Source organism: Nicotiana sylvestris, chromosome 10 (assembly GCF_000393655.2).
Source record: "Nicotiana sylvestris chromosome 10, ASM39365v2, whole genome shotgun sequence".
NCBI classification, from domain to species: domain Eukaryota; kingdom Viridiplantae; phylum Streptophyta; class Magnoliopsida; order Solanales; family Solanaceae; genus Nicotiana; species Nicotiana sylvestris.
This window is the reverse complement of record NC_091066.1, coordinates 112,854,316-112,926,404: the sequence shown is the minus strand read 5'-3', so window position 1 is coordinate 112,926,404 and position 72,089 is coordinate 112,854,316. Positions and strand designations below refer to the sequence as shown.

General features: G+C 40.1%; 3 protein-coding genes across 3 annotated transcripts; all 3 read left to right on the top strand.

Moving 5' to 3' along the window:
• The first annotated feature begins 24,228 nt into the window (after positions 1–24,228).
• Positions 24,229–42,136, top strand: LOC138879818 (uncharacterized). The gene is made up of 10 exons (XM_070159455.1): positions 24,229–24,516; positions 25,007–25,312; positions 25,837–25,890; positions 26,511–26,564; positions 29,491–29,682; positions 32,083–32,193; positions 32,323–32,556; positions 32,626–32,874; positions 40,842–40,993; positions 41,629–42,136. The coding sequence occupies exons 1-10, from the start codon at positions 24,229–24,231 to the stop codon at positions 42,134–42,136; spliced, it is 2,148 nt and encodes a 715-aa protein (XP_070015556.1).
• A 4,578-nt stretch (positions 42,137–46,714) lies between these two features.
• LOC104218850 (protein SIEVE ELEMENT OCCLUSION C) lies at positions 46,715–49,972 on the top strand. The gene is made up of 7 exons (XM_070160331.1): positions 46,715–47,112; positions 47,339–47,437; positions 47,525–47,970; positions 48,086–48,198; positions 48,277–48,401; positions 48,542–49,033; positions 49,168–49,972. The coding sequence occupies exons 1-7, from the start codon at positions 46,897–46,899 to the stop codon at positions 49,798–49,800; spliced, it is 2,124 nt and encodes a 707-aa protein (XP_070016432.1). The 5' UTR covers positions 46,715–46,896; the 3' UTR covers positions 49,801–49,972.
• Positions 49,973–54,165: 4,193 nt separating this feature from the next.
• LOC104218849 (protein SIEVE ELEMENT OCCLUSION B-like) lies at positions 54,166–58,877 on the top strand. The gene is made up of 8 exons (XM_009769432.2): positions 54,166–54,457; positions 54,907–55,134; positions 55,633–55,743; positions 56,199–56,656; positions 56,980–57,089; positions 57,182–57,324; positions 57,414–57,908; positions 58,043–58,877. The coding sequence occupies exons 1-8, from the start codon at positions 54,242–54,244 to the stop codon at positions 58,661–58,663; spliced, it is 2,382 nt and encodes a 793-aa protein (XP_009767734.1). The 5' UTR covers positions 54,166–54,241; the 3' UTR covers positions 58,664–58,877.
• Positions 58,878–72,089: the final 13,212 nt, after the last annotated feature.

The window sequence follows — 72,089 nt, the reverse complement described above, 5'->3', positions numbered from 1 at the left end:
GCTATAACCCGAGAACCTTTTACTTTTCTGGCATAACCCGATGACTTTCCCGGCATAACCCGTGGACCTCCCCGGCATAACCCGAGGACCTTTTTCTTTTCCAGCATAACCCGATGACTCTCCCAACATAACCCGTGAACCTCTCCGGCATAATTCGAGGACCTTTTCCGGCTTAACTCGATGACTTTCCCAGCATAACCCGTGGACCTCCCCGGCATAACGCGAGGACACTTGTCATGCATACCCCGATGACTTTCTCGGCATAACCCGTGGACCTCTCTGGGTTATGCCGAGAAAGTCATCGGGTTATGCCGGACAAGGGTCCTCGGGTTATGGCATAACTCGAGGACCTTTTCCGGCATAAACCGATGACTTTACCGACATAACCCGTGGACGTCCCTGGCATAACCCGAGGACCTTTCCTTTTTTCCGGCATAACCCGATGACTCTCTCGGCATAAACCGTGGACCTCCCCAGCATAACCCAAGGACCTTTTTTCTTTTCCAGCATAACCCGATGACTTTCCCGGCATAACCCGTGGACCTCCCCGGCATAAGCCGATGGCCTTTTTCTTTCCCGACATAACCCGAGGACCTTTTTACCTTTTCTGGCATAACCCGAGGGCCCTTTTTCTTTCCCAGCATAACCCGTAGACGTCCCTAGCATAACCCGAGGGCCTTTTTTCTTCCTCGGCATAACTCGAGGACCTTTTTCTTTTCCGGAATAACCCGATAACTCCCCCGGCATAACCCTTGGACCTCCCCGACATAACCCGAGGACCTTTTTTCTTTTCCGGCATAACCCAATGACTCCCTCGGCATAACCCTTGGACCGCCCCGGCATAACCCGAGGACCATTTCTCTTTTCTGGCATAACCCGATGACCTTTCCTAGCATAACCCGTGGACCTCCCCGGCATAATTCGAGGGCTTTTTTCTTTCCCAGCATAACCCGAGGACCTTTTTACCTTTTCCGGCATAACCCGGTCATCTTTCCAGCATAACTGGGCAATCTTTCCAATTTAGGGCCCCAATCCCTAGTTGATTTCATTATAGATATAGGGCTCCACTCCCTAAATCTCTTCTTTCAAAGGATACACAATCCTGATTTTATTGCTTTCAATAAAGAAGTAGCTTAGATTTTTGTTGCAATAACTCACGAAATTTTCCTAGTGAAAATTGGGGCAGGCGTTCGTTTGTTTGCTTTGGTACCTGAACAGGTTTTTACCATGAGGCACAAGGTTTGAGGTGACCAAAAGAAGAAGTTTCAACCCTAATAAAAGAAAAGAAGAAACAAGAAAAGAAGTTGAACTCTGTGTGGAAGCGGAGAAAAGATGCGGATTGCCTAAGATATGATTGAAGTCACCAGCTTTGCATGTCTCGCCTTGATCCGAAGAGCTAAAGAAAAATGAACCAGCATTTGCAGCTAACGAGCATCAAGTTCAGATCAGAGTCTGTAGGAAGAACCAGCCAAGACTCAAGATCAAACTTCAGAAGATTTATGGATAGGAATCTTGTAACTCGTAGTTGATAGGTTTAGCTAGTTTAGCTTTTTATCTTTTATTTTGGTGTAATAAGGAGCTCAGCAAGCAGAAACAGCAGCAACAGCAATGAAATCACAGTTTCCCTGTAGTCCTAGCTACCAAACTTCTAGAGCTACACTGACCTGATTCCTTTATAGCCAAGGATATGTAGGCAACCCCCGTAGCAAGGTTCGGTCAGACTTTTTCAAAACATGCTTCTCATGGAGTTTCAAACGGGCAAAAATCGTTCGTAATTGCTCATTTTATCTTTGCCCGAAAACCCTTTGTGTTTCCGAGCAAAGAGGGGCAGCTGTGAGCATGTGATTTTTGCCGTATACGAACTACTCCTATAAAATCCCAAGAAAATTGATTTTTTCTTAATTATTTGCCATTTTTAGGAATTTTTGTAGAATTTTATTAATTGTTTGCATTCCTGTGCACATTTAGTTTTATTTAAATCATGAAAAAATACCAAAAATACCATGCATTGCATTTAGGATTTGTTTTCACATTTTTAGGATTAATCATTAATTATTTGCTTTATTAAAAATGAAAATCACAAAAAATAGTTCATTTTTACATTTTTTGCCTTTTAATTTTTAGTTTATTGATTTTCTCTTTCAATTTAGAATTAAGTAATTTTTATAATTAGATAATTAACTTAACTTCACATTTTTAGATTAATTCAGGTTTTTAATTTAATTTAGGATTTCCAATTAAAAAAAAGAAAAGAGAAAAGGAATTAGGAAAAGAATTTAAAGAAAAGGATTTTATGTTTTGAAAATTTGGCTAATTTCACATACAAATCAGGCCCAAATCCATTCTCAAAGCTTACCCAGACCCAGACCCGAATGGCTTACCCGGTCCAAGTCCCCCAACTAAACCAAACGACACCGTTTTGTAACGCCCCATCTCAGCCTTTGATCTTTTTGATCGGACGGCTGAGAACTGGCCCTTCCCCTCCCTTATAACTATCCGAACACCCCTAACCCCAAAGACCCCCACCATTCCATCTCTTTCGTTCTCTCTCTTACCTCTCTGAAGCTCCGCCCATCGCCATCGCCGGAAATCGCTCTACGGCGGCGGCGACGGCACTCCAAACACCCCCATTTTTTAACCAGACAATAACTACCTTCCCCTCATCTCATATCTCCTTTTAGTTACATTAGAAACCCTACCAAAATCGATGAATTTCAGATCTAAAAATTTAGAAAAACTCTAGTTCGATCTTATGCAATTTGCTGGGGATTTTCTATTCGTTTTGGTCGAGACTCATTTGAATTGATTGCTCTTGATTAGAGCAATCATTTTACATTAGTCTTGACCTATTTCAGAGTCATCAGTCTTTGACCAATTCACCACTGGCCGACCCCAACTTTATCGTCTTCATCGCTCGTTGTCTCGCTTCGTTCATCGGCCAAAATCAGTATATTCTCCTCCTCGTATCTCTTTGTTTCTAGTTCTTCATTTTTTTAATTTTATTTAGGTGTTAATTTTGTGTGTTTTGTTTGCTGATACGCTTAAATTTCAGTAAAGTAGGCTAATTTGGTTAATCGTATTGGTTAAGAATAACTAAATACACTTAGGTTAATTAATTTGTTCCTGTTCCACTTGGTAGATTAATTAAGGATTGATTTCTGTTTGTTTTGTTTGGTCTTTTTCTGATTTGGTTCTAATTGTTTCAGGTGGGAGGTTTGAATGCTAATTGGATTGGAAGGGGGTTTGAAATGATAATTTTGAAAGCCCTAAGGGGTTGATTGAGAACTAATTCAAGGATCCAAGGCTACGATGGCCTAGTTGGTTCTAGGAAGATTCTAGAAGGGGCTATTGGGTAATCAAACAACCAGAATTTAGGTCAAATAGGTAAAATTGCAGTAATCAGTGATTGAAAGGTTAAAATTGGGTTTTACATAGGGTGAATATCAGAATGTTCTAGATTTTTGTATAGTTGTCCTTATCCTTGTGATGAAAATACTGATATTGGGTGGGAAAAGGACGGACATTTGTAAAAAGGGCTGTACTATTTTGAAATTTCAGAATTTAGGGTAGGATATTCCTTTTTTATGCCATTTTGGGTACCCTATATATAGAAAGCACTCACTCATATACAGGAACAAGAATCAACCTCTCTTTCAGCACAAAAAGGGTCTTAAAAGGAAAACACACGGATCAGATTAGGAAAAAAATCATAAAAAAGGGGCATAAAAAAGACTCATCTATTATTTCATTGATGTGATTCTATCTTCTTTTGATTTTTAGCAAAACTTAGAAAAAATCTTCCCTGAAATTTCTCGTTTGAGTTTGGATCCATTTGAAGCTGTTACTGTTGTTGTTTGGGCTGTCATTTTTTCATTCATTCCTTGCTGAACTCCTTGCTTTCTTTGTTCTTTGCTGTATCTAGGTATTTTCACAAGCTTTGAAGTGACAAAAATGGAATTGTAACCCTTTTGTTTTTTTGGAATATGACTTCAGATTCTTCCTCTTCTTTTCTCTGTTGTTTGTTTTCTGTTATTCTTCTTTTCTTAGACTTGATTTCCTTTATCATGTTGTGATCAAATGTTGCTGACATTGGTGTCCTACTATGTGATGTATGCAAGGTTTAAGTGTTAATGTGTAAACTAATGTAATGACTTCATGTATGGTTGGATAGTTTGTTGGTTTTAACAGGTCCAATTCATTGGGAATGTGATAGAATGTTGACTATATAGGGATGCTATTAGTTGAGTTATCTTGAGGTTCAATATTGTAGGCTAATGGTTATGGATAATGCATGAATGAGCTCCAGAACCTGTTGAGTTCGAACTTGTAATGAGATTTTTCCTGAAGCATTCCATGATTCATATATAGTTGTATAAAGATTTCTTGAGTGTTAGTAAGAGGAAGGAAGAATTAGGCTATTTTGTTTGTCTTTCTTGTTAGTGATTGATTTGCTTTCGGGTAACACTTTTAAAATTGTGAGTTGAAGTATTTACTTTGATATTGCACAAAGCTTTCATATTATAGTTAACATGTGCTTCACATGAATATGATGTTCATTTAGAGTAGGATTTGAAATTGAGATTTTTGGGATAATTCGAGAATCTAAAAGGGGTTAGCATCAATTCAGGAATTTGATTAGTATAAAATGGACTTGGAATGATAAAACTGGTGTAAAAGAGGCTATTCATGCAACAGTTGCTTTCAAATTGAATCCTAGTCTCGTCTAAAGTTTGATGGCCTTCTGTGAAATTTCGTGGTTTGTATATTATTGATTTTAAGATGGGCCTATAGTAACATTCTTCATTAGTAATGCTAGTTTGCAGAAAATCACTTGGTTTGGTAGCTTATGCCCGTGTCTTGAAGCCCCTTCGAATTTTGGTCCTTGACTATCAGAAAGGTTCTTGGGCTCGATCCTAGCTACAACCTGAAAAATATTTCTTTTTTTTTATCACACATAGATAACAAAAGAATTGGTTATGCCCAAACGATTGATTTCTACAACTCTAAGCGTGCAATTAAATTATTACAGCTACGGGTACGGTTCCCGTGACGTGATTGTGATAACTAGTTTTAAATTAGATTAAAATAGGAGAACCTTTAGTTTGCCTTTAAAATATGTAACCCTTTTCTTAAAATAATTTGAGGTGTTTCATGCTTAAAACTTATAATACATGGCCCTTACAAAATTAGATCAAGAGCTAATCCTTTTAGAAAATCACTTGAGGTGTGCCATACACGAATAAAATCCTATAATCTATGGCCCTCACATAAATATTAAATTAGTATAGAAATTGCCTCGAACTTTCGTAGTTTGCTTTAGGCGCGTTAATTAAATAATTGTCATAGCTACGGGTACGGTTCCCGTGACGTAGTTGTGACGCCTAATTACTAAAATCCGAAGGTACATTTATGTGACCCGGCCACAATTTAATTTTAAAAAAATTAAACATGTTGTAGATCGTGGGTACGTTTCCCGTGACATGATTCGCAATATGTAACAATAATTAATTAAAAGCGGTCATAAAGTTTGAAAATGCACTATTGGTTTAAAACATGCAGTAAATGAGATAATAGGCCAATATTAATAGTTTAAGCGACCGTGCTAGAATCACGGAACCCGGGAATGCCTAACACCTTCTCTCGGGTTAACAGAATTCCTTACTTAGAATTTCTGGTTCGCAGACTTTTCAAATATAGTCGAAATTTCCTCGATTTGGGATTTTAAAATAAATCAGTGACTTGGGACACCATAATAAATTATCCCAAGTGGTGACTCTGATTAAATAAAATAATCCCATTTCGAATAATGTCATTTTAATTGGAAAAACTCCCTTATATTACCCTCGGGTGGTTAAAAAGGAGGTGTGACAACTATAATTGTGTTTTTTTCTTCCTTGTTGTACATTACTTGAAATTTAAGCCTACTGTTAGTTTTGGGAAGCATGTCTAAGTGACTTAATATCACGACCCGGATTTTCCACTTTCGCGAGTCGTGATGGCGCCTACTAATGTGAGCTAGGCAAGACAAACCTTTAATCTAATTACTTCATCAACCAATTATTATTTTTTAACAAATATAAAATGATAACATGGTAACAGCATAAATTTAAATTTAAGCGGAAAACAACAATAAGATTTATGAAAATTGCATCTATTATAAATACTTAAGTCTTAACCACCCAAAACCTGCTGCCACAGTGTCACAGATAGTCTAAGATTTCTATATACAAAGTCTGAAGAAATAACAGTACACTGATTCTGAATAAAAGGAAGATGAAATAGGAAATAGGGATAGAGGGAGACGCCAGGGCCTGTGGACGCCTGCAGGTCTACCTTGGATCTCCACGTGGACTGAAGGTAGCCTCCAAATACGGTCCAAGAGCTGCTCCGGGATCTGCACATAGTGCAGAGTGTAGTATCAACACAACCGACCCCATGTGCTGGTAAGTGTCCTGCCTAACCCCGGCGAAGTAGTGACGAGGCTAGGACCAGACTACCAAATAAACTTGTGCAGTTCAAATATATATACAGCGGAAAAGAAATACATGAATAAACAAATAAAGATAGGAGGGGGAAACATGCTTCGGGGAATAACAAGTAAAACAGAATAGCAAGAGAATTATAAGGGAATCAAAATCAACCACTAACAAGAGTAAGGAAAACAAGGGCAGATTTCACTTTCTTTTCACATCTCATTGTTGGCGTGCAACCCGATCCCATTTCTTGTATCTCGTGATAGGCGTACCACCCGCTCCCATTTCATTTACCTCGTGGAAGGGTTGCCACCCGCTCCTATTTCATTTATCTCTTGTGGTAGGCGTACCACCCGCTCCCATTTCATTATATCTTGTGGTAGGCGTACCATCCGCTCCCAGTTAAAAGCCAACAATGATCACAAGGAATCCTGGCAAGGGAACAAGAGTAATATAATAACTTCCCGGCAAGGGAACAATGATATTTCAACAACATCCCGGCGAGGGAACAATACTATCGAAACAAACATCCCGGCAAGGGACCATTAATATCAAACAAACATCCCGGCAAGGGAACAATGGTGATAATAACATATGATGCGCAATAAACCACAACAGAGTCATAACAAGTACAATACAAGACTTACAGGCATGCTTGACACCAACGTATAGATACTCGTCATCATGCCTATACGTCGTACTCCATATTTAGCATGTAGCAAATAAGACACAACTCCTAATCCCTCAAGCTAAGGTTATCTTCTGGGACAAACCACCAGGCCTCTGATGCTCATACTTGACCTACTGACAATTCAAACACCGAGCCACATATGCAACGATGTCCTTCTTCATTCTTCTCCACCAATAATGCTGCCGCAAATCCTGATACATCTTCGCGGCACCCAGATGAATAGAGTACCGAGAACTATGGGCCTCCTCTAAAATAAACTCTCAGAGTCCATCCACATTAGGCACACAAATGCGACCCTGCAATCTCAAAACTCCATCATCACCTAAGGTAACCTGCTTGGCACCTCTGTGCCACACCCTGTCTCTAAGGACACACAAATAGGGATCATCATACTGCCGATCACAGATATGCTCCAATAAAGAAGAATGGGAGACCGTGCAAGCTAACACACGACTAGGCTTAGAAACATCCAACCTCACGAACTGATTGGCCAAAGCCTGAACATCCAAAGCAAGTGGTCTCTCACCGACCGGAATATAAGCAAGACTGCCCATACTGGCTGACTTCCTACTCAAAGCATCAGCCACCACATTGGCCTGTCCCAGATAATATAAGATGGTGATATCATAATCTTTTAACAACTCCAACCACCTTCTCTGCCTCAAATTCAACTCCTTTTGTTTGAACAAATACTAAAGACTCTTGTGATCCGTGAACACCTCACATGCCATGCCATACAGATAATGCCTCCAAATCTTCAACCTGTGAACAATGGCTGCCAACTCCAAATCATGAACCGGATAGTTCTTCTCATGAATCTTCAACTACCACGAAGCATAGGAAATGACCTTGCCATCCTGCATCAACACTGCACTAAGTCCAATGCTAGATGCGTCACAATAAACTGTATAAGGCCCTGAATCTGTGGGCAAAACCTATACTGGTGCCGTAGTCAGAGCTATCTTGAGCTTCTGAAAGCTCGCCTCACACTCATCCGACAATCTAAATGAGGCACCCTTCGGGTCAACCTAGTCATCGGGGCTACGATAGATGAAAACCCCTCCACGAACCGACGAAAGTAACCTACCAATCCTAAGAAACTCCGAATCTATGTAGCTGATGCTAGTCTAGGCAAGTTCTTGACTGCCTCAATCTTCTTCGGATCAACCTGAATACCCTCCACTGATACAATATGACCCAGGAATGCAACTGAACTCAACCAAACCTCACACTTGGAGAACTTAGCATATAACTGACTATCCCTCAAGGTCTGAAGAACCACTCTAAGATGCTGCTCGTGCTCCTCCCGACTACTGGAATATATCAAAATATCATCAATGAACACTATCACAAACGAGTCTAAATAAGGCCTGAACACTCGGTTCATCAAATCCATAAAAGCTGCTGGGGCATTTGTCAACCCGAATGACATAACCAAGAACTCATAATGCCCGTACCGAGTGCGGAAAGTTGTCTTAGGGATATCAGATGCCCTAATCCTCAACTGATGGTATACAGATCTCAAGTCAATCTTCTAAAATACCTTGGCACCCTGAAGCTGATCAAACAAATCATCAATCCTCGGCAATGGATACTTATTCTTGATTGTAACCTTGTTCAACTGCCGGTAATCAATACACATCCTCATCGATCCATCCTTCTTCTTAACAAACAACACCGGCTCACCCCAAGGCAAAACACTAGGCCTAATGAAACTTTTTCAAGCAAGTCTTGCAACTACTCCTTCAACTCTTTCAACTCAGGCGGGGCCATACGATACGGCGGGATAAAAATGGGCTGAGTGCCCGGAACCAAATCAATGCAAAAGTCAATATCCCTGTCGGGAGGCATACCCGACAAGTCTGAAGGGAATACCTCAAGAAACTCACGAACAATGGGCACAGAATCAATAGAAGGAACCTCAGCACGGGAATAATGAACATATGCCAAATAAGCCAAACACCCCTTCTCGACCATACGCCTAGCCTTCACATAAGAGATAACACTACGGGTAGAATGACCAGGAGTCTCTCTCTACTCTAAACGAGGTAAACTCGGTAAGGCTAAGGTCAAAGTCTTGGCATAACAGTCCAAGATAGCATGGTAAGGTGATATCCAGTCCATCTCTAATATGACATCAAAATCGACCATGCCCAAAAGAAGCAAATCTACACGAGTCTCAAGACCTTCAATCACAACTATACATGAACGATGGACTCTATCTACCATAATGGAATCACCCACTAGCGTAGACACATAAACAGGATCACTTATAGAATCACTAGGCATGACCAGATACGGTGCAAAATAAGAGGACACATATGAGTACATAGACCCTAGATCAAATAACACTGAAGCATCTCTATCACAAACCAGAACCATACCTGTGATAACTGCATCAGAAGCCTTAGCCTCGGACCTGGCTGGAAGAGCATAACATCGGGGCTGGCCTCCACCTCTAGCGGCCTGAGCTCCACCTCTAGTACCTCTACCTCCACCTCTAGCACCTCTACCCCCACCTCTAGCTGGCTGTGGGCTGTGGAACACCTGGTGCCTGAACCATGGCACGGGAACCCTGCTGCTGAGAACTGCTCGATGCTCGAGGGCAATACCTAGCAATGTGCCTCGTGTCGCCACAAATAAAACAAGCCCTCGACTACTGGGGCTGACGACCCTGGAAACTCTGAAGTGGCGGTGCACCGATAGGAGCTGGTGGTGCACTGTAGGACTGCTGATCAGAATACTGCATCTGAGAACCACGGCCACCAGAAGCACCATGAGAAACCTGAAGTGCTGACTGAAAAGGCTTGGGAGGATGCCTCTACCATACGAATCCCTACCTCCAGACGAAGTAAAACTAAATATACCTGAATGACGGGGCCTCTTGTCTGACCTATGACCACCTCCCTATGATAGAACCATCTCCACTCTCCTGGCCATATTGGCTGCCTCCTGGAAAGATATCTCAGTCCTAGTCTCCCTAGCCATCTGAAGACGAATCAGCTGAATAAGACCATCAATAAACCTCCTCACCCTCTCTCTCGGTGGGAAGTATGACAAGAGCATGACGAGCCAAGTCGATGAATCTGGTCTTATACTGGGTAACTGTCATAGAACCCTGGTGGAGATGCTCAAACTACCTCCGATAGGCCTCTCTCTAAGTGATGGGGAAGAAACTTCCCCAGAAATAGCTAAGTAAACTGATCCTAAGTCAAAGCTGGCGATCCGGCTGGTCTAGCCAAACAGAAATCCCTCCACCAAGTCTTGGCGGATCCAGACAAGCGAAAACTGGCAAAATTGACCCCATTGGTCTCAACTATCCCCATGTTCCTGAGAACCTTGTGACAACTGTCTAGATAATCCTGGGGATCCTCGGTAGATGCACCGCTAAAAGTGGTAGTAAAGAGCTTGGTGAACCTATCCAGCCTCCACAGAGTATCGACAAATATAGCTGCTCCATCACCGGTCTGAGCTACCACACCCGGCTGAATTGCTCCAACTGGTTGAACCGCTGGAGTCTGAATCTGGGGAGCTACCTACTCCGGAGTGTGAGTAGCAGGAGTCTAGGCTCCTTCTCCAGCCTGAGAGATGGCTGGTGCTGCAGGAAGCAAGCCTGCTCGGGTGACACTCTCCATAAGGCCCACTAAATGGACCAGAGCATCCTGAAGAATTGGGGTAGCAATAAACCCCTCTGGGACCTGAGCTGGGCCCACCGGAACTACTGGGGTCGGAACCTCATCATCAAAATCAACTTGAGGCTCCGTCGCTGGTGCTACTGCTCGGGGCTGAGCTCTACCCCTACCTCAGCCTCTAGCACGACCTCGGCCTCACCCTCTGCCCCTCGTGGGAGCTGCTGGTAGTGGCTCAGGTTGCTGGTCAGTGGATGAGGAAGCGCGTGTTCTCGCCATCTGCGAAAGAACAGAGTAGAAATTCAATTAGCATTGAGGAATCAAACCGCACGATAGGAAAGAATAAATGTGAAGTTCTTCCTAACTCTATAGTCTCTGGGGGATAAATACAAACGTCTCTGTACCGATCCCTCAGACTCTACTAAGTTGTTTGTGAACTGTGAGACCCATGTAACCTAGAGCTCTGATACCAACTTGTCACGACCCGGATTTCCCACCCTCGGAAGTCGTGATGGCACCTACTAATGTGAGCTAGGCAAGCCAAACCTTTAATCTAATTACTTCATCAACCAATTATTTCTTTTTAACAAATATAAAACGATAACGTGGTAACAGCGGAAATTCAAATTTAAGCGGAAGACAACAATAAGATTTATGAAAATTGTATCTATAACAAATACTTAAGCCTTAACCACCCAAAACCTGGTGTCACAATGTCACAAACGGTCTAAGATTGCTACATACAAAGTCTGAAGAAATAACAGTACACTGATTCCGAATAAAAGGAAGATGAAATAGGAAATAGGAATAGAGGGAGACGCCAGGGCCTGCGGATGCCTGCAGGTCTACCTTGGATCTCCACGTGGACTGAAGGTAGCCTCCAACTACGGTCCAAGAGCTGCTCCGGGATCTGCACATAGTGCGGAGTGTAGTATCAGCACAACCGACCCCATGTGCTGTTAAGTGTCCAGCCTAATCTTGGCGAAGTAGTGATGAGGCTAGGACCAGACTACCAAATAAACTTGTGTAGTTAATATATATATACAACGGAAAAGAAATACGTAAATAAACAAATAAAGATAGGAAGGGGAAACATGCGTCGGGGAATAACAAGTAAAACAAAATAGCAAGAGAATTATAAGGGAATCAAAATCAACCACTAACAAGAGTAAGGAAAACAAGGGCAGATTTCACTTTCTTTTCACATCTCATTGTAGGCGTGCAACCCGATCCCATTTCCTGTATCTCGTGATAGGCGTACCACCCGCTCCCATTTCATTTACCTCGTGGCAGGTGTGCCACCTGCTCCTATTTCATTTATCTCTTGTGGTAGGCGTACCACCCACTCCTATTTCATTATATCTTGTGGTAGGTGTACCACCCGCTCCCAGTTACAAGCCAACAATGATCACAAGGAATCCCGGCAAGGGAACAAGAGTAATATAACAACTTTCTGGCAATAGAACAATGATATTTCAACAACATCCCGTCAAGGGAACAATACTATTAAAACAAACATCCCGGCAAGGGACCATTAATATCAAACAAACATCCCGGCAAGGGAACAATGGTGATAATAACATATGAAGAGCAATAAACCACAACGGAGTCATAACAATTACAATACAAGACTCACGGGCATGCTTGACACCAACGTATAGATACTCGTCACCATGCCTATACGTCGTACTCTATATTTAGCATGTAGCAAATAAGACACAACTCCTAATCCCTCAAGCTAAGGTAGACCAAACACTTACCTCGATGCCACGAACATAATTCACGATTCAACTATAGCTTTACCCCTTAGTTCCACCACCAATTCGCTCGTATCGCTCGTATATGACGATATCTTGGGAGATCCTCTAGACATTTATGTTTGGGACTACGGGACGGTATCCCGAGAGATCCCCTATTGCTATTTCTTTGTACTGAGTTACATTCTTTCTATGTTTTATTCATTATAGACTGTTAGCACTTTAATTATATTGTCGTATTCTATACTGTTTTACCTTGTTTTTCATCTATAATCAGTAAGGCCCTAACTTTCCTCATCACTACCTGACCGAGGTTAGGCTTGGCACTTACTAAGTACCACTGTGGTGTACTCATGCCCTTCCTGCGCATGTTTTTCATGTGCAGATCCGGGTTCTTCGGCTCAGCCATACCATCAGTGAGGCGAGGCGATCTTCAAAGACTCCAAGGTATAACTGCTGCGTCCGCAGACCGAGGAGTCCCTCTTTACTCCTCTCTAGTTTAGCTCTCATGAATTTACTTTTGTTTAGACATTCTGGAGTTAGAACACTTGTAATTATTCAACAGCTTGTGATTTCATGAGATTTTGGATTTTGGGAGTTGTTTTAGTTGAGAGTTTGTATTGTATATGCCGAGCGGTATCTTAAACGCTTTATTTATGTTTACTCTGCAGTTTTTGGATAGTTTTTATCTTTCGTTTCTTGTTCCACAAATCGTTAGGCTTACCTAGTCATAGAGATTAGGTGTCGTCATGACAGTTCATAGAGGGCGAACTTGGGTCATGACAGAAAGGTAAAGTATGTGGATAAAATACAGTTATGGCACATAGGACATGACGAATGGATATTTTATTATAAGTATGCTATCAAGCTCCTTTTTGTGCTTGGATAAGGATCCGTCCCTCTAGAGTATGGTGATAACCCATGTTACTTTGGTCCTTACGAGCTCGGTGGATACATGGATTGGGTATTGGGTCGATACATGAATTGTGTATTGTGGTACATGGATCGTGTACCCATTATGGTAAGAGAGAGAGTTTTGAGCATACATCAATATCCTTGACTCATAGAGAAGTATTCGTTTAGATTCTAATTATTGCATATTAACTATAGTATGCTAGTTGGGAGCCTCGACTCTATTGTTTGAAGCATGCCATTTTTAAATACTATATCTTAAGCAGATTTATGATTATCTCTTGAATTGAAAAAGCATGTTTTATACCTTTCAATTGTTGATATCTTTGATACATATTATTCATGAGATTATTTACTATTTTAGTTCTAAGCTCTGTTATCTATATTTATGTTGTAAGTATGTTGATGCTTATAGACTCGCTACTACTTCTTCGAGGTTGGACTTGATACTTACTGGGTACCAATTGTGGTATACTCATACTATGCTTCTGCACATATTTTTGTGCAGATCCTCAGGTGGTGTAACACTCCATAAATTCGGATTAGGTGTAGATATGTTAAATGAGTATTAATGTGATAATTTAGACATGTGAAGTCCTATCAGGATGATTATGGGCAGAAATAGTTGTTTTGGAATCAAGACGGAGAGTGAGGTGCATAAAATTCAATAGAATCAAATAAGTTTACAGAAGGTCTATTTTCCATCCTGATTTTCTGAATATATTTAGGAATTTTGGAGAACTTAAAACATGATAGTTGTAGCCCTTTCAAATACCTTTCCAGTGATATATTATGGATCCCGAACGAATATCTATTCAAAACGTTATGCGCGTTTTACTGGATAATGCGCAGTCTGCCACTCAGGTGCCCGCCTATCTGTTCACATGCACGGCAGTACACTTGTGGTAGTGCCACTACCCTTGCTGCACGTCCAGGTGCATGGTTGGGCCATAAGTTGTGTGGTAGCGTAATCGAGGGGTCATTTTAAAAGACCTACTGATCGCGTCCAACCCTACACCACTACAGAGTGGCGAGAGCGGTCAAAGCAGCTTTTACCCGAGAAGGTCAAGATCAAATCCATAGGGAGCTACAACAATGTTTGGAGTTAGATTTCTATCTAATCTAGCAGTGCGTAGTGCTCTTGATTACACTTCCAATCATATTTTTTTTGTTTGTTACTTCTAATTTTATGCTAATGATATGCGAAATTAAGCTAAGTATGAATGCTTGTAAGGTTTTCTAAATGGTTAAAGAGGCACTAGGAAAGTGACTTTCTCCTAGGTAAATACTTGACGGGTTATAAAGCCTAAGACAAAGTTGTTATGCTGGGAATTGTGATATAGCTAATGCACGAAACTACTCACTCTATACCTCTCGGTAGCTTGAGTTACTTTGTCCTAATTGACTTTCTCAAGACCAATTGGGTGTCAAAATTGTGCAAGCAATATAAGCTCAAGTCGGGTATTACTATCTCTAGGTTTAACCCTTTAATATGGGCTATCAATCTCTTGAATACGCCCCAATTCCTTGTTGACCTGATTTTCCTAGACTCAAACTGTCTTTCTCAAGAAGAGCCCAAGTCAAAAAGGCACAAATTAGTGTTTACAACCACTAACTTAACATGGAAAACACAAATCAATCCAAATATCAACCACCCATAAACATCTAAGCCTTAAAACAAGAGGCTCATCAAGGCTCCTAGCTAATGGGTCTAGCTACTCATAATAATGGAAGAAATCAGATATTTAGATGAAGAATAACCCATAAAATATAATTACAAGCTAAGATTTGAAGATTCAATGTTAAACTAGCTACAAAATTGCTCAAAATAGCTAAAAACATCATTCATGTGCTCAGTTATAGATAAGATACCCTAAAAATCTGAAAAAGAAGTATTTATACAAGGCCAATTTTCTGGACAAAAATACCCATGACGGAGGTATTGCGGACCGCGGAAAATGCACCGCGGCCGCAGTGAGGCTTTTAACTTCAAATCTCTGTTCTTTGAATCCAGCCACCGTGGACCGCAATAAATGGATCGCGGCCGCGGTGGCTTTACCGATGTCGCACAAAATGCACCGCGGTCAGCGGTGTTTTTAAACTTCAAAAATCTTAGCTCTTTGAATCCTTCTCCGTGGACCGCAACAAATGGATTACGGCCGTGATGAGGCTACTACGACCACGAAGAATCTACCGCGGACCGCATTGCTTGAACTCCCAAAATTGCATCCTCTCTGATCTTTTCCACCGCGAACCGTAATAAATGCACTGCGGTCGCGGTGGGTCTATTGCTGCTGCGGTGGATTTACTGCTGTAGCGGTGCTTTGACTTATTCTTGGCACTTGAGCAGGTTTCACTCCTTTTTAAGCTGGTTTTGACTTCCTTGTCACTTTTTGACCAAACACTGCAAACAAGCACAATATGTAAGCTTTCGGGATTACTTGTATACATTTTAGTCCAAAACTCAAGCAAAAAGGAGTATAAAATAGACTAGAATCCCTAGTTATCACCTACCTCATCCCCAACACCCCTAAACACGAAAACTTGCTCTAGAAGGTGGAGCTCTCTAGAACCTAACTTCCTCCAAGGTTTTTCCACCATCCAAGGTAAGTTCCAAATGATGATTCTATTAACATGGGTAAACCCTTCAAATCATTAGATATGCGATTGAGACATCATTGTTGAGAAAAAAACCCTAGAACTCGAATTCAAGAGGATTGAACTTCAAAAAGGTAATATCTTCACCATCTAATCGATTATAGCATTGGATTAATGATTATAGACTCTAAGTTCATGAGATATGAGTTGATGGGTTTGTTAGAAAAGTGTGAACGATTATATGTTTGGGTTGTTGATGGTTGATTATTGATTAAGGGTGTTGTTTATCTTATAGGGGAGATGAAGAGTGATATTGATTATAGAAATTTGAGATTTTAGAATTATCTAAGAGGAAGATAATGGGTTGTTGGGTGTAGATATACCATTAATAAGGGTTATGAAGCTTTATGCCCACCAATTGTTTGATAAAACGCCTAAGTGACTAAAACATGAGCATTAATGCTAATATTGGTTCCTCTTGATATATATTGCCATAGATTATCGTTGAAAGAGGCGATGAACACTGTGATATGCTTAAAAGGCCAAGATCAAGGTAAGTGAGGCTAACTCTCTATGTTTGGGAATGTTAATGATTCTCCATACACTACGGCTTTTTTGCAATGTTGCTAATTGCCTCAGAAATATAGTTAAGCTTAGTTCATTGAATAGTTGCAGAACTTCTATTCTCTAGCTTCGTAATTTGTTCATGACTTTCATTCTAAATGTTGTGAGCTCGGTGCTTAATCATTATAGACTTGTGTTTGATGCCTATGAGTCTTAGTCTAGATTACTCATCATGTCATAAACAGTTGAAGTTTCAGTTCTCATAATTAGTTCATGAATACATGTCACAGTCTAGTCCTATTCAGCTTCTAGTATCATGTAATTCACTGTGATTCAGTATTTTAGCATCATGTATTGCAGTATGATTCTTAGTTCCTAATTTTAAATTCTTGAATGTTGAACACATGTATTTGGGCCTGAGGTCGTAGTTTATGCTTTATGCATATTTGGGCATGAGGCTGTAGTTTATGCCATGTGCATCTTTGGGCCTGAGGCCGTAGTTATGTATACGTATTATTGAGCCCAAGGCCGTAGCTTGTGCACATATATATTAGGCTCGAAGCAATAGTTTATTTATTCAGATAAATATGTGGTTAATCATTCAGAAGAGGGAGTATTCATATCATTACTTCCTTTGTTCTGTTCAATTATCTATTATCATTTCAGTTATTAGTTGTCATTTCAGTTATCATATATTAGTTATTAGTTATCAGTTTAGTTTCAGTTTCAGTATTTACAGTTCTTCCTTTCAGTTTGCTTTATACACTAGTGCAATTCAAATGTATTGACATCCCTTTAGCGTTGGGCATGTTTCCTCAGGATGCGGGTGATGATTTACAAGTTGACGATTCAGAGCGCTAGGATTCCTGTACCAGCTATTGGGTGAGCCCCAGTTCTTTTGGGGCATTATCATTACTTTACAATCTTTTAATATTTACAGATAGTCAGTGTTTTTAGTACTTCATTAGTGGCTTCATAGACTATAGTAACAGTTAGATAGAGTTGCAAGCTTTTCATGTTAAGCAATGTTGACTACATATATGTTTCAAACTTACATTAGTGTTTCGTCACTCGATTCATATAATTTAGACTTTCAGTATATCAGCATGTGTTAGATTATCTTCCATATTCAGTATGTTAGGATATCACATGTTGATTCAGCCAGCCAGTTGGTTCACTCGGTCAAATATTGTTAGGCACCGGGTGCCGTGTTACATCCAGGCCTAGATTTGGGGCATGGCAAAGCTTGGTATCAGAGCACTAGGTTCAAGTGTCCTAGGGAGTTTATCAAGTCGTGTCCAGTGGAGTTTCCTTTATATGCATGTGTCGTCCATGCATATAAATGGTTATCTACCAAGACATTTAGGATTGTCTTATTTATTTCTACTCTATATCATGCCATGAAACATAGAGAAATAGGTAACCATCTCTTCCTACTGAATTCTAGACGTATTGAATGCCCAGCAATGGGCAGGAAAACCCCCAGGTCCTAGAGAGGATGATTGCCCATTGGGGTATACTTATGAAGTACAGGTTGGAAGTGTGATGCAATGAATAGTAGTACAAATTAGAACATAACCTGATCAGAAAGTACACAAGCAGTTATCATGTTCTATGGTTATCAATTTACCTCAGCTACCAGTTATACAATTTTTCATTTGGCAAGTTTATTGTTATGTAGTACACCAGTATTATGTTATATGTTTACCACATATCCAATTTTTAGTGTATCAAAATCCTGGTGACTTGTGAGTATACAGTAATGCCTATGGGTGCTAAAGAAAATGTAAGTAACAGTGCTTATAGCAAAATCTTTGCATGTTCTAGGTATGGATTAAGACCCAAGACTTGTCGGATGGTGCAGGAAGTGATTTATCAGATGATGGTATACTCTGAAGGATAAGTTTGTGTATGGTGGTGTATCTGTATATGTTTTATTTCACAGAATAATTTTCATTTTAATTCTTGGAAATGGAGCCACAGGTTGGGTGATGATAGTTTAGATATCAGACCCCACGGTATAACAGGTTAAAAATTTAATCACCACGGTCATATAATTGATCACTATAGTCTTGGACAGAAAAGAGCCTAAGGGAAAAATACCTAAGAGACAGAAATGTTTGATATTACCAAATATGTGCTTTTCGCACGACTCATGGATATGACTAAAAATATACGATGTACAAAATAAGAACCAAGAGCAGCCAATATTGAATTTCAGGGAATGATTTTAAGTTGTTCTAATTTATTCAAATCAGAACTGATATTACCATGTTAGTAAGTTACTATAAGAAGTAGCAATTATTGTGAGATAAAACATATGATAGTTCCCTCTTAGGTTATTTGACTAAGTGTTTACCCCAGATGTTTATATTCTGATATGATTTTGAAGTGTATATTATGTTTAGGGTTAGATATTCCAATTTTGCTTAAGAAGGATGAAATTTCCCTAAGTGTGATTGTAACAATCAGACCGGTTATTTTTCTTTCTAGAATATTATTCCCCTAATTAAGATTCCCCATATTTGCTTTTACTGTTTTAAGACTTACGGGGATGGTTGGTTCGGGTTTGGAAGGGTTCGGGTTGAAATCGGAATACTTAGTTCCTTAATAGTGGCCTAAGATGACCAAGTTTGACTTGAGTCAATATTTTGAGTAAACAACCTCGAAACTAGAATTTCATGGTTCTAATAGGTTTGTATGATGATTTTGGACTTGGTAGTGTGTTCAAATCGAGTTTCGGGTGATTCAGGAGCGTTTCGACGCCTAATGTTAGAAGTTGGCACATTGAAGGTTTTCAAGTTCTATGAATTTGGTTTGAAGTAGACTTTGTTGTAATCAAGGTCTCTTTGGGATTCCGAGCATGGGAATAGGTTTGTATGGTTATTGATGACTTGTATGCAAAATTTGGCGTCATTCCGAGTAGTTTAAGTATGATTCTACACGTTCGGAGCTAGTTGAAGAAGTTTGAAGTTCATAAGTTGATCAATTTGGTTTTGGGGTGAGATTCTTAGTTTCGATCTTGTTTTACATGTTGCAAGGGTTTCAGTAGGTCCTTAAGTTTATGTACTTGTTGGAGCAGTTGGACAGGGTTCCAGGTGGCTCGGGTGTGTTTCAGACCGCCTGGAGATAAGTCTAAAATTACTAAATTTGCTGGTTTTGGTTTCCTTCTTCGCAAACGCGGAGATTCCCTCGCATTCGTGGAGAAGGAATTGGGGGACTGGGCATTTAACTCTTCGCGTTCACGGACAACAAGTCGCGTTCATGAAGGGTTAGGACCTGTGGACTTCGCATTCGCGTGGGTAGGTCCGCATTCGCGCAGAAGAAAGGGGGCTGGGAGGGCCAGCTACCATTACTCTTCATGTTCATGAAGGTCTGATCGTGTTCGTGAAGGTCAGATTGCATTCGTGAAGATCAGGATGAACAAGCCTTCGCAATCTCTAGTCTGCCCTCGCGTTCGTGCTGAAGAGTTCCTGGGCCTGGGCAAGCTTTGCCTTCATGATCACGAGGCTTCTTCCGCGACCGCGAAGAAGGATCATTGGGTAGCAGACTTGATTAAAAACAGGACTTTGGCTTATTTTGTTCATTTCTCTCAACTTGTGGCCGATTTTAGAGCTCTTTGGAGAGGGTTTTTCATCTAGCACATTGAGGTAAGTAATCTCTACCTAGTGTGAGTTTAAAACATGGATTATGGGTCGATTTTAACATGAAAATGTGAGAATTTTAGGATTTTGTTGAAAAACCTAGGTTTATGATAAAAATGGGATTAGACCACGAAAATGATTATGAAATTGAGTAGAAATTATATATTTATGTTCGTGAGGTTATGGGTTACATTTATTTACAAAAGTTTTTGGAATTCGGGCATGTGGGCCCAGTGGTGAATTTTAGGAATCTTTCGAATTGGGTTGGGTAATTACTCTAATATTTATATTATAAACTTTTGAGCGTATATTGATTAGTTTGTACAACCTTTGGCTAGTATCGGATTGCTTGGCACTGAGTTGAGGAGTTTAGTGTGAATTGTGGACCGGGAAGAGGACTAGGAAACAAGGTATGTCTCTTGCCAAACCTTGTAAGAGGGAATTATGCCCCTAGGTGTTTAAAATGGTTATTTTCTAATAATTGTGGATGCTATGTACGCACGTTGTGACGAGAGTCCGTACGTAGCTAAAATCATGCTTATGTTCGGATAGACGTAGGACTTTACCATGAATTACTTGTATTATATTTACCCAACTTGCTATTTCAATTAATTGAATTAATAATTGAAATTGGATAAAGGATTTTAATAGACCGGGCTCCATTACTTTGAGTTTTTTCAGAACATTTGATTGTTAGCAAAAATTATGCCTTCTTTGAGTGCTATTCCTATGTAGTAGGCATTGATCAGAGTTTGTAAAGTTTTTGTCTATTCCTCTGGATCGGGCAGAATGCCTCGATAATATATTAGATGCATATATGGTTCGCGTCGGACGACCCTCAATAGTGTACATACTATTTTGGATCAGGTCGTACGACCTGGGCATAAATCGTGTGTGGTATTGCTCGGAGTCACATTATAATTGATATTTTTTTCTTGATCTGAGACTTGAAAATTTCTTGGTGGCTCTTATGTGTTAAAGACTTGGCCATGTTAGTTGGAGACTTTAAATTGATATCATGTTTAAGAATCATTAATTAATGTTTCTCATTTAGCTGTTATTATTGTATTTCGTGCCTATTTATGATTCTTACACTTTATTTATTGACCTCTAGTATGTGTTGATGTCGACCCCTCATCACTACTTCTTTGAGGTTAGACTAGATAATTACTGGGTACATGTTGTTTATGTACTCACTCTATACTTCTGTAATAATCATGTAGGATCTGAGGCAGGTGCATCCGGTAGCTAGTCAGGCGCGTACCCTCGCTACCCGGAGACTTAGTAGTGAGCTGCTCCTACGCTCTGTTTTGTAGCACCCAGAGTATCCTCCTTGTTGTATTTACTTTTATGTGTATCTTACTTCAGATAGTGGTATAGGAGATTTTGTATATTCTACTAGTTTGCTTGTGCACTTGTGATACCGGGTTTTGAAAAATTTCTAGTAGATACTCATGATTTTTGTTTATTAATTTCATTATGTTTACTTTATGCTTTATTTTGCTACGGCCACCTACTATTTATTTCTTTGTTTAAATATAATCAATGACTTTAACAATATTAAAATGAATAATTAAATGGATAGTTCACTGTTGGCTTTCCTAGCGGCGACGTTGGGCACCATCACGACCTATAGTGGGGATTGGGTCATGACAGCTTGGTATTAGAGCACTAGGTTCACCTAGGTCTCATAATTCATGAGCGGGCCTAATAGAGTTTTGCGGATAGGTGCGTAGACGTCTGTACTTATCTTCGAGAGGCTATAGGGTGTTAGGAAACTTCTCTTTTTTCATCTCCTATCGTGTAGTTGATGTTGTGCTAAGTATCTTTCTCTTATTCTCTCATAGAATTTTGAGAACGCGGCAGCATATGTACCCGACGGTAGAGGAGTTGTTTCCCCTATTGGTAGAGGCTGAGAGAGAGATTTAGCTCCTACTAGAGGATGAGGGAATCCTAGAGTTGCTCCCGTGATAACACCAGCGGATCTAGTGAAGGATTGTTTTATTGAGGATCAAGATGAGGCACCTGCAGCTGAGCTGGCCCTGGCAGATTTCATGTCCGTACCAGGATTTTAGGAGGTCATAGGCCGTATGTTGTAGTTCATGGACTCTATGATGCAGGCTAGTTTATTTCCAACAGGCCTAACTAGAGCCCAGACCAGCCGCGACCAGTGAGCCGCAGAAGCTGTTGGATAGATGGACCAGGCTATATCCTCCTACCTTTGGCGTTGAGCGACATGAGGACCCCTGGGATTTTATTGATCGTTTCAGAGATAGACTACACAATATGAGAGTATTGGAGTCCCACGGGGTAGACTACAAATATTTCAGTTGGAGGGTAGGGCCCGTAGATGGTGGCAGTCCTATCTTCTTAGCAGACCAGCATGTTTGCCTCCCTTGACTTAAGACCAATTCACATGTCTCTTTCTAGAGAGATATATTCCACCATCTCAGAGGGAAGAGCTATGGGGTTAGTTCGAGCGGCTCTAGCAGTCAGGTATTTGTGACCAATTATGAGGCAAGATTCTCTAAGTTGTCTCTCCATGCACTTATAATACTCCTCATCAATGCAGAGAGAGCTCGGAGGATTGAGGGTATCTGTAGCAAGGACAAGAGCATGCACCAATGGACAAGAGGCCTCGATTTTCTATAGGGTTCAGTGGTGCTCTATCTAGGGGAAGAGGTCAGTTTGTGAAGGGCCAGTCTAGCAGGCCCATGCATTCAGCATCACCGCCTTCTTGAGGTTCTCCATTACGGCCCTATTTCAGCGCCATTTCAGAGAGATCCTACCATCCGCCGGCTATTCAGGGTTTTTCTAGTGGGTTTTTAGGTCCCCAGGGTCAGATCTAGGGTCAGTCATCTTTTGCATCGAGTAGTTTCTATGAGTGCGGAGAGCTTAGTCATATAAGGAGGTTTTGCCCCAGATTTTGGGGCAAGGTAGTATAGCAGGGCCATCAGCCTATGATCACCGCACTAGTTGCCTTACCAGTCGTCCGTTGACCAGAGGCAGAGGGTAGGTGGATAAGGGTTGCCCTATAGTTGAAGGCCAGTCAAGTGGTGCTCTAGCTAGGTTCTATGCCTTCCCAGTTAGTCCAGATGCAGTAGTCTCAGATACCGTGGTCACATGTATTATTTCTATTTGCGGTAGGGATTGCTTAGGTACCATTTGATCCAGGGTCTACATATTCATATGTTTCTTATCTATTTGCTCATTATCTGGATCGGGTGTACCAGTTATTTATTGTGATTTTCTGTGGTTATGAGACTAGAACGGATCTTCTATTGCTCGACATAACCAACTTTGAGGTCATCCTAGGCATGGACTGGTTGTCTCCATACCATGTTGTTCTAGATTGCTATGCCAAGACTGTTACCTTGGCAATGCCAGAGTTTCCTAGATTGGAGTGGAAGGGTTCATCTATCAGTACATTTAGAGGGGTTATCTCTTTCTTGAACGCTCGACATATGGTCTAGAAGGATTGTTTGGCCTATTTGGCTTATGTTCGGGATACTGCTGCAAAGACTCTCACGATTGATTCAGTGCCCGTGGTGCGGGAGTTTTCCTATGTGTTTCCTTCTAATCTACCAGGCATGCCACCAGATCGTGATATCGATTTCAATATTGATTTGGCACCAAGTACCCAGCCTATCTCTATTCCACCGTACCGCATAGCTCCGAAAGAGTTGAAGAACCAGCTTGAGGAGTTGCTCGCGAAGGGGTTCGTCAGGCCGAGTGTGTTGCCTTGGGGTGCACTGGTATTATTTCTGAAAAAGAAGGATGAGAGTATACAGATGTGCATTGATTACCGCTAGTTGAACAAAGTTACCATAAAGAACAAGTACTTATTGTTGTGTATTGATGATTTGTTTGACTAGTTGTAGGGTATATCAACTTGAGATCCGGTATCATCAGCTGAAGATTCGTGCTTCAGATGTTCCGAAGACGGCTTTCCGGACAAGAATGGGCAAATATGAGTTTTTAGTGATGTCCTTCGGCTTGACCAATGCCCCGATGGAATTTATGGATTTGGTTAATCGAGTGTTCAGGCCATATCTTGACTCATTTGTTATTGTTTTCATTGATGACATATTGATCTACTCACGTAGTATGGAGGATCACGAGCAGCATTTGAGAGTTATGCTTCAGACATTGCGGGAACAGAAGCTATATGCTAAGTTCTCCAAGTGCGAGTTCTGGTTAAATTATGTGTCATTCTTGGGACATGTTGTATCAGGTGAGGGTATTAAGGTAGATCCCAAGAAGATCGAGGCAGTCTAGAGTTGGTCTCGTCCTACCACAGCGACCGAGATCAGGAGCTTCTTGGGGTTAGCAAGTTATCATCGTTGGTTTGTGGAGGGTTTCTCGTCTATTTTGGCACCTTTGATTAGATTGACCCAAAAGGGTACTCCGTTTAGAAGGTCCGATGATCGCGAGGCGAGCTTTCAGAAGCTCAAGACCGCATTGACTACAACATCGGTGTTAGTATTTCCCTCCGATTCAGGGATGCATATTGTGTATTGTGATGCTTTATGTGTTGTCCTGGATTTTGTATTGATGCAGGGGGAGATTTATTGCATATGCTTCACGTCAGCTGAAGCTCCATGAGAAGAATTACCCCGTATATGATTTGGAGTTGGCCGCGATAGTTCATGTTCTCAAGATCTGGAGGCATTAACTTTATGGGGTGTCATGTGAGGTTTACATTGATCATTATAGCCTGCAGCATTTGTTTATGCAGATGGATCTTAATTTGCGGCAACGCAAGTGGCTTGAGTTACTAAAGATCTATGATATTACCATCCTTTACTATCAGGGTAAGGCGAATGTGATCGTTGATGCCCTAAGCAGAAAGGCCGAGAGTATGTGTATTTATGCATTCATTTCGGTAGAGGAGAGGCCATTGGCTTTGGACATTCAATCCTTGGCTAACATACTTGTGAGGTTAGATATTTCAGAGCCTAGTCGAGCTCTTGCATGTGTTATGGCCCACTCTTCATTATTTGAGCGGATCAAGGATCGTCAGTATGATGAGTCATACTTGCTGGTTCTTAGGGAGACGATAATATAGGGTGGTGCCAAGTAGGTTACTATCAGCGAGGATGGTGTTCTGCGACGCCAGGGTTGCCTATGTGTTCCTAATATTGATGGCTTGAGGGAGAAGATTCTAGAGGAGGCACAAAGTTCTCGGTATTTTATTCATCCCGGTGCTACAAAGATGTATCGTGACCTGAGGCAACATTATTAGTGGAGGTGGATGAAGAAGGATATAGTTGAGTATGTAGCGAGATGTCTAAATTGCTAGCAGGTTAAGTATGAGCACTAGAGACCAGGTGGCCTACTTCAGTAGATGGTTATATCGAAGTGGAAATGGGAGCGCATCACTATGGACTTCGTAGTTGGGTTGCCACGATGCTGAGGAAGTTTGATGTCGTTTGAGTCATTATGATAGGCTGACAAAGTCGGCACACTTTATTCCAGTAGTGACTACGTACTCTTCAGAGAGATTGGCCTAGATATACATTTAAGAGACTGTGTGGTTGCATGGTGTGCCTGTTTCCATTATTTCAGATAGAGGCTCTCAGTTCACTTTACATTTATGGAGAGCAATACAGAGTGAGTTGGGTATCTGGGTAGAGCTTAGCCCAGCCTTTCATCCGCAGACCAACGGGCAGTCAGAGCGGACGGTTCAGATTTTGGAGAATATGCTCAGAGCGTGTGTGATTGACTTTGGAGGGCAGTGGGATCGATTCTTGCCTTTGGTCGAGTTTTCTTATAATAACAGTTATCGGTCCAGCATCGAGATGGCTCCATTTGAGGCTTTATATGGTTGACAATGTCATTCGCCCATCGGATGGTTTGAGCCCGGCGAGTCTAGGTTTTTTGGCACTGATTTAGTGAAGGATGCCTTGGATAAGGTAAAGTTGATCAAGAAGCAACTTCGCACAGCACAGTCCAGATAGAAGATATACGCGGATCAGAAGGCACATGATTTATCATTTATGGTGGGCGAGAAGGTTCTCTTCAAAGTCTGGCAGATGAAGGGTATCATGTGGTTCAGAAAGAAGGGCAAGCTGAGTCCGAGGTTTATTGGCCCATTTGAGGTGTTGAGATGAGTTAGGGAGGTTGCTTATGAGCTTGCATTGCCTCCCAATCTAACGGGAGTTCATCCGGTCTTCCATGTGTCTATGCTCCGAAAGTACCATGTTGACAGGTCACATATGTAAGATTACATCATAGTTCAGCTAGACAAGATTTTGGGTTATGAGAAGGAGCCAGTTGCCATTGTTAACAGGCAGGTTTGCCAGTTGAGGTCTAAAATGATTTATGCGGTAAAGGTCCAGTAGAGGGGTCAACCAGTCAAGAAAGCAACTTGGGAGACTGATGAGGACATGGGGAGCAGATATCCACACATATTTGCACTCCAAGTATGATTCTTGACCCGTTTGTGGATGAACGTTTCTTTAAGAGGTGGACAATGAAATGACCCAACCGATACTTTTTATTTCTAGACCTATTTTCCCCTAATTAAGACTCCTCGTATGTGCTTTTACTGTTTATGCCTTACGAGGATGATTGGTGCGTGCTTGGAAGGTTTCAGGTTGAAATCGAAACACTTAGTTCATTAATAGTGGCCAAAGATGGCCAAGTTTGATTTGAGTCAACATTTTGAGTAAACGACCTCAGAACTGGGATTTGATGGTCCCAATAGGTTGGTATGATGATTTTGGACTTGGGCATTTGTTTACCGTAAAAATGGTAATAACAATTAAATTTGTTGATGGGACTCTAAAAATACGTGATCTATTTTTATGCTAGTTTATTAAGCAATTGATGCTATGTATGTGAGACTTAGAAACGAAAAAAGAATTAAGGATAGGGCAATCAAACTGTTAGACCAATAATCGGGGGCCTCGGGATCGTCGATTCTGGGCCTCGAGGTCGATCCCGGAGCTCGATTACGAGCTATCAAAGATAGTTGCTATGTGACTAACAGTTATAATAAAATCAATGGAAGCTCTTTATAGCCAATGATAAGCAACAAATGATGAACAAATATGAAGATAATAAATTGAAGCAATAATGTCAAGAGAGTGTATGAGAGAGCAAAGAGAATGTTCTTCTATATTTCTTATGGAGCAGCTGGAGCAACAGAGTTCTCTACAAAATGTCAAAGACCCCCTTTATATAGGAGGGGAATCCCAATATAGTACAAAAGCATTAATTACAAAAATAGGGGGATGGTTCAACTAGATGGCACCAGGCTCTTCCAGTACTAGTTGCATGCCTAGGGAACTCTACATTCCCATCTTGACCGCGGCCAACACTGTCGTTAGGTCGGGTGTCAACAAACCTTGAGGGAGGAATCTCGACCGCAGTCTTGCAACCTCGGGGTCTCGAGATGATTTCCTAAAATGCCTTAATGACGAGAAATTGGACCCTCTGATTTCACCGTATACAGATAGTCTCCGCGTTTCCTAGAATGAAGTAATGTGAAATGATTTTGAGCCTTCGTTTTGAGGACATCATTGACTTGACGTCAGTTTATCAGAGTATTAAATTCTATGCCCAAAAATCGTGCAGGGGATTCCGTCAAACGTAACTATCGAGAAACTCACGAACCGCTATTGGCTCCTCCCTTCCGCTGTCCATGTGGTTCCTATAAATATATCAACCCTTTGATAATCCTTATTTTCCCAACATATTCAAATTCGCGAATCCAGACCCATCTCCTTTTACATTATTCCTTCTTACTCTTTTAGAGAAAAGTTTACCATCGCAATGGCCAGAACTTCCAGGATGGTTCCTCGGCAGAATAAAGTCGCCTCTTCATCTCGATCGTCTAAGGAGAAAACAAAAGTGATACCCACTCTAGGACAATGTACTCCCCCCGATCTTGACATGTCGAAATATTATATGATCGATAAAACCCCTACTACACCGGGTCGATACGAACACGTGTCCCAGTACGTCAGTGTCGTGACCGATACGGGGACAGTAAAAAAGGACTGCCGATGGAAGAAGGCGGTGGAGGTGGAGATTCCTGTCCCTAATGAGAACATAACGGATCACAAAGACGGTTTCCTTTACGTATATACTTATCCCTTTACTTTGGGTCCGGCTGAGCCTTCTGGATCCCCTCCCCCGGAGATAGACCCCGTCATCCTCGGCTTTTGCAATAAATATCAGGTGACGCTCGGTCAAATCTATCTCTCTTTTTGGAGGATAGTCTTGATGCTTCATTATTTCACCGACCAGCTTGGGGACAAGACCTTTACCCTGAATCACTTGATCAGGATGTACAGCCCCCGGTTCTGTCGAGGCTTGATTAGGCTTCCGTATCTTGCCCGATCTTGGACCAACCTAGCCAAGACGCTGTGGGTGGACAAGAATCATGGTAAAGTTTCTCATGTTTCCTATATCTTAACCCTATGTTTTTTCCTGTACCTTCTTATGTTGATAAGTTGTGGCCACTATGCTTGTGTAGGCCTTGGCAAGAATGTGCTGATGAGACCACTCCCTGAAGGTAGGACGGAGGTTTCGAAGCCTGTCGAGGGTAATAAAAGGAAAGGCAAAGAGGTTGCCAACCCTTCTATGACAAAGAAACCTAAGCCACATAGGCCTAGAACCGCCATTGGGACCTCAGCTTCTGCTTCGAGGCAAGCCTCAGTGTTGGGGACAAAAAGGATGATAAGAGCGGATACCGTTTGGAGGAAAGGCCGAGGCCGGACGCGGGAGTTACGCAGATACTCCGACCAGAAGCTGCTAAATCGGGGACGGCTGACTCAGGTCGATCCGTGCGGCGGAGACCCTCGAGGAGGATGCTATTGTGGTTCCCGATCTTGCTTCCGGATGTGGTGCAGTTTTTGATAGGGGGACCGTTACTGCTGGTCCCGAAGTATCTTGGCTCGGAGCTTTTCAGGAGAAAGAATTCCCCTTCATGGACATTGGTGACATAGGCGATTTCATTTTCGGCTCATATTTCTCATCAGGGGATCTAAGGGATGCTCAAGATGCGAACGCCGCCAAAGTTGGGGGTCCCCTCAAGGTGGAGGCACGCCTGGCAATATTTTTGACAATGTTAGCAAGAACGTCGATCTTGACGCTCCCGGCTCTATCAACGCAGCCGAGAGGTTCATGCAGTAGGTGATAGTTGCTTTAAGTATGTTTCTTTTAGCCTCGAGCATTTTTCCTCATTCTTCTAACTCTTCTGTTTTGCTATAGTGCAAGGAGATGTATGATCATTCCCTCTTCAGGCTTAACGAGGAGTTTTTGTGCCGTGAGAAGGAGCTTGAGAAATTTTCCTCGAGACTGCGAGAGTTAGAGGCTCATTCTACCCGGAAGGAGAAAGAGTCAGACGAGCTCCGGGCTACTTTGGAGGGAACACTCCGAGAAAAATATGCCTTTGTCGAGCAGGTATTTTGTTATGCATGAGTCTTTCCCTTGCTCCCATAATTCGATACTGACTGGTTTACTCTTCCCTTTGTAGGTCTAGAAAAATGACTCGCAGATTGGGCGGCTAAATGTGGAGATCCTCGGGCTGAGGGAACAAAACGAGGTAGTGACCTCGGAGTTAGTGTCGGTCCGTGATCTTCTCAAGGATGCTCGAAAAGAGATAGCTAAGCAGGTTGAGGCCAAGTCCAAGATCGAATGAAATCTAGCCACTTACCTGAAGGACGCGGCCACAGCATATCAAATAGCCCGTGACGTATCGATAAGGGTTGAGTAGAAACTGACTCGAGCATCGAACATGCCAGGGCAGAGGCGAGGAGAAAAATATTGGACGAGATCGAGGCTGGAGGCGTCGATCTATCAGTTGAAATTGAGGAGGCCTAAGAGCTGGAGAGAAAGTTGGCACTTTTGATCGTCCTAGACGAGGATCCCGAAGATGGTTCGGAGGACAGTGGTGGTGAAGAGTAGGCCTTGTGTTGCTTTTTGCCCCCCCCCTTCTGTGCATGTACCCCTGGGGGAGTGAATCCTGTAAAGACGACCCTTGTAAATATATTTTTGGTAATGAAAAGAAAGGATTGTTCTTCTCTTTGTCTTTTCGTTCTTTTTACCTCTCTGCTCACGCGAAATTAACCTTCGACTCTTGGTGTTAGCTCTTCGAAAACCTTATTCGGAGCGACCCGGACCCCTAAATCAGGTCCTGTTCCGAAGTTTGATCGACAGCTTCTTTAGGGCTGGTACTAGTGATAGCGAGGAGCCCTCGAGGCCTCGCTGCTTCTCGAATTTTGCGGGATAGTAGCATTAGAGCAATCCGGTGAACGGACGTCGGGGTGGTCCTGTTAGTAAATTTCCCTAGAAAAAGGATGATGTCAATGTGGCTAGAATTAATTGGCCCACTGGGTAGGCGAGCAGCCGCTGCCTTGCCCCTATATATTTAGTTATTTGCCTCTCAAGTGGAGATTCCGCTACTTTGAGTAACTACAGGACCTAGTGCTCTGTTCTGGTTCTCCTGTTATTCCAACTCAAAATATTTGCTCAAATTCATATTTCCCCTTTCTCATTTTATCATAGCCATGACTGATATGTCGATATTCGCCTGCCAAGGAGAGGGGAGTTCTACTTAGTTGCACATTCGGTTGGTGGTACACTGCCGGTGCCCGGAGAGCGGGCCTTGAGGTGCCTTTCCTCAAGAAAAGACATTAGGTTGGGGAGACCACCCAATGTTCCAGACATCGGGAGCATGTGTCGAGGTTTATCTCATCAGTGGGAGAGGAAAACCTCGAGATGATCAGAAAAGATTGTGAATGGGAGGAAGGCGTGGTATTGCAAGTGCCTTCCTCCAAGGAGAGCATTATGACCTATGTCGAGGGGTTTTTGAGCATGTACACGCATACTTTTGCATCGGGTCCCCCTGACTGGGTCGTGCTTGAGTTCTGTTGGAGATATCTGGTTACGTTAGTGCAGGCTCACCCATTCCTTTAGAAGATAGTGCAGACGATAAGATATTTCGCCGACAAGGCCGAAATAGAGTTTACCATCAGTCATCTCGTGAGATTATATCGGCCACTGCGCTATCGAGGTTTGATTGTTCTACAACATCGATCCACTCGGGCTCCTATTTTAACAACATAGAGGACGAGGACCATGGATGGATGAACCGGTTCGTTCGAGCTCAAACGATCGATATCATTAATGGAGAGTTTCTGCCCTTTCCTGAGAAATGGAACTTTACACATAAGTGTCGCACTTGTTTTTTCATCGTTTTGACTGGAGGCGGGCTCCGTAATGTTTCGTTTCTGTAGCGACTCCCTGGTTGCCAAACAAGGTCCCTGATTTGGCCAAGTGGTCTCGTAAGCTGGCAACCTGCTCGACTTATGGTAGGAGCAGGAGGCGAGACATGCCCAAAGGGAGGTGGGAGGCAAAGCATCATGGTAAGCGTCTGGTGGCTTGTTTCCCCAAAATGATGTTTTTATTTTTCAACGTACTAACTTAGCCGCCGCAGGTACCGGAGATTTTTCTAAAATGAGATCGTGCTCTCTGGGGGAGGATGAGAGACTGCCGACCTCGGGGTCAAGGGTCGATGATAAATGAAAAGAATCTCTAGGGTGTGAGGAGGCTCGCAGAGGGGCGAATCCTTCTCAGCGAATCAAGAAAGGCGATCCGACCGATCATTCGGTTCCGGGGACTTTTGCTCTCGAAAGAACATTCCCTGTTTCTGCTAATGGCGCTCCGGGGGATACTAAGCCATCGGACATTGGCTCAGCTTTTGGTGAGGCTCAGTTGCTCGACTTTATGGTAAGTTTGGTAGCCGGCATGGGACTATTCCGGCTTCACACTTTTCCTTTCTTATCGAATTTTCTTTTGCAGGCCTTCAACAGGCTCAAGTTCGAGCTACTTCGTCACGAGAATCGGTTGCGGAGAACTTTGGATAGGGAGAAATCCCTTAAGCTTCTTTGTGTGAAAAAAGAAAGCGAGTTGGTACCCCTGCGGTGAAAGGCTGATCGAAGCCGGAGCCACGTGAGCTACCTCGAGAGACAGGTATCTTGTATTTCATGTTGACGTATGCCCCTTCTTTCATCTTCGGAGGTTAACGTTTCGATATTTCAGTTGGAGAGCAAAATGGAGGAGCTGGAGCAACTTTGGGGTGAAGTTGGCTGGGTCAAACGTGAGCTAGACGAGCTGCAAGCCCATGTTGATCCCCAAGTTGCGGCCAAGAAGAGTGTTTTGGCTAAAGTTTCCACCCTGGAGATGCAAATATGGACTGCTCGTGCGACTGATTCTGCGCGGGCGAACATGATCGCAAGGCTCGAGTCTGAGCTTTCGAAGACAAAGGCTGAGGTGGTAAATTCCTGGACCGAGGTTATGATAAGTAGCTCTAGGTTTGACTAGATAGCGACGGCCTATTTGAAGAGTGTTTCCGCTACTAGAGTTGAGCTAAGGAGAACTCTTGGTCGAGCGAGCAGCAGTAAAGAGTACGCAAAGTGCAAATCTCGGAGGGAAACTCTCGAGGAAGTTCATGCCAGGGGTTTTGATCTTTCGGAAGAGATCGAGCAAGCCAAGGCGGAGGAGTATGATGCCAAGTTCCTTCTGTCTGATGCCGAAGATGGCGAGGACGAGGACGTTGGGCCATATCTTGTTCTTGTGTATATAGCTTTCATAGTATATTGTAAACGGAGCTTGTATTCTATTACCTGTATGTATAAGAGGGGAACCTTGTGGTTTTGTATCTTTTGGGTTTCTGTTTTCCAAGATTTTATCAATCCGATCTCCCGAGTTAGTAGGAGTCTTTAGATTCGATGATACAGCCCTAGGGCTCATTAGGCTGGCCCGGAGGGCTCTTACGCGCTCGATCGATGTGACCTTTAGTATAAGCTGACATTTGAGCTCTTATGCTTTTGTTCAACCGTTTTGGATTTAGTCTCCGAGTCGGGTTTCGACTCGAGCTCATTTGACCCTAAGGATTTTACGTTTGAGCGGGCTGGCGACAATGACTCTTATGCCTTGGGCCGAAGTGGCCTTTTAATGTAAGCTAGAGACAATGGCTCTTACACTTTGCCCTTGGGCATATATAGTTAACTATTTTGGGTTCAGTCTCCGAGTCGGGTTTCGACTCGAGATCAATCAACCCACAAGTTTTCCAAATTGCGTGGGTTGGCGACAATGGCTCTTATGCCTTGGGCCGAAATGGCCTTTTAATGTAAGCTGGAAACAATAGCTCTTAAATTTTTCCCTTAAGCATATATGGTTAACTATTTTGGATCCAGTCTCTGAATCGGGTTATGACTCGAGCTCGTTTTGACCCTCAAGTTTTCAGATTTCAGGCTGGCGACAGTGGCTCTTACACTTTTGGTAGATGCGACCTTTTGTCTGTGCGGCCCTGAGGCTCATTAGGCTGGTAACAATGGCTCTTACACGCTTGGTCGATGCGACCTTTTATGTAGGCTTTATTTTCCTCTCGTTAAGGACTTTTGAAGTAATTTTTGCCTGCCTCGTCGTCAGTTCAGGAAGAACCTTGATTTCAAGTAACTTGCGGCCATGTTCGACCACCTTGGAAGGTTTGGCTCGGAGGCTAAGTAGCTCGAAGCCTGTGATTTGGAGCCGACATGGTCTAAGATCTTTTGCCTATGCCGAGGGTAGCCTGTTTAACCGGTTCTTTATGAAGTAGATTCGGAGTAATTGAAGGTCTGTGATTTTGTACCGATAGTTGGGCATCCCCGAGTTGCATTAGTTTGGCTGGTACAGTAGTGTGACCGGAGTCACTTGTTTTTGGTCGGAGCCTTTGAGTCCCGAGTGAAGTAGTTTCGGCATCTATGTTGAGGGTATGCCTTTTTAGGGGTCTTACAAGTTCGATATATAGCCGAAACTTTGGGATCAGGTCTATGCCTTTAGTGAGGTCTTACAAGTTTTACATGTCGTTGAGATCTTACAGTTTTACATGCCGTTGAGGTCTTACAGTTATTTTTTCTACCTTACGTAGGTCTTACGAGACCGAGTCTGCCCGCTCGGTGTCTTACGGCCTCGGGTTTTGATGAATCGATGGAGGTGGCACTTGACGGCAGTCCCCGAGTCGTCGAGAATTTCTTGACTCAGGAGACATTATTAGCAAACTTTGTATTTCCTCGTCGAGGGCTTACGATTTTGGAGATCCCGACCCTGAGGTCGTGCGTTTTTTGGAGATATCGGCGCCAGTACCCGAGTGTTTGGGGCACTTTTGGCCTTGGAGATGTTTCGTGCTTTTCATGCTGCCTCATTGAGGGGTTATGAGTTTGGAGTTCCGACCTTGAGGTCATACGGGTATCGAATTGTTGATGCTAGTCTCCGAGTATTCGGGACGTCTTTGATGGAGGAATCGTTTTAGCGAAAATGCTAAGTTTCCTTTGGAGTATGAGATGCTTTGACAAAAGATATCCTTTGATTGCTTGACACAAGTATACATAGTTTTGTTGTCGGGGGACCGACTATATAGGCACGGTTCGTTCGACCATTTGGCCCGATACATCATTTTACTAATGGGACCATGGGGGGATGCCCTCCAGTATTCGGGGTTGATTGCAAAGGAAACCTAGAATACTTGTCGAGTCCTCCTTAGGTAGCATGTGGACGTTACCTCGTTAAAAACCTTGCCGGTAAAAACCCTTGTCGGGATAAAAAAAACTCGGTTGAAGGAAAAGAATGCAATGGATGCTTTAAAACCTTAAGGTATTCGGGCTGGGTTAGTGCTTTGACTGCTTCGATCGGGTGCCTGCATGAGGGTTAGTGTGAAATATAAAATGGAAAGGGAGATGGATATACCTCAATGGCGATGGCACTTTCGAACCTTGGAGATGGTCTCGTGGTTGCTATTTTTTTGTCGATTTATCTCTTAGTCCCTATGATGGAGGGGGTTTCGGTGCTTTGGTTAGTGGCGGTCGTCTTAAAAGATCGTATGGATGACATGTTGCGGCTCATCTGCCTTGTCCCTTTTGCCCGTTTCCTTTTCTCGAGACCGATTTTTGGCTCGGTCGCTGAGGAATTCTTGAAGATGACCATTGTCGAGTAACCGGGCCACTTCCTCCCGTAGTTGCCGGCAATATTCGGTCCTATACCCGTGCGTGTTGTTAAATTCACATACTAGATTGTAGTTTCTTTGTGAAGGATCCGATTGTATAGGTTTGGGCCATCTAGCGTCTCTGATCTTTCTGATGGCGAACACGATGTCTGATATATCGACATTAAAGGTGTACTCTGATAAGAGAGGCGCCTCTGTTGGCCCCGCGTTCCTGTCGAATTCGGCTCTTTTGATTAGTCCCCAAGGATTCTGTCCTTGGTCTATCCTTCGATCGTTGCGAGGTGGGTTGCGCCTCGGAGCGTTCCTTCTGTCTTCGGTGTATGGTTGGTATCTTTCTTTGTTTGGCTTTGGCTCCTTCGCCAAAAGCCTGCTCGAATATACTGAGCCCAAGGGGGCTCTCAGCTGGTCATCCTCGACCCTAATTTTTTACTGGTATCAGTTATCGACATCCGACCAAGTCACGGCGGGATATTCGACCAGATTCTCTTTCAGCTCTCTCGAAACCATTGAGCTTCATTTATTCAGGCCTTGAATGAAGGCCTGCACTTTCCAATCGTCATGTACCGGTGGTAGTTCCATTCATTCCGTTTGGAAGCGAGACACGAACTCACGCAACATTTCGCTTTCCCTTTGCTTGATCTTGAACACGTCAGATTTCCTTGTTGCTACTTTGATGGCACCGGCATGTGCCTTTATTAAGGAATCTGCCAGCATGACAAATGAGTCTATGGAGTTGGGAGCTAGGTTGTGATACCACATCATGGCCCCCTTCGAGAGTGTTTCCCCGAACTTCTTTAACAAGACGGACTCGATTTCGTTGTCCTTTATGTTGTAGCCTTTTACTGAACAAGTGTAGGCAGTAACGTGTTCATTGGGGTCTAAGGTCTCGTTGTACTTTGGGAGTTCTAGCATTCTATACTTCTTTGGGATGGGTTTCGGGGCCGCTTCCTCGGGGAACAACCTTTGTAAGAACTTCTTCGAATCCACACCTTTCAGGACCGGGGGTGCGCCTGGAATTTGGTCGACCCTGGAGTTGTAGGTTTCGGCCTTTTTGTTGTTGGCTTCTATCATCTTCTCGCCTGACTCGATCCTCCTGGTGAGGTTCTCGAGCATTTCTACGATGGCGGGATTGGTCATCGACCCGTTATTGCTTGATCTCTCCGGTACCTGTTCAGCTGGGGGAGCTGTCCCCAGTGCTACCGTGCTGGGAGTTTTCTGGTGACTTTGCAGCTGAGCAATAGCTAGTTGTTGTGCATGTAACATTTCAAAAATAACGTGAAGGATAACCTCACGTTCTTCCCTGGTCGGGGGTTTTTAAGCTTCTTGTGGATCTCCCTGATGCACGCTCCTATCGGTATGCGAGCTTATATCGATGCATTGAGCGTCGCGCGAGACCGCGTCCATAGGGATTGGTTCAGGCACATTCCCAGGGTTTTGTGGTAGTACACCAACACCCGGAACATCCACATCGTTCTCCCCGCGGTCCTTGAGATTGTTGTTTTTGCCTCCATTCACTGAGTTGGACATATTAACCTGAAATCGAAGATCTTGGACAAGAAAAGCGTGAAAGATAACTTGTGTTGAGACGAAACCAGCAAGAAAATAATCACAATTATTTTTAGCCCCACGGTGGGCGCCAAACTGTTTACCGTAAAAATGGTAATAATAATTAAATTTGTTGATGGGACTCTAAAAATACGTGATCTATTTTTATGCTAGTTTATTAAGCAATTGATGCTATGTATGTGAGACTTAGAAACGAAAAAAGAATTAAGGATAGGGCAATCAAACTGTTAGACCAATAATCGGGGGCCTGGGGATCGTCGATTCTGGGCCTCGAGGTCGATCCCGGAGCTCGATTACGAGCTATCGAAGATAGTTGCTATGTGACTAACAGTTATAATAAAATCAATGAAGCTCTTTATAGCCAATAATAAGCAACAAATGATGAACAAATATGAAGATAATAAATGGAAGCAATAATGTCAAGAGAGTGTATGAGAGAGCAAAGAGAATGTTCTTCTATATTTCTTATGGAGCAGCTGGAGCAACAGAGTTCTCTACAAAATGTCAAAGACCCCCTTTATATAGGAGGGGAATCCCAATATAGTACAAAAGCATTAATTACAAAAATAGAGGGATGGTTCAACTAGATGGCACCAGGCTCTTCCAGTACTAGTTACATGCCTAGGGAACTCCCCATTCCCATCGTGACCGCAACCAACATTGTCGTTAGGTCGGGCGTCAACGAACCTCGAGGGAGGGAGATCGACCACAGTCTAGAAACCTCGGGGTCTCGAGATGATTTTCTAAAATGCCTTAATGACGAGAAATTGGACCCTCCGATTTTACCGTATACATCGTTCAGATCAAGTTTTGGGTGATCCGGGAGCGTTTTGACGCCTAATGTTGGAAGTTGGCGCGTTAAAGGTTTTCAAGTTCTTTGAATTTGGTTTGAAGTAGACTTTGGTGTAATCGAGGCTCATTTTGCAATTCCAAGCACGAGAATAGGTTCTTATAGTGATTTATGACTTGTACGCAAACTTTAGCGTCATTCCGAGTTGTCTAAGTACGATTCGACGTGTTCGAAGCTAGTTGAAGAAGTTTGAAGTTCATAAGTTGATCAATTTAGTCCTGGGGTGTGATTCTTAGTTTCAATGTTGTATTATGTGTTCCAAATGTTCGAGCAGGTCCACATTATGTTTATGGACTTGCTGGTGTAGTTAGACGAGGTCCCCAGTGGCTCGGGTATGTTTCGGGCCTCCCGGAGCTAAGTCCAAAATTTCTAAATTTGCTGGTTCTGGTTTCCTTCTATGCAAACGCGGAGATTCCCTCGCGTTCGCAGAGAAGGAATTGGGGGATTAGGCATTTTGTTCTCCGCGTTTGCGGTCAACAGGTCGCGTGCGTGAAGGTTTAGGACCTGCTGTGTTTGCGTTTGTGTGGGCAGGTCCGCGTTCGCATAGAAGAAAGGGGCCAGGGAGGGTCAGCTAGCATTAATCTTCACGTTTGCGAAGGTCTGATCGCGTTCGCGAAGTTCAGACTAGGAAAGACTTCATGATCACGAGTCTTCCCTCGGGTTCGCGATGAAGAGTTCCTGGTACTGCGCAAGCTTTGCCTTCATGATCACGAAGAAGGATCGTTGGGTAGTAGAGTTGATTAAAAACTGGACTTTGGCTTATTTGTTCATTTCGCTCAACTTGTGGCTGGTTTTAGATCTCTTTGGAGAGAGTTTTTCATCTAGCACATTAAGGTAATAATCTCTACCTAGTGTGAGTTTAATACATGGATATGAGTAGGCTTTAACATGTAAAATGTGAGAATTTTAGGATTTTGTTGAAAAACTTAGGTTTTTGATAAAAATGGGATTAGACCACAAAGATGATTATGGAATTGAGTAAAAATTATATATTGGGTTGGGTAATTACTCTAATAGTTAAATTATAAACTTTTGAGCATATATTGATCAATTTGTACAACCTTTGTCTAGTTTTGGATTGCATGGCACCGATTTGAGGCTTTTAGTGTGAATTGTGTAATGGGAAAAGGACTTGGAAACAAAGTAAGTCTCGTGCCTAGTCTTGTAAGATGGAATTATCCCCGTAAGTGTTTAAAATGATTATTTGCTATTATTTGTGGATGATATGTACGCACATTGTGATGAGATTCCATACGGTTCTAAAATCATGTTTATGTCCGGGTAGACTTAGGACTTTACCATGCATTACTTGTATTATTTGTATCTAGCTTGCTAGTTTAATTACTTGAATTTATAATCGAAATTAGATAAAGGATTTTAAGAGACCGAGCTCCATTACTTTGAGTTTTGGTGGAACACTTGATTGTTAGTGAAAATATGGCTTCTTTGAATTCTATTCCTATGTAGTAGTCGTTGATCGATGTTTGTAGAGTTTTTATCTATTCCTGTGGATCGGGATGAATGCCTCGGCAGTATATTGGATGCATTTATGGTTCACGTCGGCCGACCCTATGCAGTGTACGCACTATTCTGGATTGGACCATACGACCTGGGCATATATCGTGTGTGATATTGCTTGATCTGAGACTTAAAAAATTTCTTGGTGGATCTTATGTGTTAAAGACTTGGCCATGCTAGTTGGAGACCTTAAATTTATATTATGTTTAAGAATCATTAATTATTGTTTCTCATTTCACTGTTATTATTGTATGTTGTGCCTATTTATGATTCCTACACTTTATTTATTGACCTTTAGTATGTGTTGATGTCGACCCCTCGTCACTACTTCTTCGAGGTTAGACTAGATACTTACTGGGTACATGCTCTTTATGTACTCACACTACACTTCTAGAATAATCGTGCATGATCTAAGGCAGGTGCATCTGGTGGCTAGTCAGGCGCGTACCCCCGCTACCCGGAGACTTAGTGGTGAGCTACTTCCTATGCTCTGTTCTGCAGCACCCGGAGTATCCTCCTTTTTGTATTTACTTTTGTGTCTATCTTACTTCAGACAGTAGTATAGGAGGTTTTGTATATTCTAGTAGTTTTCTCGTGCACTTGTGACACCGGGCATTGTTTATTAACCTTCTCTTTGTTTGCTTGCCTAGTGGCGACATTGGGCGCCATTACGACCTATAGTGGGAATTGGATCATGACAGTGATCCCCGTACTCGTTAAAAAAAAGATTGTATGTGACCGTAAAATAGAATCGGATGGTGAGGGAAGTTAGGAATAACATTATGCTTCACTTTAATTATGCAAAGTAGAATAAGAAACATTATGCTAGCAAGTAGTTAGTAAAAGAATAGTAAGTAAGTTTTGAGTAGATACGGTGAATTACCAATTTCAGCACAGCTAGTAGAGGTACAATTTGAGTTACTTAGCCAGGTTAATACTAGTCAGTGGTTAATAGTTTGAAATACCGAACGTGTGTTAGAACCCAAAGAGTTTAAGTTAAATTCGAAGTACAGTGGCAATGGAAGAAAAAAAATCTGCTAGGCAGTAAGAGAGAAAGCTACAGAAAAATAGCCTTTAAGAGTAATGGAAAAGGGGGTTTCCCAAGATTGACAGTGTAAGTAGAGTTAAATCATTAAGATTGTGTATGATAATTGTGAATACATTAGCTTTCTGTTTATGTAAATAATTTAGTTTTTCCTAGTAAGAAAGATTGCTCATAAGTAAGTTGGAAGATGAGTCGTCATTAACGTAAAATGCAAAGAATTGCAGAAGATAAGAAAAGTTGTTCAGATCCCAACAAAGAGAAGGTCCGCAGTACAAGACCCTAACCTTTGGTCTAAGGGGGAGATGTGAGAATCGTCAGTAAGTCCAGTTGGAGATTTGAAACCCGCATAGTTAGCATGGGATATAAAAACTATAAAATCATTTCTAGTTATGTATCATGAGGGTAGTGCCATTGTACAAGACTCTAATATTCGGAGTACTAGTCAAAGTTTTTTAGGAAATACCTTAAAATCTAATCAAGTATGGGAAGTATAGCTTATGATTGAGGCATACAATAGAACTATAGTGAAAGAAGTTTACCGCTTAGCCAAGTTAGGAGTTTGACTTTTGGACTCTAAAGATGGTGGCGTTATTTTTCAGAACAGGACTTGTTCCTCCTTAGTAGCTGAAGTAAAGGAGAAACAATTTGATGAACCCTACTTGTTGCAGCTGAAAGATGAGGTACATAAGCCTAAGACAATGGCTTTTGAACAAGGGGGAGTTGATGGTACTTTGAGGTACCAAAATGGACTGTATGTACCAGACATAGATGAACTTAGAGAGCGATGATCATGTTAGAAGACCATAATTCTAGGTATTCTATCCACCTAGGTTCCCCAAAGATGTATCATGCTCAAGGAGTTTTGTTGGTGGAACGACATGAAAAAGAACGTTGCAGACTTTGTGGCCAAGTGTATGAATTATCAGCAAGTGAAAGTCGAGCAACAGAAATCCTAGTGTTTTACCACAGAATACACATATTCTTGAGTGGAGATGGTAAATACGGACTTTATAACAGGATTATCTCGCTCTTTTTGAAAGCATGATTTGATTGGGTGATTGTAGATCGACTTACCAAGTCAACACACTTCTTCCAGTAAAGATCATAGATTCAATAGAGGATTATGCCAAGTTGTATATCTAGGAAATCACCTGTTTGTGTGGGAATCCATTGTCCATTATTTCAGATCATGGTGCTTAGTTTACAACGAACTTTTAGAAGACCTTTCATAAAGGATTAGGCAAAAGAGTAAACCTCAGCATAATTTTTCATCCTTAGAAGATGGCCAGGTAAAGTGAACTATTTAGACACTTGAGGATGTGTCCTTGATTTTAAAGATAATCAGGACGATCACCTACCTATCATTAAGTTTTCTTATAATAACAGCTACCATTCTAGTATCAAGATAGTACCGTACGAAGCTCTGTATGGGCGAAGGTGTAGATCGCCAATTGGTTGGTTCAAAGTTGGCGAAGCAGAGTTGTTGAGACCAAATTTGGTCTATCAGGCTATGGAGAAAGTCAAGTTAATTCAGGAGCATTTGAAGACAGCTCAAAGCCGCCAAAATTCCTATTCAGTCGTGTGGCATAGAGACCTAGAGTTTCAAGTTGATGATTGGGTGTTTTTGGAAGTTTCACCTATAAAAGGTGTTACAAAATTTGGGGATAAAGGAAAGCTCAGTCCCATATACATTGGGACGTATAGGATCCTACAAAGGATCGGGAAAGTAGCTTATAAGTTAGAGTTGCCACCAGAATTGGCGGTTGTACACCCAGTATTTCACATGTCATATTATAACATTCAAGTTTCCAGTATTCAAATCACATATCATGACATTTATGTTTCCAGCATTCAGATCTCATGGTATAACATTCATGTTAGTCCAGTACTTTGATATTCATGTCAGCTTAGTACTCAAATATTGTTGTTAGTTCAGTACTCAAATAATTATGCCAGTTCAGCATTCATATATCCATGTTAGTTAAGTATTCACGTATCCATGGCAGACCAGTATTCGCATATATGTTTCATGTTATGCGTATTATGATGCCCTATAAGGCTTGTGTTATGCTCTATTAGCTGGCAGGTGTTTTGGAGAAATGTTAAAGGTAACTAACCTTTTCATTCAAATCTTATACTATAATCTCCATGTCTTTTATTATTTAGTTAGCTCAATATTCAGTCAGTTCAGTACCTATTCAGCTCAGCACCTCAGCAATTCAGTAATCATGTATTCATTTAGTTTAGTATGCATGTGTTCATGATATCTTAGTGTTCACATATTTCCATCAGACTCGTTTAAGGTCTAGAGTTAGCCGTAATTACAGCCAGGACAATCATTCGAGGATGAATGATCCCAAGGGAGAGATAATGTAACACTCCATAAATTTGGATTGGGTATGGATATGTTAAATGAGTATTAGTGTGATATTTTAGACATGTGAATTCCTATCAGGATGATTATGGGTGAAAATAGTTATTTTGAAATCAAGACGATGAGTGAGGTGCACGATATTCGATAGAATCAACTAAGTTTACGGAAGGTCTATCTTTCAGCTTGATTTCGTGAAAATATATTAGGAATTTGGGAACACTTAAAACGTGAAAGTTGTACTCCTTTGAAATACCTTTCTAAAGATATATTATGTAGCCTAAAATGATATCTGTACAAAAAGTTATGTGTGTTTTACTGAACAATATGCAGTTTGGGCTTAGGTGCACGTCCAGATGTTCCCGTACGCGGCAATGCACTTGTGGCAGTGCCACTGCCCTTGCTGCATGTCCAAGTGTGTAGTTGGGCCTTTAGCTACATGGAAGCACATCCGGGGAGTCGTTTTAAAAGCCTTACCTCGTCCCTTACACCCTTAACCATGAAAACTTACTCTAGAAAGGAGAGCTCTCAAGAACCTAACTTCCTCCAAGGTCCCTCCTCCATCCAAGGTAAGTTCTAAATGATGATTCTAAGTTCATTTTAATTTTTCATCACTTATTAACATGGGTAAACCCTTCAAATCATTAGATATTCGATTGAGACATCATTGTTGAGAAAAAAAATCATAGAACTTGAATTGAAGAGGATTGAAATTATGGTAATATCTTCACCCTCTAATTGATTATAGCATTGAATTAATTATTATAGACTCTAAGTCCATGAGATATGAGTTGATGGGTTTGATATAAAAATATGAACGATTATATGTTTGGGTTGTTGATGGTTGATTATTGAGTAAGGGTGTTGTTTATCTTATGGGTGATTAAGAATAATATAGATTATAGCAATTAGAGATATTAAGATTATCTAGGAACAAGAGAATGGGCGTTGGGTGTAGAAAGATCATTAATACGGTTTATGAAGCTTTATGCCCACCAAGTGTTTGATAAAATGCCTAAGTGACTAAAACATGAGTATTAACGCTAATATTAGTTATATATATATATATATATATATATATATATATATATATTGCCATAGATTATCATTGTAAGAGGCGATGAACATTGTGATACACTTAAAAAGGCCAATTCCAAGGTCAAGGTATGTGAGGCTAACTCTATATATTTGGGAATGTTAATGATTCTCCCTACACTACCTTTCTTTTACAATGTTGCTAATTGCCTCGGAAAATAGTTAAGCTTAGTTTCTTGAATAGTTGCAGAACTTATATTCTCTAGCTTCGTAATTCGTTCGTAACTTTCATTTCGAATGTTGTGAGCTCAGTGCATAACCATTATAGACGTGTGTTTAATGCCCATGAGTCTTAGTATTACTCTTCATGTCATAAACAGGTGAAGCTTCAGTTCTCATAATCAATTCATGAATACATGTCTCAATCTGGTCCTATTCAGCATTCGAGTATCATGTAACTCGGTATGATTCAGTATTTCAGCATCATGTATTGCAATATGATTCTTAGTTCCTAATTTTAAATTCCTGAATGTTGACACCCGTATTTGGGCCTTAGGCCGTAGTTTATACTTTATGCATATTTGGGCTTGAGGCTGTAGTTTATGCATCTTTGGCCTGATGTCGTTGTTATGTATGCGTATAATTGAGCCCGATGTCGTAACTTGTGCACATATATATCGGGACCGAGGCCGTAGTTTATTTATTTAGATAAACATGTGGTTCATCATTCAAAAGAGGGAGTATTCATATCCTTACTTCCTTTGTTCAATTCAGTTATCAGATATCAGTTATCAGTTATCAGTTATCAGTTTAGTTTCAGTTTCAGTATTTACAGTTCTTCCTTTCAGTTGCTTTACATATTAGTGCAATTAAAATGTACTGACGTCCCTTTCGCCCGGGGTCTGCATCTCACGATCCAGGTAATGATTTACAGGTTGACGATTTAGAGTGCTAGGGTTCCCGTACCAGCTATTGGGTGAGCCCCAGTTATTTCGGGGCATTATCATTACTTTACAATCGTTCAGTTTAAAGATAGCCAGTGTTTTTAGTACTTCATTGGAGGCTTGATAGTCTATAATAACAGTTAGATGGAGTCGCAAGCTTTTCATGTGACACAATGTTAGCTACAAATATGTTTCAAACTTATATTAGTGTTTCTGCACTCGATTTATTTTATTCAGACTTTCAGTATATCAGAATGTGTTAGTTTATCTTTCGCATTTAGTATGCTATGATATCACATGTTGATTTAGTCGAGCAGTTGATTCGCTCAGTCACATGTAGTCAGGCGCCGGGTGTCGTGATACGTCCAGGCCCAAGTTCGGGGCGTGACTGGTGGGTACTAGCGGAGCCTCTTGTTGAGCCTAGGCATTCGCTCAGAGACTTAGGGTGAGCTGCACTCCATGGATTCATTTCGCGGTACTCGAGTTCTTGTCCTTTTGCCATTTTCTATCTATTTTATAATTTCAGACAACTTTGATCATGTATCAGACTTGTACTTAATCAGTAGTTGCTTGTGTACTTGTGCGGCCTAGTTCTTAGGGGTTGTACTATTTTGGTCGTGTTCGGGCCATGTTATGACCGTATCAGATATTTTACTATTTTGAGATTATTCTTCTTTTTATTTATGATATGACCCTGTTAATTAAAGAAATGTGGACTATATTATTTGTTGAATGTGAGTTTGTTTGCTTAGCAAGTACAACTAGGCGCCAACACGGTCTAAGGTGGATTTTGGATCGTAACAACACATGACTTTAGCCTCTTATAAATGTGTTAAAACGAAACAATTTCGTTGTCAAAAACAGAATTTTCATGTTGTTAGAAAAATAAGGATAATATCAATATATTTTGTTTAGTGTAATTTACAAGAAGAAGTGTATCTTGCCAATGAAGTTTGACGGTAATCAACGTGCCTTCTTGCTAAAACCTTTAAATTCTCTTCAATTGTGAATGGTCAAGTTTAGGGATGAGGTAATTACTCCACGCAAGCATAATATGGAGGAGATGTTTTGGGTGATAATGGTGGAAATGCTACGAGCTTCCTCAACATATTCACCTATCCTTTTCTCGTTACAGTCTCCAGAGTCAATTTCAAATTCAATTTGGACCTCAGAAGCATCTGGTATAATATCACATATCATGATTATTTTTGTACGACATTATTTTTGTACTCTTAATGTGAAAAACATACTGTAACTAATGATTATGTTATGCTCTTTTGGTCTGATATCTTTTTGTTTACAAATCTCTTTAGCCAATATTCTGCTCTCTTTACTCTTTTGATTAAAGTATGTCGTAGCTTTTTCTGTTTTTGCTTCCGGTGGGCGTACGGTTATGATATGGATGCCTCGACATTGTGCTAAAGATAATTCTTTACTTGTAAATTCAAGACTCAAAGAAAATGAGGAAAACCGAAATTGATTGTCAAGTTGGTTTGAAGAACCTCACAGTGGTGGAACTTCACTAAGAGGATTCAAATTATAAAGAATCCAACAAGATTCAACATCTACTAAACACATAAAAAATAATTTTAACCTTTTTATATACAGTTTAATTATCTAGAGAAGGGAACTCGGATGAACCCTTTTGCACCCCCTAGCTCCGCCCCTGGTATCGACTCTAAAAGAAGTGGCAAAAATTTAAACCAGCGCATAGTAAAAAAGGGTTATAGTGTTCATAAAGAACAACATCAGTGTGTTTAAATCTTGAACAAATAAGGTAGACTACATGAATCTTCTTTATTCATAATTTGTAATTATTAACATATTGTATGGAGGACCGTCGATCTTTTGTTATTTTTATGTTATGTTGATAAAGAGAGCAAAACAAGGTACCCATCACCCAATACATTTTTGCAAATCAGGAAAGAAACCATAATTGACATATGGCTTAATTAGTAGGGTATCGTTTGCTGAAAGAGAGTCCTCAAGTATAGGTTTGGTGTCTTGAGGGTCACGCAACACAAAGTGCTGAAAGGAAATACTAGTACATAATCTACTGCTCCAAAAAGAAGTCCCCTGATAAGACTTTGAATAAGCATCTCTTCTTTTGGTGGTCTCCACTTATTTTTATATTACTGTGTTTCATGAACATATATGCACATAGGCTCTCAAACTTGTTGATAGACAGACACACGTATTCTTTGAGATATTATTCAGAGTAATATTAGCCTGTTTTAAGTTGCATAACAAGAGTGCGAGTGTGGTCTTTAGTTCCTATGATCCAGAGAGCAAGTCAACTGTTCTATGCGACCTCTCAATCTGTCAACTTTCTTCACTTCCAGCCCCATGAGTTTATTGCAACAATTTGATCCATGTTCCCTGTCATCAATAGAAGAAGATCTATTGATTAAGAAGATTCTCCAAACCCATGATCCTGATCCTGATCCTGATGGTCGTGAGCTAGATTCTAGTCAATTGCTTCTTGTCATTGAGAGCACCATGCATTTCATCTCACCTAAGGTTATTCAATCTTGTCTTGTCTATGTTATATTTCCTTGGTTCCATATGCTAAATCATATTATACTGCTGTCCCAACAATATTGCAAAAGCAGTTAGTTGTAATTATGAGTTTCTATTCCTGTATTTATGTATTCGTAGAGGTATCATGGTAAACACATGGATTTATCAATTGTTTGGTGATCATAGTATACTGTAGCATGACAACCTCAGAATTGTATTCTTTCAGTTCTCTTATCCTCGAAGCGATTGTATAAATTCATGGAATTTCGAAGTGTTTGGATTAGAAGGAAAGCTTGGATACACCGTTAATAAGATCTCGCATAGGGTAAGTAGTGCTTTCCCTCTGTTTCACAATCATAGATCTTTAAGCCGATCATTCATGGATCTAAATACAATAATTTGGTTATCGTAGATTCTGTGCAAATGCTATGAGGATGGAGACTTACATGAAGAAACTATGATGTTGTTTGAAACTTTAGGCCCTTTCAAATGGGATGCTAAAGTAGTTTTAACACTTGCAGCATTGGTGACAAAATATGGCGAGTTTTGGCTCATAATGCAGCTAGTCCATCACAACTCTCTGGCAGCTTTAACTGCAGCACTAAAGCAAATGCCTCGAGAGTTAAACATGTTAAATATACAATTTAAAGCTTTGAACTTGTTGTTCGATACTATGATAGAGGCAGCAAATCTTGTCCTCGAGTTTGAAGGCTTGCCTTTGCAACAACAACTTTTGGATGATGAGGCAATTGTTGTTACAAAGTCAAAGATGTACATAACAATCTACTGGATTTTAAGAAGCTCAATATCATGCGCTCCTCTCATCGCAGATTTCAGGACCATGAAACATAACCAAGTGCATGTTTTTTCCCTTCATTTACTTATTCAGTATATAATACTTATCTCATATTCTGGAAGTTTCTTTTCTCTTCACCAGTAAAATAAATTGACGTGAAAAAAATCCGAACTCCAGGCATTCAAATTCAACAACCATTGCAGCATGGACTGTATTCAGCTTGGTATACAAGTTAAGTGGCTTATGCAATGACCTCAGAGAGAAATTACATATGTGCCATATGCAAATAGGTGATTGTCTTTCTATGAGCTTTTATTATCAAATTTTTTTTATTCGACTATAAATTGAAATTCTTTTGTTGCTCTCAGATAGAAAGTTTCCTGAAAAGATACGCGATCTTTTTAAACTCTCCCATTGTCACAATCAAGAGGTGCTTCATGTGTTATTCTCATCGACAAATGACTTACCATTGAAAGATAGTTCACGAGAAAAGGTACTCTTCTTCGCAAAATTTAATTAATTTGTTATTAATATGTAAGACGGAAATCAATAGTCTGATCTATGCCACAGAATAGTTTGATGAGTCAATTCTAAATAATTATTAATAACTAGAAACTTGTTTGTCTTCAACAGTATTTTGGCATCCAAGAACTGGAAAACAAGGTGGTCATACTCTTGATCTCAAAGCCAGAACTCATTGCCGTGGAGAAAATATTTTATCTAGTGCATCAAATGCATGATCATCCCTTACATAAAAAATTTGGAGCAAGCTATGCAGTTATATGGGTCCCAATTCCATCTTCACACACCTGGAATTTGAGTGATGAGATGAATTTCAATTTTCTGTCAAATTCATTGCCCTGGTTCTCAATCCGAGACCCGTGGTTACTGCATTCAGCTGTTATAAACTTTATTAGAAAAGAATGGAGCTATAAAGAGGAACCCATAATGGTGGTATTAAGCACTGATGGTGTTGTCACAAACTTAAATGCTATTGATATGGTATGGCTATGGGGTGCCAAAGCATTTCCTTTTTCAGCCTCAAGAGAAAAAGAGCTGTGGGAACAAGAAAACAGGATCTTGCAACTTTTAATTGATGGAATTGATCCTTTATTGACCAATTTGGTAAGCTTCTTATATGTTGCTTTCTGCCCTTTAACAAATAGTAATTTAATTAAGGCTTTGTAAAAGCTTTACTTAATTACCCCACTTGTGCTTTTAGTTCTTAATCAACAGAAGATATATTTTTTTAATGTCAGGTAGATGAAGGCAAACATATTTGCTTTTATGGAAGTGACAAGATTAGTTGGATCAGAGACTTTAACAACACATTACAGAAAATAAAAAATAGCATGGGAATTCAGCTTGAAGCTATTTATGTTGGCTATAGAAATCCACATAATAAAGATGTTGGGAATATTTTAGGCATCTGCATCGAAGAAAATTCGAGTATTTTCCTATCTACGGCGAAGATGAAGTTGTTCTGGCTTAGACTGGAGAGCATAAAAAATTCAGTTGCTAGACTAGATCAGGCAGCTCACTATAACAGCATCATACAACCGTTACTCGATGCTTGTGAAACGTCGACTGATTGGATGATAATTGGAAAAGGATCATCAACTGATATAATAATCCTCAAGGGGAGACAAGTCCAAGAATGCTTAAATCTTGTTCCAGAATGGGCAGAAAATGTGGCGAAATTGGGGTTATTTGGTGCTATTCGATGTGCTATGGAATCTCCTCTGCCTGTTAAACCCTGCTATCACAATGAGATCCTTCAATCTGAAGAAGGATTGACTGAAGAATTTGTATTTTGCTCCCGCTGTAAGCGTCCTGTGGAAAAGTTTGTTGTCTATCAGTGTAATGTAACAGAGTCAGCACAAGAAGATTGATTAGCTTTTGAAATAATATATGGTTTTCATAGAGAGGTAAATAGGCATTCTGATGAGTGATCAGCACTATCACCTTTAACATCAAGTGTAATGCAGTACCATGCATGTTTTGTATTTCTGATGATATTGTTACACGAGGGATTTTTTATATATCTAAATTAAATCCAAGAACCCGTGGAGGAAGCGAAGTTGATTACCACCTTGGGATAATATTAGTACGAAACAACATTATCCTTTACTTAATTCCCCTCGCTTTCGCTTACCACTATGAAAAATAATTTGACCTTCACTTTAACCTTCGTTATGGGAAAATGGCCATCGATGTCACATTTTGACCTGTTCGTGCTGCGTGTTTTGAGGAGAAATATGATACTAGTATTAGATATCGTGACCTTCATTTTTTTGGAGGAGAACCAGAGCTTAATGAATTTAAATACTTTATATTCCATAGCCATGCGACTAATACGTATATGTTTTTTATTTTTTTGGCAAACTATCCAGTTTAGCCTTTCCGAGTTAAAATGCTATCAATATTAACCAATTCATAAGATACTATCAAAATTAGGTAATATTCGTAAAATGCTATCAGATTTAACCCTAAATTCTATTCTTATGACAAAATAACTGATTAAGCTTCCTTCTTTCTACTTCGTGCTTTTCCTGCCAAATTCGCTGTGGCTATAAAATTTCTACATGAGAACCTGACACCATGAAACGAGAAAAAAAAACACTAGGTACAATGATTACATGCCAAACAATTGCAATTGGTGACTTTACCTTTATTTGTTTGTATGATTCACCATATTTTGCAGATATCTCGAACACAAAATATCCAAATACAATTAATCTTCCAAATGGATTCAATTGCCTTTCCATTTATACCCATTTTTATTATACTAGTTAGACCAAATTCTTTTATTTAAAGTCATTGAAGCTCTCTTAAACGTGAATATGAAAGCTTGGATTTTGGAAATTAAAATCTATTTTGAGTGGGTATAGTTCGAATAGATTGGATACATCTTAAAGAGTTTGAAGCTCAATTTTAGGACAACGTGATGGAGATTTGAGGTGATTTGAATTGAAATTGATGGAGATTTGAGGTGATTTGAATTGAAATTTGAGCCAAATTCGAAGACACAAGATGAACGTTGAAGAAGATGATATGTGTATCTCCTGTATATTACATATGTATCAAATGTGTATTGGTTGTGTATCCCCAGTATATCCACGTATACCTATATGTGAGATACATGTTATAAGATATATATGCTGCAGAAATTTTTAAACTAGATTTCAACTACAAATTTTGACTCAAAACTAGTCAAAATCACCTCCAATCTTCCTCAAATTTTATTATCGCCTCTTTTATGTGTTTCAACAAATTTTGACTTCAAACTAGTCCAAATTACCTCCAATCTCTCTCACATTTTGTATGTTGCCTTATTTTATGTGTCTTCACCTAATTCCTAAATGCCTATTGAAAATAGTTATTGTTTGCGTAGGTTTTTTGAATATTGTATATCGTTGGTAACTCTTTATGGCTGTCGTTGATACTTGATAGCATAATTTAATGACTAATTGTTGGTAGACATTATCTATTTATGGTTGTTCCTGTAGTTTCCTCACTTTTTTTTTTTTTGGTTTAAGTTGTACTAAGTAGCACTTTTAGTTTATGTCCTATGCATTTCTAGAGAGTTATTTCGCCTTTCAATAATTTATACATCTTTTGAAAATATAAAGAATTTTAGTACTTTTTTATTTTTATTTTTATTATTAGTTTTATTATGTAATATTGCCCTAAGATGCGTTTAAATGATTGAACCCGGTGAGGATTCATAAAACCTTCTTCATCATTGCGGACACACTTTGCTGAAATTTTCTGCAGCTTCTTTGCTGGTTTAATTTAAGTAGATACATGTTTCTGTATTTTATGGCAAAGTTGGATAAGAATGTCTACCTGTTTGGGAATGCTCTTATTTCCTACTACTCTAGGTGACGCTAGTTTATTTAAAATTGAGGCGTATTTATTGTTATTATTAAGTTGTTCTAGGTGAAAGTCTCACATATGATTCTCGGGATCAATAGACCATTTTGCCTAAAGTTTATATTTGTTTTGAAACTTTTAAAATTGAATTTGTCCATTAAGATTATCTTATCAATGTCTAACTCTAGACAGTATTTTTTTTTTAAAAAGGGTTATAATTTGGGGAGATGTCTAATGACATTGGGCAAAGGAACTTTTCGGTGCGAATTTGAATTTAATCAGGTTCCGATATGATGAGGATATTGACATCAAGTAGGAAACTAAAAAAAGAAATGGATGGTAAAACATCCAATTATGAACCATTTCTTTTCTCACCTCGTTGTCCTCGCTGAAATTTAAAGTGAAAACCAGCATGCAAATCTTGAAAAAGCGAAAAAATAGAAAAAGGATGAAGCAAATGGCATATTTTTACATTCTCAAAGTTAAATTCGGACTGTAACTAGGTTTACTGCCAATAAAGCAAAGCACCCCATTTGTGGTCTTTGAGCTGTCATTCTCAAGGTAAAGATTTACCTTAGCTTGTACCAAACATTTGCCCTTTTTTCTACAGTATTCAGTTTCTTTTTACCAAACAGAATTTCTTATTCTTCATATGAATATTAATAATACTTTGCAATATTCGCAAGCTTCAAGTGGGCCCACAAAATCACCCCTTTGAAGTAACCCAAAAAACAAAAAAAGTGAAAAGGGAAAAGAGATTCTTGATTCTTAGCTAGCTTTTTCTAATGGGTCTGTATCTATTACGATATGACATGTTTTTGTTTCAACTTGACAAGATCATCTTCCCACTCTTATTCTTAAAAAAACAAAACAACTTCTTATAATAATTGAGAAATTAAGCTTTTAATAACTATTGTAGTCACTTATACTAGCTAATCCATATCTTATTAGTAGTAATCGTTTCGGTACCAACTAAAGTGAATAGTCTTTCAGCAGTGAATGAAGAGCTTTACTGAATTGTATCTTCTTGCCTTTTTTTTTTTTCTTCTTTTTCTTGACTTTTAGGGCTTTTGAAGATAAAATAACAAATCCTACACCCCCAAATTTAATGTATTATTCAATGAGTCTTAACTTGTATGATCAATAGTGTAAAGAGTTTTTTATATTATCAAGTTATCTAAAGATATCTATCCGCCACCCTTCGTAAAAATTGAGATTTGTTATCTTGAAAATAAGGTAATTACCTACTAAAACATTTAAAGATGACATGCAAAAATTATTTACAACTTTTGTATATATAATTCAAACTATTAGACAATTCCAAAACATCACCATCACCAGTTTCATCTAATTTGATTGATAACACCTAAATACTTACCCTTCATGTCCTTCATTATGCAAATTTTGCTAATTAGCAAGGATGACCATGTACAAATAAAATTGAGCATTGTTATGCTATAGACGCTTTTTCCCCTTCCCCAGTACTTAAAGTGAACTTCATTGATAATGCTATAATAGTATGTTGTCTATCACTAACCGATAGAGTTTAATTCTCTCCTTTGATGGTGCAAAAAATATCTATCTAATTTGATCACGTATATGATTAATACAGGAAAATCTCTATAGTGAACATTGGTCAATAACCTAATAAACAAAAATGATAACTAACCTACTATCACGGTTAAAATTGGGCCGAAAATGTATAAATCTTTACACAGTTAGTGTATATAAATTAAATTCTGATAATACCCTTGGATGCTGACTCTCCATGTCCTTCATTATGCAAAACTTGCTAAGCTAGGATGATTATATGTGTGCGATAAATAAATTGAGCAACAAGTGTTTAACTGAATTTAATTTATTGATAAAGGGTGTGTTTACCCTTTGGGGTTGATACTTCTCATTAATAAGTCAAATTTGTCTTGTTCTTTTGGTATTGATAGCATTCTTCCTACCATCCTATTGAATGGATTAGTCATGTGGCCAGATGAAGAGGCATAACACTATACTTTTTTGGAACTTTAATTAAGATTCAAATTAACAAAACTAAGCACAATACTGTTATATATATATATATATATATATATATATATATATATATATATATATGTGTGTGTGTGTGTGTGTGTGTGTGTGAGAGAGAGAGAGAGAGAAATGAAGCAAAATCTTAATGGTAACGATAATGAGAATGCTGTCAAAATTACGTTCTATCCTTTCTACTGTGAAAGAGACAAAGATGTTTGCTTCATAGGAGCCATTCATAGGACCAATTCCAAACCTCTTCAAAACTTTAGACCCCATTAGAAGCAAGGAACTTGATTCATACCACCTTTATACTATTTCCAAATGTTATATATAAACCCCTCTCATGGGTTCATTTCAACACACAGCAGTTCTTAATTACAACTACTTCTTGCCTTTTCTAAAACCCTACCATTTTTTAGTTCCCTTTGAAATATGGCTCATGTTAACCAATTGACTGAAAAGGGAGCCATGAACCCAGTGACTAATGATTCAGCTGTTGCTGCCAACAGGATGCATCCAATGAGTCATGATCATATGGTCCCAACTACTGGCCATCACGCAACTTCTGGCCATCACATCAACCCTCTGAATACTCAGATAAATCCTGTGATGAACCATCCTGTGGTCAAACCAGTGAGTCATGACATGGTACGATTGAATTTCTGCCACCATTTTATTTAAATGTTTAGCACCCTTTTAATTAATTATATTATGTCGTAACATGTTTCTCATGGGTAGGTTTAATTCTTTTTCATGAACCAAAAACATACAGATATGCATGCACCGTATAACCTTTTCTGAAGTCACTCCTTAAATTAGTTCTCCAATAGTTCAATGGCCTAAATTTCGCCTTTAAAGTTGAATGAGTTTCTCTTGTTGCGAACAAATTTAGCCAGCTAGGCTAAACTCGATATAAATTAAATAGTGGCCTCAAAGAATGCCATTTGTGCAAATGCGCCAATGTTTTTTTGGGAATTTTGGATAGAAGAGTGAGATCTGGACTGAGAATCTCTACCTAGCTACTCTAATACTTATTATATATGTTGAATAGTAATAATATAATTTTAATTACTTAATTATATATTATGTCCCCACAGGTACCAGCTGTTGCTCATAATACTCATATCAACCCACGGACTACAAATCGAATTCACCCGAGGAGGGGTGATCATCATCTCTTCTTAACATCTGATGATAATGCAATGATGAAGCACATTGAGGATACTCATTCCCCAGATGGCCGTGACTTTGATGTCAAACCTCTTCTCCATACCATTGAGGATATTGTGCATCGTGCTCCAGCTGCTATTCCTGGCCATCTTCATGTATGTATCATCTCATTTTTAATTCTTGCGAGTTTAATTAACTTCTATATATACACTGATATTGTGACAGTGTAACAAAAGTTTAGACTATTAGGAGTTTAGGACACTTTAGCGGTAAGTTAAAAATAAGACATATAACCAGCTTCTATAGCAAGTTAAATTGTACTGTTTGTGAAAAAATTATTTATATTGTCGTGGATATAATAATAAATATCTTTTTTAATTTACTGCTACTAGTAATTTGTTATATCATAACAAAGTTTTTCTACATGATCCAATAAATGATTGTGATGGAGTAGTAAGTACTCCTTCATCCTTAACCAACTCTCGGGTTCGAGTCCTGGATATGGAGTCGCTTTTATTAAGAATCGCTTTACCCCCAATGTGGGACTTCCGGGCGCAAATCTCGGGCCCTAATGTGGATATCGAACACCGAGTGAAAAATGAAAAAAAATAGCTTTTCTAATCTTTTGTTTGTTTTTGTTTTGAATATTATAGGGAGGTCAAGCTCAAGCACATCTGGAAGCATTGGAAGAGAAGGTTCCCCACAGTGGACTTTCTGAAATACTCAACTATTTGGCATATCCTATACACAGAATTTCTATGGAGGTAAGTGCATTAAAATTTAAATATAACTCGCTTTGCTATTTAAATCCCAAAATTAAAAATTTGATACTACTTAACATTTTTAAACTTGGAGTACTTGTAATTAAGAGAACAAGTTCAATTATCATTTTTATATATATTCTATTTGCGACCTGGTCAATGTGTTAATAGATCATGCAAACCATTTGATTTAGAGAAGGAAAAAGAGAATCTCATGTCTAGAATGATTCGGTACGGAGCTTGTAAAATAACTTCTTTGTTAGCTATTAGATCACCTAATTATAAACAGGAAAAATTAGTAACTTGCAAAATAAGACATATAATAACCTGCTACAACGGGTTATAATGCACCGATACTCTAAATTCTTTTTACATTAAGCGGATATAAGTAAAATCCTTCTCGGATGTCTCCTGGAGTAAAATATTTGGTGGTTGATGTGAATGTAATTATGGTACAGTTGATATGCAAATGTGCTAACAAAGAAGACCCGCACTCAACAACAATTGCGTTGCTTCACTCGCTCACAACCTACGCCTGGGATACAAAAGTAGCAATAACATTTGCAGCCTTTGCTCAGCAATATGGTGAATTTTGGCTACTTGTTCAACAATATCCCACAAATCCACTGGCCAAGTCAGTTGCAATCATTAAGGAACTTCCAGAAATCATGGAGCGCACTGATGTTCTTAAGCCAAAATTTGATGCAATCTCTGATCTGATCAACAAAATGTTGGATGTCACAAAGTGCATTATCGAGTTTAGAGACATTCGAACATCTCATCACCAATATGCTATCACCCAAGAATTGGAAATGTTGATCAATACTGCCCATATTTCCACTGCTGCCTATTGGACTATAAGGGCCGCTGTCATGTGTGCTGCCATCATTTTGAATCTCATTGCCACCGGCCACGAGTATGTTTTCTAAACGACTTTAAATTCTATAAGGTAACGGTATAAAAGATTTTTACATTACCATGCTGCGTATGCAATAACTACAAATAACCATAACCATCCATTAAAAGTTGGATTAGAAACCTGGAAAATAACACAAATTACCTGCTATAACAGGTTAATTTTTCTACCGTTTGCGCATATGAGTGAACTCCTCTCTAAAGTGGGCAGTCAAGCTAAAAAATAACTCTAACATTGACAACACAATGATGGAAATATTAATAATAAAGTGTTATTTCTCCATTTTGACAATTTACCATGTACTTTGTGAATATGTGTTTTAGGTATATGTCCACAACATCCGAGACTTGGGAGATATCTAGTTTGGCTCACAAGCTTGCCAACATATTGGATCTCCTGAGAAAGGTTCTTAACCAATGTTACCAAAAGATTGGTAAGCATGTGCTACGATATTTTTAATTAATTAAATTGATGTTTAAAAAACAAGCAAGGATATTTTACATATTATTCTTGTTTGTGATATAGAGGAGAAGAGGCAACATGATGCATTTGAAGCACTTTTGCGACTTCTGAGGACACCCCACATTGATAACATGAAGATACTGTCAATCTTGATTTATTCCAAGGATGACCAGCTCCCACTTTTTGATGGAACTCATAAGAGAAGGGTTTGTACCAATCACTACCTCTTCTTCTTAACAATTAATATCTTCAAGAGATTTACTTATAATTACTAATTAATTATTGATGTGGTTAGGTAAGTCTTGATGTGCTTAGGAGGAAGCATGTATTACTTTTGCTGTCAGATCTGGACATTGCAGCAGAAGAGCTGTTTATTCTCCATCATATGTACGCTGAATCAAAGGCACAACCAAGTAGGCCTGAGAGTAACTATGAGGTTGTTTGGATTCCTGTAGTTGACAAAAGAGTAACAACATGGACTGAAGAAAAGCAAATGAAATTTGAACAAGTCCAAGCTTCTATGCCCTGGTACTCAGTAGCTCATCCTTCTATGATTGATCCTGCAGTCATCAGATACATCAAAGAGATCTGGGGATTCAATAAAAAGCCTCAGCTTGTTGTTCTTGATCCTCAAGGTAAAGAAACAAACAACAATGCTTACCATATGTTGTGGATTTGGGGAAGTTTGGCATTTCCCTTTACTAAAGCTAGGGAAGAAGCTCTATGGAGAGAACAAACTTGGAATATTGAACTATTAGCTGACTCCATTGATCAAAACATATTTACCTGGGTAAGTTAAACTCTCTTAAACATTACTTTTAATCAATTAATTAAGCCAACTAAACTCTCACATACACATAGATCATGAGGTATCATATATCATCTTTAAAGTTTAAATTATCCATGATTTTTTTCTGCATGCAGATTGGGGAAGGCAAATGCATATGCTTGTATGGAGGAGAAGACATCGAATGGATCAGAGCATTCACAACTGCGACAAGAGCTGTTGCAAATGCAGCCCGTATCCCTCTAGAGATGCTCTACGTGGGTAAAAGAAATCCAAAGGAAAGAGTTCGCAAGAACAGCGCAATAATCCAAGTTGAAAACCTAAGCCATGTGGTGCAAGACCAAACTCTCATTTGGTTCTTTTGGGAAAGGCTAGAAAGCATGTGGCACTCAAGGACTCAACAAGACATCCCTGGAGAAACAGACCCAATTCTTCAAGAAATCGTCACCATTTTAAGCTATGATGGAAGTGACCAAGGATGGGCTGTTTTTAGCCGGGGATTGGCTGAAATGACTCGAGGTAAAGGTGACCTGATGGTGCAAGTTATGAGAGGATTTGAACGCTGGAAACATGAAGTCACAGATATCACTGAATTTGTTCCTTCAGTGGACCGTCAACTTCGTGCTCTTCATACTCCTCATCACTGCACACGTCTCATATTGCCTGGAACCACTGGTCATATTCCTGAGAGAGTGGTTTGTGCTGAATGCAGCCGTCCGATGGAGAAGTTTATCATGTACAGCTGCTGCATTGATTGAGCATCTTTATTAATTGCTCCTAGAGGACCATATGTTTGAATAAAATTACTACTACTTCTAGTCCTCTTGAGAGTCTTTTAAGTATTGCTCTTACTTAGAATAAAATGCCATGTACTGGCTTTTTGATGTACTTGTTTTGAGATTTGAGTGTGCGATCGATGTAATTCTATAGCGTTATGCATGAGTGAAAATAAATCTGGTTTCCAATTGATAACGTGTGTTTCTTAGTTTGTTTCTCTTTTGCTCACTACTAGAATTTTCAAAAAATCTTCGACGAAAAATTTGAGAAATGTGGTCGATAATATATAGTTACCCATGTGGTCAATAAAAGGTAAAATTGAAAAAGTAGGAGTAACATGACACGTGTATAGAGGGGCAAAGCTATAAATAACAGTAGGATTTAGTGGTTAATTAACAGATGAGCTGTCACGTTGTACACGTGAAGTTAGTTGTGTAGGGCTCATATTGAAGAAAATAAAAAGAAAAGAAGAAAAATGGGACGGGAGAGCCTAACTTTATTGACAAATTATAGGCTAATTGCACATACAAATTGCATGACTAAATCAACAACAAGCCATCTTCTTTGGCTATTTGGACGACAGCTCTTACTGTAAATAGAGGCCTCCATTCTTCATTTCAATCATACCTCCATCTCTTCTTGTTCCTTGTTGATACATGTTATTATCTCTGTTTGGGATGATTCATATGATTTCTGAGAGCCCGAAAGACTAGAGAGGTTTTGACTGAGATATGACCTGAGTGCCAAGTTGTGAGCTAGGTGAGTATACGTGAATAGGGTTGCACGCTGCAACGAGCCTGAGGGCTGCATGTATATGGATTGGGTTGCACGCCACAACGAGCCTTAGGGGTGTATATATGTATATGGATCGGGTTGCGCGCCTCAACGAGCCTTATGGCTATTTATATATTATGGATCGGTTGTATGCTGCAGCTATATAGAGCATGGGCTGAAGGAGCTCCTCCGAAGTCTGTACACCCCTAATGAGCGCAGGTACCTATTGAGTGTAAGTACTGAGGGCTGAGAGCCGAGTGATTGAGCTGTTGAAACGAGTTGAATGACAGTAGCCCTGAGAGGTTGTACTTGCTTTCATTTGTTATTGCACTTAGTTGTTATCTGTCATTGTTGTGAAATTTCTGGAAGATGTTATATTCGGCTACTTGAACGTGAAACTGTATAGAACTGATTTAACTTAAATTTTCGGATTTGAAAGCATGTCTATTCTTTACTGAAATTAATGAAGATAAAGTATAATTGTGTAGCTCGTCATTTCCTTCAGTTCTTTATTTATTATTGTTAGTTACTGGGTTGGAAGTACTCACGTTACTCCTTGCACTTTTTGTGCAGATCTAGGTATTTCTTGGCACGGTGGACGTTGATCTCTGCGTAGTTAGTTCCGGAGACTTACGAGGTAGTTGCTGGCATCTGTAGTCCTTGTCTCTCTTTTCTTGTTATCTTTTCTTTTTAGTATTGGCATTTGACACAGACTATTGTAAACTCTGATCTTAGACTGGTTATTTAGATGCTCATGACTTAGTGACACCCCGATGTCGGGCTATTTTTTCGCACTTATATTTTGGGTTTTATCCCCTTTTTATGGCAAACTTCGGTTATTTTTAATGTCTTAATTCAGTCCTGTTTAATATTGAAAGTTGTTTTGGAAATATCGGCTTGTCTAGTACCACGATAGGCGCCATCACGACGGGTTAGGTTTTACGGTCGTGACAAATTTAACTGCATTCTTGCTCATTGATAGTTTTTATTCATTTTTCCTTAGTTAAATAATTTCTATTAATTTCCAAATCAAATCTTGAAATTTGAAAGTTGTCTTAGCTTATCATTAGTAATACTAAAATTTGTAACAAATAGGTTAGTTCCATATGGGATTCGACTCCCTACTCTTGAATCGGATTATTTTTGCAGCGACCGCTTAGTCATTTTTATAAGGCATAGTTGGGCGTAATCAGTAACCATGCCATAGAGCTGGTTCCAGGGGCTGAACCCATAAATTTGAGGCCTTAGTGTTACTCGTTTGATCAGAAGAATGCCATTGAAGAGATCGTAGCAGAAATGTTGAATGCCCAAACAGTTGCAAGAAGTGTTTCACCATTTGTCTCAACTGTCCTTTTGGTTAAAAAGAAAGATTCTAGTTGACGTATGTGCATGGATTATCGCAAGTTGAATGAGGCCATTGTTAAGAATAAATATCACATACCAGTTGTTGAAGACTAATTTGATGAGTTATATGGATCAAGAATTTATATTAAGTTAGATTTAAGGTCTGGTTATAATCAAATCTGTATGAAGAAAGGGGACAAATACAAAATAGCTTTTCACACACAACATAGGCTATGGGAATTTAAAGTCATGCCTTTTGGGCTGACAAATTCCCCTAGACACCTTTCAGGCACTTATGAACCAGATCTTTGGGCCTTATTTGAGGCAATTTGTGCTTGTATTTTTTTATGACATTCTTGTTTACACTGAGTCAATGGCATAACATCTGAAGCATTTACAGATGGTGTTCGAGTTGTTGAAAGCAAACCAATTGTTGATCAAAAAGTCTAAATGCAGTTTCGGCCAAGACAAAGTTGAATATCTGGGCCATGTCATTTCAAAACATGGGGTGAGTACTGATGAGTCTAAAATCAAGGTTATGCTAGATTGGATCCAGCCCAAATCAGTCAAGGAGCTGAGGGGATTCTTGAGCCTCACAGGCTACTATAGAAGGTTTATCAGAAACTTTGCGACAATTAGTAAGCCCTTGACTAACCTATTAAAAAGGGAAATTTTAGTTGGTCCATAGAAACAACCCAAGACTTTGAAGAGCTAAATAAAGCCATGGTCCAAGCCCTGCCACATTTCTCAATATTTTTCATTGTGGAAGTGAATGCTAGTGGAAAGTGAATAGGGGTAGTTTTAATGAAAAATGGGCGGCTCATTGCCTTTACCAGTCAAGCACTAAGCTCAAGGTACATGGGACATTCAACATATGAAAAAGAGATACAACAACAATCACCTAGTATAATCCCACAAGTGGGGTCTGGGGAGGGTAAGATGTATGCAACCTTACCCCTACACTGGAAGGGCAGGGAGACTGTTTCTGATAGCCCTCGGCTAAAGAAGGTGAAGGAAGACCTGATAGCAAGTGATAGCAAGGCAAATAATTAAAAAACTAAATCGGAGTTAGCAGCAGAGAATATGAAAGTGGTACTAATAACAAGTAATATCAAGATAGTATATTTAGAAAAATAAATCCAAGGCAGCATCTGAGAATAAGAATGAAGTTATGCTAGCAAACTACGGAATTACCGATGGCAAGTAATAACAGAACAAGACATGCGAATATAGCAAACTAGGAAAAAAAGGGTACCATACTAGCACTAATACTATCGAACTAGAGAAGACAAAGGAAACGCACGACTACCTACTAACCTTCTACTCTAATCTTTAACCTCTACACCCTTCTATCTAGGGTCATGTCCTCGGTCAGCTCAAGCTGCGCTATGTCCCGCCTATCACCTCTATTCAAGACTTTTTAGGCCTACCTCTACCCCTCCTATCACCTCCCAAGTCCAACCTCTCATATCTCCTGACTGGGGCATCTGTGCTTCTCCTCTTAACATGCTCGAACCATCTCAACCTTGCCTTACGCATCTTTGCCTCCACAAGAGCCACTCCCACTTTGTCCCGAATAATTTTATTCCCAATTTTATCCAATCTAGTATGCTCACACATCCATCTCAACATCCTTATTTCTGTTACTTTCATATGCTAGACATATGACTTTTTGACTAGCAAACATTCTGCCCCATACAACATAGTCGGTCTAACCACTACCTTGTAAAACTTACCCTAATCGCACTATTGTATGTTGTGGATAATTGGCGACATTATCTACAACCTAATCATTTTATCATCAAGACAAACCATTTTAGCCTTAAATTTCTCAAAAATCAGAAGCTAACCACCTCATTGCAGCACAAGGGAGTCACTAAGTTGTTGGGTCTGAGATATGAGATTCATTATCGAAAGGGGTTGAAAATGTAGCCGCATATGCACTTTCAAGGAAGTATGATGAGGGTGATTGTGCCAGACTCACAGTTGTTCAACCGAAATAGGCTGAAGATGTTTTAGAAATTTATCAAAATGATGCACTTGTTCAAGACATTTCCACTCAGTTATTTGTAGATCCTAATACAGTTCCAGGGGTGCAGATCCAAGATGGTATTCTCAGGCAAAATGGAAGAGTTTGGGTGGGAAATCATGGTGATCTCAGACAAAAGTTAATTAAGGAGATGCATTCATCACCCTGGAAAGGTCACTCTGGTATATATGCTACACAACAAAGGCTTAAAAACTTATTCTATTGACCTACTTTATTATAAGATGTCAAGAATCAGGTCAAGGAATGTGAGACTTGCCAGAGAAATAAGGGGGAGAGTGTTGCTTATCTTGGCCTTCTCCAACCACTACCAATACCTTTGCGATCTTGGGAACATTTTGCAGTGGACTTCATCAATGGATTGTTTAAATCAAACGGCAAAGATTCAATACTTGTGGTAATAGATAGATACACAAAGTTTGCTTATTTCTTTTCCCTCGCTCATCCCTACACAGCTAGTCAGGTCTCTCAAGTGTTCTTAGATAATATATGCAAGTTACATGGAATGTCAAGCTCAATAGTTTCAGACAGGGATCCAATTTTTGTTAGCCCTTTCTGGAAGGAGCTATTCAAAGGGTTACATGTATAGCTAAAACCAAGTACTGCTTATCATCCGCAAACCGATGGGCAATCAGAAAGGTTGAACCGATGCCTGGAGACATACCTTAGATGCATGACATGTCATAAACCTTCTAAGTTGAGCAAATGATTGGTACTGGCTAAATTTTGTTACAATTCGAATTTTCACTCAGCAATTGGTATGACACCCTTCAAGGATCTATATGGGTATGATCCTCCCCAACCCACATTCAAGCTGGTGGCCCAAACAAAGAAAGAATCTGCAGACTTAGTCTTAAGAGAAAGGAAATTGATGTCCAAAGTCCTCCATGATAACCTCATGATAATGCCCAACTATGCCTTATAAAAAGGACTAAGCGGTCGCTACAAATATAATCCGGTTTTAAGTCCGGAATCGAATCCTCAGGGAACTAACCTATCTATTACACTCTACAGCAATGTTATTATCAACTCAGTCAATCTCTAGATGCAAGATTTTTAATCAATAAAGATTGGTTTTTTTTTGTTTAACTACTTCAACTACTATTAAAAACAACAGTAAGCTAAAACAAAGATAATTCAATGGTAAGAAAGTCTAGGGCAGTGATTTCCCCAATTGCTAGTTTAGATCTTGACTCTTCCGCTATAATCTCACCGTAATACTCTATGAGGATTAAGAGTTATGGGTTATCGTAATTATCTCTCGATCAACTGCAATAACTTACTAGAGCATTCTCTCGAACTACTCTAGTTGACAGTAGTTATGCAACTCTAAATTATCCCACCAAAGTTTTGTTATCTCTAAACCCACTTTTAAGTTCAAGTAATGAATCTCTTCAATTACCCAAAATTGGTATTGTTCAACAACTATCTAACTTAATATTCTTTCTCAAGCAATATAAGGTAATTAGATACGATTAATCAAGGGCCCATTCAATTAATCACCATACAAAACGTAGTTGAACAATCATATCATAAATCCGACTCGATTATAACAACTTGAGTCAAAACTTCAACCAACAATTGGTTCTATCAACCTTAGATAAGTATTTAGCTACTCATAACAAAATAAGAGAAAACTACTAAATTGTTCATAATGTAACATTGCAAGAATTAAAAGGATATAGAAAAACTCTAATGTTTGGTTGATCTTCTCACTCTTGTTCTTGCCTCCAAAAGTAGTCTAAAATCAGCTTAGCTTCCTCTTGGGCGAGTTTCTAAAGCATATAAGGGTTTTACAAAAGTTTCCCCGATTTTACACTTTGGTCCTCAAACTTTCCAGCAGCGTGAACAGTGCACCGCGGTCGCAGTCGACTGCGGTGAATGCTGACCTTTCTGCCTCACGTTGTTAATCTACCGCGGTTCACCGCAGTCGCGGTGGCCTTCTTGCCCAGGCCACTTATGCTTCTTTGTGTTTGAGTACTTCTCGAGTGGGTGTTTTTCTTCACATTATTGCCTCCAAAATACTCCATGTTGCTTCCTCTCATATAATATTCCCTGTTAAACAAAAGAACACTATTTAGAGCATTTTGTTGGCAATTTATCTATAAAACAACAACAAAGTATGGTCATATTAAGGTGTAAATATCAACTATATAGCCTACTATCAACACCCCACACTTAAATTATTGCTAGCCCTCGAGCAATCCACCACACTCCATCAAAATTCCTTCCCTAAGCTTTACCCTTACGACTCACACCATGAATATTTTACAAAAGTTGTACCTAGTAGTGAACAACCTTTACCTCAAGAGTCAAACCTTTTATGCCATGCAACATCAGCACTTACTCAAACCACTCTATACAAGAGTCAAGACTTACCTTTCCTTTGTGAATCACATGCCCTCACATCACACAAGAGAGTAGTTCCACATATGATGATAATTAGAACAAGTAGGAACTAAGATAGACAAAATTCACTCACTCTCAGAAAGAACGTTCACATGCCACAAAGATGCACCATAGGTTTGCCCGTAGTGTAATACTTTACTAATTGAGCCCGCTCAGTCTAAGATCAATAGGACTTTACTTGGTTCTAATGTAGGTAAAGGGACGGGTAGAATATATTTAGATATAGTGACTAACCTCCCTAAGCACTTTTAATACAATTACATTAAACTTAAAGATCATAGTTGTGCCAACCAAACACTCCACCTCATTTGTTTAAAACATCCCCATCCATTAGGTTCAATTTGTACAAGCCACCACTTACCAACCATTATAATTATTTATAACCCATATTTTTTACTTTTTTTTTTTCGTGGTGCTTCTTTTTTATGCTTCAAAATTTCACACATTTTCTTTATCTCAATGGTTCCACTCAAAAACCAAACCACCACCCCACACTTTTGCTTTTGCATATTTCCACTACTATTCAAGTGCTTATTGGGAGGTAAAAGGGTTCAAACGGCAAGCTATTCAAACAATTGGGTAAGGTTCGCAATTTGGTTGCCAAAGAAATAGGCTTATAGGCTCAACGGGGTTAACTAAGCTGTATTGCATTTAGGTTGGTTTACTTTATATGTCTGGCTCAACAAAAAAATGCCTATATCACTTCTAAAACTGAAAGAAACTACTATTTCGCTTTGCAAATACACAGGGCAAGTTCTAGGCATCAAATATGAAACATGGAACACAGTAAAACTCACACACACATGGAACATGACTTACTCCGGATTGGTTTATCAAGACATTCTCTTTTGAGTGTTCAAGTTAGATACAAACGTACAATTTTAAGGCACTCTAACAGGATTCAACCAATGAAGCTAGGCATTATACTCTAGTGTCTATTATGCTCAGGTGTATCAACGCTAAGTGTTTTCCTTCGAATTTAGCTCGTAGCCCATTAGTCCTACTCTAAAAACTAAAAAGAACAAAAATAAATAAAAACTACCTATACTCGGTTCAAGCTAAACCCTTGGAAAAGAACTGTGGCCCAAAAAAAACCAAGGAGAAGTTACTACACTACCTAAAAATAAAATAAAAAAATCTTTTTGGTCTTTTCTCTAGGCTAACTTCCCTCAATAAAATTGTCTAAAGGATCCGTCATCAGGAAGAGTCTCCATATTCTAATTTTTTTTCTCAACTTAGTCCCTCAAGAACCCCGCCGAAAGAGATCCGTCGTCGGGACAAGTCACTTACTATTTTAACTTTCCTAATGAACTATTACTCTAACATCAAAACAATCAAAGCAAGACAAAACAAACAAAATCAAACAGTCAATTGTTACAATTACAAACATACAATGAAGTATCCCCCACTCCACACTTAAAATGAAGACATGTCCCCATGGCTTATAAATTTAAAGAACAGTGAGGTTAAGGAACTTCTCTGAAGGCTCACTCCTGATCGGAGACAGTGCCTGGGTTCACGTTGTATGCACGTCCCAGCGCTCTCAACCAGCCCAAGAATTTCTTCTCCGACTTCACTTGCCTCTCAGCCACCGCATTAACACGGGCACCCAAATCAGTGACTAAGGTACGCAACCCATCCATATCCTGCTCCAAAGCTGTCATACGGGTGCTCTGGCGTGGCTGTGATGGGCCTGCCACATCAACTCTCGGAGGAGGAGGAGGAACCGCAGCTACCTCAGCATCATCATCATCATCATCAGCTGAATCATCATCAGAGTCATCAACATTCACCACCGGATCTCGTCCAATTCCAATTTTTCTCGCCCGGAACGGGGCTTTTAGTGACAATCTCCCATCAACCCGAGGGTCTTCAGGGACTCGAGCAATACGGCACAGCCGGGTGATCAGTGAAGGGAAGTAGTGGCCTTTGGTTAGCTTAGGTGATCTAATGAACATCTCTTCACGGATGAGCTGGGCCACATCAAAATCACTGTGGGACATGAAACAGTGGATTGCGGATGCCCGTGGTAGATTAATATCTGTCATGTTGCTGGATGGCAACAATCGACTGTTGACAATGGTGAGCCAACACTTAGCCTCCCAATTCAGACAGTGGGAGTTGAGAGTAATCCTGTGCTTAATCCATAGGTATTCTCCATTCGGCATACAGATAGTATCGAGAAGAGTTCCCCACAAGGCCCGTGTACCACTAAAAGTACGATAAGGATCAAATTCACCTCTGAACACTAGCAGCCTGTATACCCTGCGGATGGTGTCGAGGGATGCATTTACCGGGGTGTTGTGCACCGTCACAACCCCATTCTCATATTCTGGCAAGTTCGCATAGAACTCCCTTACTAGTTGAACATTAGCCTCCTCCGGTACCTCGAAGAAGATATCCAGCTGACACCGCCTCAGCTCATTAAACATATTGGGGCATTCCACCTCCAAAGTCGTTCGATCAATGTGCACCTCAGGTTGCAACTTCTTAGTTGCTTTCTGGTTGTACCTATCCTCCGCTGATTTGGATACAAACCGAGTGCTATCGAACTGAGGTGCATTGGCTTGGCTCCTAGCTCGTGAAGAGCCTCCCGGTCCGCTAGTGGAGGGTCCGGTGATTATTTTCAGAGATTTAATCTTCAAACGTCATAAAATAAATAATATTTGAAAGTCAAATTTCAAATATTGAATGGCTCCCTACAATATCAGAAGAAGAATCTACGGAAATTATGGATGGAAAGGTTTTCAACATCTTAAAAAGAAAGTTGCTAAAATCATGGAGAAGATATTTACTTTGTGGAAGGAAGATACCATATGGAAGAGATACTACAAGACCAAGGAAGAATATATTTTTTTATGGAAAGAAAATATATTGTGGGTATAGTATATTCTATAGTATGGAAAGAACTTTGGATAACTAAAGAGAATATTAGTTAGCAAGGAAAGTAAATTCAAAAAGGATTTTCAATTTCGTCTCTTCCTGGAAGAACTCATTGTACCTGTCATACAACGAAACGCCTATTAGTGAGTGCGCAAAATATGTGACTATGGATGGTTACTCAGACTTTACCATAACCATGTCACAATAGCTCCTTATATCTCCATTGGGGCAATTTCCCAAACACCTTGTGAGCAGGGCATTATCCAAGCACATATAGCCCTACTGGGTACATCAAAACTCCTCCCCAATCAAGTATACTTCCACACCAACACACCCCATACTCGTGTCATTCAATCACCCACCAACAAACACCGTTCCAAATATTAATTATACAGCCCCTTCACCAATCATGGTCAAAAATGAAATTTAATATAAAAACAAAAAGAAACTAAAAAAAATCTACCAACAATTACAACACCATATCAACATAAAACTACATAAACTACAATACAATACAACACAATACCAAAGAAAAGAGAGGGAATAGGTGAGGAACATACCGTAGTTGAAGAATGGGTGAGAGGAATGGAGGTGGGGGATGTTAGTATGAGGGCAGAAGAAGAAGAAGAGATTATTTGGGTGGTTAGGGTTTAGAGAGAGGGAGAGATTGAAAATTTGGGGGAGGAGATCAGGTATTTTGGGTTTAAGAGGGGGGTTTTGGGTTTTGAAATTAAAAGAGGAAGAAAAGAGAAAAGAAAAACGCAAAAAAAAAAATTAAAATACCTGGTACGCACCGTGGTCAGCCGCGGTGGGTTTAAAATCTTGAGGCAGAAAGTTTACGCCTCGCCGCAGTTTACCGCGGTCCACCACGGTCGCGGTGAGATGAAAAATTCGAGGCAGAATGTTTACCTTCCACCGTGGTTTACCGCGGTTCACCGCGGTCATGGTGCTGACGCTTTTTTTTAACACACTAACAACAACACTCGTGGGTTGCCTCCCACGCAGCGCCTGATTTAACGTCTTGGCACGACGCAAACATTTGATCATCAATCCTCATTCGCGTATTGGGGCTCTTCTAAAGTGATTACTACTCTATCACTTTTTTCTTCAGCTATTCCAAGGTAATGTTTCAACCTTTGCCCATTTACTGTGAACCTATGTGTCCTATCTTCTGATACAATCTCTACAGCTCCACTTAGGAACAATTGCACCACTCTGAAGGGTCCTGACCATCGGGACTTTAACTTACCTGGGAACAATCTCAATCTCGATTTGTATAACAACACTAGATCTTCGGGTTTGAAGTTTCGATCCAAGATGTGCTTATCATGCATTAATTTCATCCTTTCTTTGTATAATTTAGCACTCTTAAAGGCCTGGAACCTGAATTCCTCGAGTTCATGTAACCCAGTGATTCTGTTAGTCCCTGTTGTCTCCATGTCTAAGTTTAACTGCCGCAATGCCCAAAGTGCTTTATGCTCTAGCTCAACTGGGAGGTGGCATGACTTGCCAAACACCAACTTGTACGGTGACATATCAATTGGGGTTTTGAAGGCTGTGCGGTACGCCCATAATGCATCATCCAATTTCTTTGCCCAGTCAGTCCTTGTTGCATTCACTGTTTTTGTGAGGACACTTTTAATCTCCCTGTTGGACACTTCAACTTGCCCGCTCGATTGTGGGTGGTACGAGGTGGTCACTTTACGACGAACTCCATATTTTTCCAACAGTCGTGCGAATGCTCTATTGCAGAAATGGGTTCCGCCATCACTGAGTATAGCTCTTGGGGTACCAAAACATGTAAAAATGTTCTTCTTTAGAAAGCCTAGTACCCCTTTAGCATCATTGGTCGGAAGAGCCACTACTTCGACCCACTTGGAGACATAGTCAACTGCTACCAATATGTACTTGTTACCATACGAGCTAACAAATGGCCCCAAGAAGTCAATCCCCCACATGTCAAAAATCTCCACCTCTTGAATTGTGGTCATTAGCATCTCGTGTCTACGAGATATGTTGCCAGTTCTTTGGTATTCATCGCAGCTTTTAACCCAAGCATGAGCATCCTTGAACAGAGTAGGCCAGTACAAGCCTGACTCCAACACCTTAGCTGCTATTCGAATTCCTCCAAAGTGTCCACCATATGGTGAAGTATGGCAAGCCTGCAAAACAAAATGTTGATCTTTCTCGGGGATACACCGCTGGATCATGTTATCTACACATATTTCCCAATAATAATACCGACAATCACGAAAGAAATTTTTCTTCTGTATTGAGGAGAGTTCATAAGGTACAATACCACTTGCTAAATAATTAGCAATATCAGCATACCATGGTGAATCCTCCATTGTCATTGTCAGTAACTGTTCATCCGAGAATATCTCTGTTATATCCTCAACATCTACCTAATTTTCAGCTCATTCCAACCTTGAGAGGTGGTCAGCTACTTGGTTTTCTGTCCCTTTTCGGTCACGTATTTCCAGATCGAATTCTTGTAAAAGAAGAACCCAGCGAATCAAGCGTGGCTTTGACTCCTTCTTTTCTATCAGGTACCTAATTGTTGTATGGTCAGTGTAAACAATAACTTTCGAGCCAATCAAGTATGACCTGAATTTGTCGAATGCAAAAACAACAGCCAACATTTCCTTTTCCGTCACGGTGTAATTGAGTTGTGCACCGCTTAGCGTTCTGCTTGCATAGTAAATCAGGTGCATCAGTTTATCCTTTCGCTGCCCCAAGACTGCTTCTATGGCATAGTCACTTGCGTCGCACATGAGCTCAAATGGCTGCTCCTAGTTGGGTGCAACAATGATGGGTGCAGTCATCAATCGCTTCTTCAGCTCCTCAAATGCCAACCTGCAATCATTAGAAAACACAAAGAGGTTATCCTTTTCAAGGAGTTTGCATAATGGGTTAGCAATTTTGGAGAAATCTTTTATGAATCGCCTGTAGAACCCGGCGTGCCCAAGGAAATTTCTCACCACCTTGACTGAAGTGGGCGGCGGTAGTTTTTCAATCACGTCAACCTTAGCATGGTCGACCTCAATTCCTTTACCGGACACTCGATGCCCCAAGACTATCCCTTCTTGTACCATAAAATGGCACTTCTCCCAGTTCAACACTAAATTTGTCTCCACACATCTTTTGATCACTCTTCTTTAAGTTGTGAAGACAATCCTCTAATGAATCTCCCACCACGGAGAAATCATCCATAAAGACCTCCATAATATCCTCCACCATGTCTGTGAAAATGGCTAACATGCACCATTAAAATGTCGTCGGTGCATTGCAAAGCCCAAAAGGCATTCTCCGAAAGGTGAAGATGCCATAAGGACAAGTGAAGGATGTTTTCTCTCTATCTTCGGGGGCTATTGATATTTGATTGTACCCCGAATATCCATCCAAGAAACAGAAGTGCGATCGCCCGGCCAGCCTGTCCAACATTTGGTCAATGAAAGGCAAGGGGAAGTGGTCCTTCCGGGTGGCTGTGTTCAATTTTCGGTAATCCATGCAAATCCGTCATCCCGTTACTGTACGAGTTGAGATCAACTCATTGTTCTTATTTTGCACAACAGTCATTCCCCCTTTTTCGGCACACATTGGACAGGACTGACCCAATTGCTATCAGAGATGGGGAAGATGATTCTCGCATCTAACCATTTGATCACTTCCTCTTTTACTACCTCTTTTATGTTCGGGTTCAGCCTTCGTTGATGTTCTCTAGAAGGTTTGTGCCCTTCTTCCAAGAGAATTTTGTGCATACAGAAAGCTGGGTTGATACCCTTTATGTCTGCCATGGTCCAGTCAATGGCAGTCTTACTTTCCTGCAGTACCTGTAAGAGCTGTTCTACCTGCACATCTAGCAAACCGGATGATATAATAACAGGCAAAGTAGAATCAAGGCCTAAGAAAACGTACCTGAGGTGAGCTGGGAGCGGCTTCAGCTCCAG

What these genes read in the sequence shown, in the direction of transcription:
- LOC138879818 (XM_070159455.1), top strand. Translation starts at nt 24,229, where the DNA reads ATGGGCAAATATGAGTTTTTAGTGATGTCCTTCGGCTTGACCAATGCC. An exon ending in ATGATGAGTCATACTTGCTG is followed by an intron (nt 25,313 to 25,836) that starts GTTCTTAGGGAG and finishes CCATTATTTCAG; the next exon opens with ATAGAGGCTCTCAGTTCACT. An exon ending in AGCAATACAGAGTGAGTTGG is followed by an intron (nt 25,891 to 26,510) that starts GTATCTGGGTAG and finishes ATCATAGTTCAG; the next exon opens with CTAGACAAGATTTTGGGTTA.
- LOC104218850 (XM_070160331.1), top strand. Translation starts at nt 46,897, where the DNA reads ATGCGACCTCTCAATCTGTCAACTTTCTTCACTTCCAGCCCCATGAGT. An exon ending in ACCATGAAACATAACCAAGT is followed by an intron (nt 47,971 to 48,085) that starts GCATGTTTTTTC and finishes TCCGAACTCCAG; the next exon opens with GCATTCAAATTCAACAACCA. An exon ending in ATCCTTTATTGACCAATTTG is followed by an intron (nt 49,034 to 49,167) that starts GTAAGCTTCTTA and finishes TTTTAATGTCAG; the next exon opens with GTAGATGAAGGCAAACATAT.
- LOC104218849 (XM_009769432.2), top strand. Translation starts at nt 54,242, where the DNA reads ATGGCTCATGTTAACCAATTGACTGAAAAGGGAGCCATGAACCCAGTG. An exon ending in CTCATTGCCACCGGCCACGA is followed by an intron (nt 56,657 to 56,979) that starts GTATGTTTTCTA and finishes TATGTGTTTTAG; the next exon opens with GTATATGTCCACAACATCCG. An exon ending in ATGGAACTCATAAGAGAAGG is followed by an intron (nt 57,325 to 57,413) that starts GTTTGTACCAAT and finishes TGATGTGGTTAG; the next exon opens with GTAAGTCTTGATGTGCTTAG.